This window comes from Hippopotamus amphibius, chromosome 3 (genome assembly GCF_030028045.1).
Source record: "Hippopotamus amphibius kiboko isolate mHipAmp2 chromosome 3, mHipAmp2.hap2, whole genome shotgun sequence".
Classification (NCBI taxonomy): domain Eukaryota; kingdom Metazoa; phylum Chordata; class Mammalia; order Artiodactyla; family Hippopotamidae; genus Hippopotamus; species Hippopotamus amphibius.
In genome coordinates, this window is record NC_080188.1 from 106,215,386 (window position 1) to 106,276,333 (window position 60,948).

General features: G+C 34.8%; 2 protein-coding genes and 3 pseudogenes across 2 annotated transcripts; all 5 read left to right on the forward strand.

Moving 5' to 3' along the window:
• Positions 1-2,006: 2,006 nt before the first annotated feature.
• Positions 2,007-2,939, forward strand: LOC130849879 (olfactory receptor 5W2-like). Its single transcript, XM_057729108.1, has one exon. It carries the CDS (start codon positions 2,007-2,009, stop codon positions 2,937-2,939), a length of 933 nt encoding a protein of 310 aa, XP_057585091.1.
• Positions 2,940-26,163: 23,224 nt separating this feature from the next.
• Positions 26,164-27,088, forward strand: LOC130849995 (olfactory receptor 5W2-like; annotated as a pseudogene).
• Positions 27,089-33,545: 6,457 nt separating this feature from the next.
• On the forward strand, positions 33,546-36,128 carry LOC130848537 (olfactory receptor 5W2-like; annotated as a pseudogene).
• A 6,453-nt stretch (positions 36,129-42,581) lies between these two features.
• Positions 42,582-43,518, forward strand: LOC130848539 (olfactory receptor-like protein OLF2; annotated as a pseudogene).
• A 15,413-nt stretch (positions 43,519-58,931) lies between these two features.
• On the forward strand, positions 58,932-59,885 carry LOC130848540 (olfactory receptor 8U9-like). Its single transcript, XM_057727003.1, has one exon. It carries the CDS (start codon positions 58,932-58,934, stop codon positions 59,883-59,885), a length of 954 nt encoding a protein of 317 aa, XP_057582986.1.
• The last annotated feature ends 1,063 nt before the right edge of the window (positions 59,886-60,948 follow it).

Here is a 60,948-nt window from a genome sequence, read left to right on the forward strand (position 1 = left end):
TTGCAGTTTCCTTCCTGCCATAGATCAATTTGGTGACAACAGTTAGGCATAAAAGCTCAGCCTTTGCTAAGTTGTTTCTGAATTCACAGGGGAAAATACAGAAACAGAAATATAATTAATGAAGTGTTTGCATAACACCAAAGCCTAAGGGCAGTAGCAGGGGAATTTAAGCCCCAATATACCTGGTAAAATAAAAGGCCATCCTCCTGTTGTTCAGCTACCCAAGACCTGCTCATCTCAGGTAGGTTTCAAGGGCCTGATTTAAAGAACATGAGACAAAAAACATGTCATTTGGGGAAAAAAAGAAGTTTGTAAATAAAACACTTTATTCCTGCTTACTCAGTTAAATAAACCCTGTAATTTAATGTCCAGAAATAATATTTTCTTCTCAGAACTGGCATAATCTGTCTGTACTTGTTAGTATCCATAATACAACTATTAAATTAATTTATGTGATGCTGGTTCACAGGAAAGACTTTCCTCCTTTTACCATGAGAGTAGTATACAGATGCATTTAAGTAGGTATATAGATGAATTTTTGTTTGTTTTGTTTTATTTAAAAAATAATGTAGGTGCCACCTTAACAATTAAAACATGCAAATTGATCTTCATTTGAACCACATGCCATATTTACTAAGATCTAAAGAAAAAGTTGTTCACCCACATTCTACTCTCACATATATCAGAGACATATAATACACATGCAAACACGTGACACACACACCACTCATGACAGAGAAACCTAGGTATCTCAGAAGCACATATTTTCCCTCATCCTGTTTCCATTTTTATGATATAAAAGTCCATTCAAAATCCAGAGATGCAAATGTATGTGTTAAATTCTGTTGTTGTCTCTTCCTTTTAGCTCTTTTCCTTGACTGTTCAAGAGGCTCCTCCTTTGGCACCAGGCACTCCACAAATAGGTAATGTGGAAAAGCAGTAATACATTTTTAGAAAAAGGGTGATGTTACTTATTTCATGTCTCACTAAATACTAAAAACCAGTATCAATAACATAATTATTTTCATTGCTGTTAGTGTATGATATGCAAATGGATTCTAAATCTAAACATGAATGTTTTAAATTACATTTTTGAGTAAAATAAAAATTGTAATCAGTTTCTGTATCCATGGAATTTTTTCAAGCATAGAAAATGCTCAGTCTTATATCTTACAGCCTATTGTTTCTAACATGGGTGTTTTTCCACACTGTTTTGAAGATATATAATGAGATAGCAATTCATCCCAATAGCCTTTGTGATGCAAGGAAGGATAGGCTCTGAGAAATTAAAGAGCTTATAGATGGTAACATGCCTCAGGAATGACATCTAGATTTAGAGCACAGTTTCTCAACAACCTATCAGATATTTTTATTATTATTATATAGATAGCAATGCTTTTTTTAAAATAATTTTATTTATTTATTTATTATTTTTTGGGGGTACACCAAGTTCAATCATCTGTTTTTATACACATATCCCCGTATTCCCTCCCTTCCTTGACTCCCTCCACCTCGAGTCCCCCCCACCCTCCCCGCCCCAGTCCTCTAAGGCATCTTCCATCCTCAAGTTGGACTCCCTTTGTTATACAACAACTTCTCACTGACTATTTTACAGTTGGTAGTATATATATGTCTGTGTTACTCTCTCACTTCCTCTCAGCTTCCCCTTCACCCAATGCCCCCTCCCAAACCTCGAGTTCTCCAGTCCATTCTCTGTATCTGCGTCCTTGTTCTTGTCACTGAGTTCATCAGTACCATTTTTAGATTCCGTATTATGTGAGTTAGCATACAATATTTGTCTTTCTCTTTCTGACTTACTGCAATGATTTTTTAAAAAATGACTACTGACCAATAATTTTCTGAGTGTAGAAGGAAAACTGCAGAAATGAATTGTGTTCTTCCTTACAGATATGCTGTGAATGTCCAGAAGTGCACACATACGTGTGTCATTTTCTTGATCATTTCCCCGATCATTTCCCCAAAAGTTCAGACAAGAACATAGAACAATGGAAAGAGGAAACTGCTCATCCTTAACTGAATTCACATTCTTGGGAATTACCAATAACCTTGGGATTAAAATGACCTTATTTATCACATTTTTTGTTGTTTATCTCAGTAACCTCCTGGCAAATCTGGGAATGATTATTTTAATTAGAATGGATTCCCAGCTGCACACACCCATGTACTTTTTCCTCAGCCACTTCTCCTTCTGTGATGTCTGCTATTCTACAGCAATAGGGCCCAAGATGTTGATAGACCTTGTAGCTAAAAACAAATCAACCCCCTTCTATGGCTGTGCTCTGCAATTGTTGGTCTTCTGCCTCTTTGCAGATTCTGAGTGTCTACTGCTGGCAGTGATGGCCTATGATCGGTACAAGGCCATCAGCAGCCCTTTGCTCTATTCAGTCAGCATGTCCAGCAGAGTGTGCTCCCTGCTCATGGCTGGGGTTTATCTGATGGGAATGACAGATGCTGTGATACACACAACATTAGCATTCCGCTTATGTTTCTGTGGGTCAAATGAGATTAACCATTTCTTCTGTGACTTACCTCCACTCTTTCTTCTTTCCTGTTCTGATACAAGGGTCAATGAGTTGGCATTATTCACTGTTTTTGGCTTTATTGAATTGACCTCCATTTCAGGAGTCCTTGTCTCCTATTGTTATATTATCCTTTCAGTCTTGAAGATCCACTCTGCTGAGGGAAAGTTCAAAGCTTTCTCCACCTGCACCTCCCACCTAACTGCTGTGGCCATTTTCCAGGGAACTATGTTCTTCATGTATTTCAGGCCGAGTTCATTCTACTCTCTAGATCAAGACAAAATGACCTCATTGTTTTATACCCTTGTGATTCCCATGTTAAATCCACTGATTTATAGCCTACGGAACAAGGATGTGAAAGAGGCTCTAGAAAAACTGAAAAATAAAAGATGGTTTTAAATATTTATTTTAGTCATATATACAAACACACATTGTATTTATTGTATTTATAAAATCATTTTGCATGATACAAGAGAAACAAAGACGTCTCAAATATTGTAATTGATAAAATGAGTATTCTAAAGCATAGTCTTTATAGATCTGTTGTTATTCTCCAAATACTTCATACTTTGTGTGTCTAGAATTTATAAATGATACCCACTCTATGCAAAAAACTTTTTTGACCTTTCTAATTTTGCCAAATTTTTTATTCATTCTTTCATTCAAACATAAATTCATTTTACTTAAATTTATTTTGTGTTTACTAAGTGAGCTTTGAGCATTTAAGTACTGTGTGTTCCATGGTACATTAAGTAGTTTCCGTAGTAATGAGTCTCATTATCCACTTGAAGTATATCAATTAACCAAGTACCAAATAATTCATACTTGTTTCGATATTATCATGAAGTAAAAACAATATCTGTTAAATCCAAAGAGAATTTCCAAATCTAGCATAAAAGAAAGCTTCATTGAATGGGGATTTTGGGTCTCAAATATAAAAAGATGCATGTTGTGGTAGGAAACGTTTGCCAGCAGAGGATCTAACAGTTAGAGAGGTCTTGAGGTGGACAAGCCTGTGGCTTTTTAGAAGTAAAGAAGTTTTGAGGAAGGAAAAAATTTAATTCTACCCTCCTAAGTTCTGTTGCCTGATGTAAGCATTAAATTGATAGGAGAGAGATTAACAAGAGGAGGAAAAAACAAATTTAATTATGTGCATAAGAAGAATGCACCTAACATGAGAGATTCCAAAGACAGTAAAATGAGGTATATGTTAGCTTTGACAAAGGAGAGAGGGGTAGATATCTGAAAATTAAAAAGGAAGGAAGGCCACTTACAGGAAGATGAAAAGAGCAAATGTTTGGTAAACAAATATTTCTTTGGCTGTACAGAAATAATGAAGCATAGAGAGAAATTTTAAGAGACCTTGCAAGGTTTCTCTCTGTCTACTATACCAAATCATATTATTCTGTAGTTACCAATGGTAATACCAATGGTAATTCCTTTCTCTGAATAGGTCATCTATCTAAATTGTTTTAGGCAGTTAAGGGGGAAATAAAAAAGAAAAATGTTCTGATTCATCTAGTTCTTAAAAATATATAGCCCAACATAATCAGCATACCAAAGAGACATATTTTGGGGAGGCAAAGTTTGCCCTTTACAAAATCATGGCTTAGAAAGCAGATAAAACTTGAGGGCATTATGCTAAGGAATAGGTCAGACAGAGAAAGACAAATACTGTATGTTGTACTTTACATGTGGAATGTAAAAAAGTTGAATGCAAAGAAACAGTAAAATGATCTTTACCAGGGGCTGGAGGAGTCAGGGGAAGGGAACAGTGATGTGGATCAAATGGTTCCAATTTTCTGTTATAACATGAATAGTTTCTGTGGATCTAAGGCACACTGTGGTAATTATAGTTGACAATGCTGTATTGTATACTTGAAATTTGCTAAGAAAGTATATCTTAAAAGTCCCCCACACAACAGAAAAATGGAAACTCCTTGCAGTAATACATCTGTTTATTAACCTTATAATGGTAATCCTTTCACAACTGATACATATACCAAAATATACATTGTACACCTTAAGGAAACTCAATGTTGTCAATTACCTCTCAGTCATGCTGGAAAAAAAAAAGAAGAAAAATAGTCCAGATGGTTAGGTTATAAAAACAATGGAAAATGCCTTGAAAAAATATATCATTCTATTTTAGTTATCAATAATCACCTCCTGTATCAACCCTCCAAAAAAATTTCCTTACCTTGTTGTCCATTATCAGTTCTAGTTAACTGTTCCTGTGTGTAATTCATAGTAAACCAGCTCCTTTAAGCATCATTCTAATATCACCCTGTTTATTAAATCACTGCCTCTAATATGAGACTGTGAGCATTCTTTGCACAAGGACTGAATATTCCATTCTTTTTGTCCAAAGCACTTCAGACAGTCTGACACAAAATTGGAAAACAAACAAATAAATAATTTATTATGAACATTTTTGAGTGTCTATTAGACATTAGTAACACAATTATATGGGTATAAGTTATGTGGCTTCAAAATATAGATTTTTATATACATTTCATATAATTTATATATTTTATAAAATGTGTACATATTTTATTTTTAAGAAAGTACATACAATGGTTCTGGATCCTAAGGTGACTAATCTTTAAAAACCTGCATATTGATTACCTTAGAAGTAAAGTGCATTCACCTGTGCATTTTCCTGATACCCGTTTTTTGTCTGTCTGCTCTAATTTCTGATGGTTAAAACACTGAATCAACTTGTTGAGATACATACATACGTCTATATATTTGAAGGATTGTATAAGACTCAGGGCATTTTTAATTATCCGTTACAATTGTGGACACTAAAAGCCACTGAATGTCTTAGCTTTTCTAGCTGCCATTTTAAAAGGCCTTTGTATGAAAACATTTTAGAAAGAAGTAAAGCCTAAGAAGCTCTTCTGCTTTTCAAGGGGGTGTTTGTGGGACACTGTAACCTATCACTAGGTATCATACTGGGAAAAAAAAAAAAAAAAACTGCTATTTATGAGCAGTGGCATGGAAGAAAACATTGTTTGGAATATATAAATCCAAGAAAAGGAGAGTATCAGTGCATTGCTGTTTAAAATTATAGGATGTTAATATGTAATCTGAGTAACCTATCTCCTGCCCTTTTTGACTGCTATATTTTATACCATCTAAGCAGTGATTTTGTCAGCATATTGTTTTATCAGATCCAGTGGGTGTGAACTACAGAATAGAAATTTTAAACCCTGTAAATGAACTTCCAAAAATAGAATTGACTTTTCAGTCAACTGTAGTCTTTCTCTCCCTTAATTTGAAGCCAAGAGGATAGCATGCATTTCAGAAGGCTAAATACTTAAAGTAGAACCCTTTTTTAGTGGCCTGTTATTAAATTCAGAATTTCATAGAAACTTTATTGAAGCAGATACCCAACTTTATTTCTGTTCAGAGAAGTGAATATCTAAATGTAGTATTAGGACTTAACTAAAATGAAATATCAAGTATGGTGAGGATGTGATACAGTCCTCTTAAACATTGAAAGTTAAAATGAGAATTGGCATTTTAGTTTGTAAACTCTATGCTTATGTCTGCTAACGCCAGGCATATAAATATCCTATGACCTAAAAATTGTACTCCTAGATTTTTAGTAAAGTAAAATAAGTATGTTCACCCAAAGACATGTGCAGAAATATTCACCATGGAATTATTTGCAGTAGTATGAAGCTGAAAACAGTGCAAATTTGATCAGCACAGTAGTACTGGAGTTGACAAACATCTTGTTAAAATGTTAAATATTGTGCATTTTAGGGTTTTTAGGCCATAAACTCATTATCACAACCACTTACAATTGCCTGTGTATTGCACTGGAGCATATATAATAGATAGCATGTCCCCAAACTTTATGCACCAGAGTTTCCTGACACCTGCCCTGGATTAGATAAATTACATCATGGTATATATGTACACTGGAAAACTACACAGCAATGGAGATGCATAAAGTACCTCCACACACAACAACAAGGAGAAATCTCACCAACATCATGTTGAGTAAAATAAGCAAGACAATAAAATTGAAAAACTGTATGATTTTACTCCTATATGCTTCAAAAGCTTGCAAACTAACCTATCACATTAGACATCAACTTGGGATGGGTTTATGAGATGATTTCTGAGATGCCAGTAATGTTCATTTTTTGGCCTGGTTCTACTTGAAGGGACTCCTTTCATTTCTGAAAACTTATTGGCAGTGTACTTTGTTAAATGAAAAATTCCTATATGTATATTTTACAAAAAACAGATTTTCCAAAACAGAGTATATTCCCCAACAGATTGTAAGCAACCACAAGATTTTCTTTTATTTCACTCTAGCAGTTCCCTATACACAATGTGTTCATAACGTATTTGGAAATTTTATGTAAAGCACATATCTCATAGAATATCTCAATACATTATATTCATGTTATTAAAAGCACTGGCTGCTTGTAGACCAACAATGTCTTGATCCACCCACGGACACTTCTAGTCTTTCCTCCAAGAGCAGGGAAATTCTATGTACTTTGGCAACAATACCATGAAATAAACTCTGTGTCATAATACTCAGTATTTCAAGGACAGAAAGCTATCCTGTGATGAATGTGATCTTTTGGGTTAACACTTAAGGTACTATTTTTTTTCGTGTCAGCAGGGTATCCAGAAGCCCCTAGATATACACGAATTCTTTTTGATTGCTTGAATTTGATGTATAAAATCTCTCCAAAAGACATTTTCTCTAATTATTAAAGAACACCATTATTTGAAATTAATTACTTAATCACTTTATTGATTTATTTATTGGCTGAGTTGGGCCTTTGTTGCTGCATGTGGGCTTTCTCTAGTTGTGGTGAGTGGGGGCTACTCTTCCTTGCAGGACATGGGCTCCTCATTGTGGTGACTTCTCTTGTTGCAGAGCACAGGCTCTAAGTGCACAGGTTTCAGTAGTTGTGGCACATGGGCTCAATAGTTGTGACTCACAGGCTCTAAAGTATTTGTAGCACATGGACTTAGTTGCTCTGTGGCATGTGGGATCTTCCAAGACCAGGGATTGAACCCATGTCCTCTGCATTGGCAGGTGGATTTTTAACCACTGGGCCACCAGGGAAGTCCCAAAGAACACCATTCTTAATGACAAGAGAAATCCATTGGGATATAAATTCAGTTATCTTTTTTGTAGTAATACTGTAGTTCCAGAAACACAGGTTTAAATCTGTGGGAGGGAGTAGATGGAAGGGAAGTTAGTTTACATGGTCTGGAGGAGCAGCCTCAGTTTAAGAAACTAAAGTTAGGTCTTGGCTGAACAAAAACCTGAGAGAATAGCTAATTTGAAAGGCATCAGAAGAAAGCAACAAGGAAAACTTCACATCCTCAGAATGTTTACCAAGGAACTAAACAGTGGTAGTAAATGACATGAGTGACACAGATGCATCAGTTTTTGGAATTTAATTGGTGGACAATTATCAGCAACTAATTATATGTTTTGAACTTTTCCTCAACAATATCCCCCACAAGAACACATATAATATCTTAATATTGGGATCAACACACAGATGAAAGACAAAATCCATCAAAATTTGTCACTAAGAATCACTTTTCCCAAATTAAAAATATACCAAGTTCACTGATGTTAGCCTGATGAGTGCTCTATATTTATAGAAAGCAAGGGAGGAAAACAGCAACAAAAGGACAAACAAAAGAAACGAAATGTAAAAACAAGCAGGCGGAAAGAAATCCAGTGTCCCTTCTAACTACCAGGTAAGATTTCTGAATAAACAGGAAAGTATCTGAAGTCCTCAAGAGCATAAATTAGTATAGTATATAGCCTAACACATCTTGTTGATGGTAATAAAAGAGATAATATAAAAACTCTTAGTATTTGCTAACAACTGCAAAATGGATTCTTGTTCCTCAAGTCCACCTCTAAGGATTTCATAAAGAAACACTGGATATGATGAAATATAAAAACATACAGTCTCTTATTTTAGAGTTGTACATGATATAAATGGTTGAATATGCTTATTTGTATATAAAATTTCCCTCTTTGCACTAAGCTAATGTTAAAAAAGCAAAAGGTAAGAATCACTGTATACAAACAAGAAGATGAATGAAATGAATTAATATACATCAATGGAAAGGAATACATTATCTCTGTTCAGAATATTTTATATGTAAACATATTTATTAAGATCTCATTTTGTTTAAAACTCTGATATTATATACAAGAAAACATGGTTTTCTCTAGGTAGTGTGATTTGAGTTGGATTTTCCTTGTTTTATATAGAATCTTTAATTGTTACAATAATTTTAATGGGTGTGTGCACACCCACGTGTTTGTGTTGTACATCTGTGTGATTGCATTGTCTACTAAGTAATTAAAACAATGTACCTTTATTGGGATTGGTGAAGCATAAAAAATAAGTGTTGGTTGAGTGAAATCTTAAACTACTTTTAGCCAGGTTTAAGGTTGGATATTGAAGAAAAGAACAAAAGAATACTGGGGGAAATTCTATATTTCTATCTCAATACCGAATTATATGAAATATCCAATGATAAGTCATATGATTATATTTGTCACTTATTTTTGAGATCCAAATATTTAGAAACACAGGGACCAGACACAGACATAGATTTATACTCTTAAGTGATTCCAGAGACAACACTGCGTGTGCGGGTAGATAGAGTCACAGACAAGAAAAACATCACATGTTCAGTCATAGGTACTAATATTTTGGGGTGTGGTTTTCTTATTTATATTTTATTGTTCCCTAGTTATTTTCTTCTTTTTACTAAAATAAAAGAATTTCACCTCTGGTCAACAAAGTTGCACCATGTATTGTGGAGAAAATTTTTATTACTTTTATATCTTTACCACATAGTGAATTAGGGTAGACTTCAGAGATATAAGTACTAAGTGCCACTAAACAAAAATAATATACCCTCTTCTTAGATTCAAAAGGAAACACACAGTATTGGTTGTTTTCTATTCAAGTAACCTTTTCTCCAGTTAAAAACAGATTCATATCTAAAGATTGTTAATGGAATCCAGATATTCCCACAAACCACACCTGTGTTCACTATTAATGCAATTTAAGAATTGATTTTGGACACTGATTTTTGAATCTTTTGGCCTTTCATGCATTGCTTTTGACATTCCGTCAGAGATTTGTAGTATTGAAAATATTCCTAAATGACATAGGGAAGGTAAATGTTCCAAAAAGGAAGAAACAAATAAAAGGAAGAAGACAGAAATTACTAAGTGGGGATCTTTTTGTATTTCATTGAATTTCTGCTTCGACTAGATATGGAGGGTGTAGATTCAGTATAACTGCAGCTTAAAATAAAAGTAATTTGTGATTTTCTTCCTGTCAGATCAATGTGTTGATAATAGTGAAGGAATCAAGCTCAGTGTTTGCTCAAGTTGTTGCTGTAGTCACAGGGGAAAATACAGAAGAGAAAATATAATTAATCAGATGTTAGCATACATTGAGGCAGACATGGAAGCTTCAGAGATTTAAGTCCCAAATGCTACCTGGTAAAATAAAATGCCATCTGTTTCATTTTTAGCCATCAGTGGCAAGTACAGAAAGACCTGCTTATTTCAGGTAGGTTCTCAAGTCTCCAGATTTAAGAGTATAAGAGAAAACTTTAACATTAAAAATATGAGAAATTTGTAAATGAATCATTTTTACCTGTCTAATCAGTATAATAAATTCATCAATTAAATGGTCAAAAATATTTTCTTCTCAGAACTGGAAGATGTCTCAACTTATTAGTATCTATAAAATAATTGTTTTAATTATGTTCTTTTACTTTAGGTTCACAGGAAAACCTTTACTCTTTTATCATTGGGGAACTGTATGCTTGAATTTAATTTTTTTTTAATTTTATTTCAAAAATAATATAGATGCAATGTTTAAATAGCAATATGTGCAAACTAAACTCTATATAAACTACATGCCATATACACTTAAAAAAAATCCATCACCAACATTCTTATTCTTATATCAATAGAGACATATGCATACACAAGCACGATACATGCAAATATATTCTTTAAGTCTTGAAGATCCATTCTGCTGAGGGGAGGTTCAAAGCTTTCTCCACCTGCACCTCCCACCTAACTGCAGTTGCAATTTTCCAAGGAACTCTGCTTTACACATATTTCAGGCCAAGTTCTTCCTATTCTCTAGATCAAGACAAAATGACCTCATTGTTTTACACCCTTGTGATTCCCATGTTAAACCCTCTCATTTATAGCCTAAGGAACAAGGATGTGAAAGAGGCCCTAGAAAAACTGAAAAATAAATGGTTTTAAATATTTATATTAGGCATATGTGGACGTATATACATTCAGACTTATAAAGTGATACATATTTTTAATTGCACTAGAGGTAAGAAGCTATAACTTCTTAATATTTGACTATTTCACCTGCCTTTGATCTGGTGTCCTAAAGGCTAAAGCACTGAATCAATTTGTTGAGAAAATGAAGATATGACCATATATCTGAATTACCATAAAGTACTGAAAGACATTTTTATTTATCCATTAAAATTGTAAAGTTATTAGCCTCTGATTGTCTCAAATTTTTTGGCCACCATTGTAAAATATCTTTATGTGAAAATACTTCACATAAGGAGTATGGAATGGAAAACAATGGATGGAATGGAAAAACATTGGAACGGAAAAACAAAGGCAAGCAACCTCCTCTGTCATTCATGATGATATTTGCAAAACACAGTGGCATGTAAGAAACGTTCTCACAGTGGAGAAACCTTAGAATAAATCTTGTATGATATAATATAAAAGGTTTAAACGTTTCTATTCCTGGCATATTTTATCAACTCACCCAGACTTCTTTTGAATTGTTACTATGAACAGCAGCACAGCAGAAAACATTGGGTGGGGTATATAAAAGTCAAGCAAAATTGGGTGTCAATGGATTGCCATTAAAAAACTGATAAACATGTTATCTAATTAATCCACCTTCATATTTATGTTAGATATTTATTTCAGCATCTAAAGGCTGATTTAATTCAGTATAAATATTGGCTGATTTTATTGGATCTATGCAGGATGGCATAAAAGAAGCAAATTTTAAGCCCATTAAATGGAATTCCAAAAACTGAGCTGACTTGATTTAATTAATTGTAGGCTTCTTCTCCTGGAATTGGAGGGATGAATGAGAAATTATGGAAATATTTTTAGGTAATTTATAACTCAGGAATTTGGGAAATTGTGTATAATCACTCTCTTTTCTTGATATTCTGCAGAAAAAGGGGACACTACGTCAAAAAACTTTCAGGTATTCTAGCCTATTTCAATATCCTTCTTTCTTTTCCCTTTTAGTCTCTGCACATCACATTTTCTCACACATCCAATATGTGATGGGAAATATCACTGTCCAAATACAATTTATCAATGATAGTGTGTGAGGTGTTAGTATTATAGACAAATTCTTATATCTTGACCTCTTCCTTCATTCTTGCCACTGAAATGATTAAGAATAAATATGGGAAAACAATGTTAAATTTGGGTAAATGTCTAAATAAATAAATAAATGATTTTTTTAAAAAAGTTAAAAGTTGTGTTATGACATCTGCAGAATGGCAAAATGCAAACAAGTGAAATATGTACTACTGTTGAGGAGATAAAACAACTGAGGCTTTTACACCTTGACAGTAGAATGAAAACTGGCACTGCACTTGGTAAAACTTCATGCCTGATATCACTATAGCTGGACACATAAATGTCCTAGGACTGAAAAATACCATTCCTAGAAAAATAAATGAATATGCCCATCAAAAGACACATACAAAATATTCACCATTGCATTATTTGAAATTATATAAAACAGAAAACAACTCAACATTTTTTTTTCAATTCATTATATCAGGATATGACAAACTTTTCTTTAAAGTATTTAATAGTGTATGTTTTTGTGTTTGTAGGCCATAAGCTCTTTGTCACAACTAAACAGTTTTGCCTTGTATCACAAAGGCAGCCCTACATAACAGATAAATAAGTGGTATGTCCAGCTCCAATAAAGCTTTATGGGTCAAGCTTCCTGACCCCTGTTCTACAGTAAATAAATTACTTTATGATGTTTGTATGTTGGACAATTACACAGCAATAAAGATCAATGAACTACCCACTCATACAAGAACATGGAGAAATTTCACAAGCATAATACTGAGTGAAAGAACAGACAAAGTTTAAAAGCTCTATGATTTCACTACTATATTTCTCAAAAATGTACAAACTAACCTGTCATATTGCACACCAATTTCTCATGGATGTGGGCACAATTTCCCAGATCCTAGAAATGTTCTTTTTTTTTTTTTTTCGTCTGGTTATAGGCTCAGGAATTGTTCCATTTTTGAAAGCTTTCTTGCAGTATACTTGTTAGATGAAAATTTTCTATATGTATATTATACTCTAAAAGAGACTTCCATAAATGAAGTACTTTTATTATGAGATTGTAGGAAACTGTTAGTTTTTATATTTAAATCTAAAAATTTCTTGTACAAGTATTCACTGTGTATTTATGAAATTGATGTAGTGCATAATTTCTAGAACATCTCAGTACATAACTAATCTTTGTTGCTAGAAGTGATGACCTGCTTGTAGATCAACACTTTCTTTATCCACCCACTGGTCCTTCTAGTCAAATTCCCAGCAGCAGGGAGCTATAATGTACTTCAGTAACATACTGTGCAATTAACCCTGTGTCATAATAGGTCTGAGGAACAGATGACTATATTTTGAAGAAGATCATCTTCTGGGTAGTATTTGCCTACATAGAATTGTTTTAGTGTCACCAAGGCACCAGAAAATCACTAAATATAGATTTTTCTTTCTCACTTGCTTATATATGCAGAATACATTTTCTCCTTAAGACATTTTTCAGTTATATAAGATCTCTACTTTTGATGAAACACAAATCCCATTGGGAGATATTTTAAGTTACTCAGCTTGTAATAATAATGCAGCTACACAAACTCAGGTTTAAATTGTTGGGAGTAGATTGAAAGGATGTGAGTCTATGTGGTCTTGAAGAGCAGCACTGTTAAAAAACTAAAGCTGGATTCTGGTTGAATAAAACATAACCAAAGGGACTTTTGAATCCCAGAAGACAGGAAAGTACCTGAGGGAAAAATTAACTTGGATAGGAAGAGAATTAGGTGACTGAGGACAATTCTAAATACACCACATGTATAATAGAAAAGCAAATAATGATAGTAAAATTCTTTCAAAACATAAGTACTTCTATTTCTTGATTTTAGTGGGAAATTACTAGCAATTAGTTTGTGGTTTGAGATTTGCCTCAATGATATCTCCACAGGAGTGCAGTTGGGATTTTAGTATTGTGATCCTCATAACCAAGGATGACAGTGACATTTAAAAAGACATCAAAACTTGTCATTAAGAATCACTTTTCCAAACTTACATATGTAGTAATTATATGGACTTTAGCATAATGAATTCCCCAGATTTATAGGAAAAAAAAGTAGAAAAATAAATGAAAAGAACAAACAGAGAAAAACACCCAAACTAATAAGAAAGCCCGTGTCCCCCTTTCGTCCCAAATGAGAATCAGGTGAAACAGGGAATTGATTACGGTCAGTATTTAATTTCAGTCCCTGTAACATTTATGTTATGTCATATTATTGTGGCCTTATAGTCATTGCCTTAATAACTAATGATTCTGAGAAAATTCTTATGCATTAACTTTTTAAATATAAATAAATAAAATTAATTAATTATTGATTTATTTTTTGGCTGCATTGGGTCATTGTTGCTGCATGCGGGCTTTCTCTAGTTGCTGCGTGTGAGGGCTAGTCTTCATTGTGGTGTGCAGGCTTCTCAGTGCAAGGGCTTCCTTTTTTGAGAAGCCCAGGCTCTAGGTGAACAGGCTTTAGTAGTTGTGGCACTTGGGCTCAATAGTTGTGGCTTGTGGGCTCTAGAGCACAGGTTGTAGTGCAAAGGCCTAGTTGCTCCATGGCATGTGGGATCTTCCTGGCCCAGGGATCGAACGCATGTCCCCTGTATTGGCAGGTGTATTCTTTTTTTTTTTTTAATGGTTTATTTTATTTCTTTTTTTGGGGGGTACACCAAGTTCAATCATCTGTTTTTATATACATATCCCCGTATTCCCTCCCTCCCTCGACTCCCCCCCACCCTCCCTGTCCCCGTCCTCTAAAGCATCTTCCATCCTCGAGTTGAAATCCCTTTGTTATACAACAACTTCCCACTGGCTATCTACTTTATACTTGGTAGTATATATATGTCTATGCTACTCTATCACTTTGTCTCAGCTTCCCTTTCATCCCCCCGCAAACCCAAACCTCGAGTTCTCCAGTCCATTCTCTGCATCTATGTCCTTGTTCTTGTCTTGTCACTGAGTTCATCAGTACCATTTTTAGATTCTGTATATATGAGTTAGCATATAATATTTGTCTTTCTCTTTCTGACTTACTTCACTCTGTATGACAGACTCTAGGTCTACCCACCTCATTATATATAGCTCCATCTCATTCCTTTTTATAGCTGAGTAATATTCCACTGTATATATATGCCACATCTTCTTTACCCATTCATTTGCTGATGGGCATTTAGGTTGCTTCCATGTCCTGGCTATTGTAAGTAGCATTGCAATAAATATTATGGTACATGTTTCTTTTGGGATTATGGTTTTCTTTGGGAATATGCCCAGGAGTGGGATTACTGGATCATATGGTAGTTCTATTTGTAGTTTTTTAAGGAACCTCCAAACTGTTTTCCATAGTGGCTGTACCAACTTACATTCCCACCAACATGCAAGAGAGTTCCCTTTTCTCCACACCCTCTCCAGCATTTGTTGTTTCCAGATTTTGTGATGATGGCCATTCTGATCAGTGTGAGGTGATACCTCATTGTGGCTTTGACTTGCATTTCTCTGATGATTAGTGATGTTGAGCATCTTTTCCTGTGTTTGTTGGCCATCTGTATGTCTTCTTTGGAGAAATGTCTATTTAGGTCTTCTGCCCATTTGTGGACTGGGTCATTTGCTTTTTTGGTATTAAGCTGCATGAGCTGCTTGTATATTTTGGAGGTTAATCCTTTGTCCATTGTTTCGTAAGCAACTATTTTTTTCCATTCTGAGGGGTGCCTTCTAGTCTTGTTTATGGTTTCTTTTACTGTAAAAAAGCTTTTAAGTTTCATGAGGTCCCATTTGTTTATTCTTGATTTATTTCCATGATTCTAGGAGGTGGGTCCAAAAAGGATCTTGCTTTAATGTGTGTCATACAGTATTCTGCCTATATTTTCCTCTAGGAGTTTTATAGAGTCTGGCCTTATATGTAGGTCTTTAATCCATTTTGAGTTTATTTTTGTGTATGGTGTTAGGAGGTATTCTCATTTCATTCTTTTACATGTTGCTGTCCAGTTTTCCCAGCACCACTTATTGAAGAGGCTGTCTTTTTTTCCATTGTATATTTGTGCCTCCTTTGTCAATGATAAGGTGCCCATATGTGTTTAGGTTTCCCTCTGGGTTCTCTATTCAGTTCCATTGATATTCCTTTCTATTTTTGTGCCAGTACCATACTGTCTTGATTACTATGGCCTTGTAGTATAGTCTGAAGTCAGGAAGCCTGATTCCACCAACTTCACTTTTCCTTCTCAAGATTGCTTTGGCTATGCGGGGTCTTTTGCGTTTCCATAAATTTCATAAGATTACTTGTTCTAGTTCTGTGAAAAATGCCATTGGTAATTTGATCAGGATTGCGTTAAATCTGTAAATTGCTTTGGATAGTACAGTCATTTTCAAGATGTTGATTCTTCCAATCCAGGAACATGGTATGTCCCTCCATCTGTTTGTGTCATCTTTGATTTCTTTCATCAGTGTCTTAAAGTTTTCTGCATACAGATCTTTTGCCTTCTAAGGCAGGTTTATTCCTAGGTATTTTATTCTTTTTGTTGCAATGGTGAAGGAGAGAGTTTCCTTAATTTCTCTTTCTGTTCTTCCATTGTTAGTTTATAGGAATGCAAGAGATTTCTGTGCATTAATTTTGTATCCTGCTACTTTTCTAAATTCATCGATTAGTGCTAGCAGTTTTCTGGTAGAGTCTTTAGGGTTTTCTATACATAATATCATGTCATCTGCAAAGAGTGACAATTTTATTTCTTCTTTTCCAGTTTGAATTCCTTTTATTTCATTTTCTTCTCTGATTGCTGTGGCTAAAACTTCCAAAACTATGTTGAATAATAATGGTCAGAGTGTACACTCTGTCTTATTCCTATTCTTAGAGGGAATTCTTTCAGTTTTTCCCCATTTAGAACGATGTTGGCTTTTAGTTTTTTATACATGGCTTTTATTATGTTGAGGTAATTTCCTTCTATGCCCATTTTCTGGAGAGCTTTTATCATAAATGGATGTTGAATTTTGTCAAAAGCTTTTTCTGCATCTATTGAGATGATCATATGGTTTTTATCTTTCAGTTTGTTGATATGATATATCACATTGATTGATTTGCATATATTGAAGAATCCTTGCATCCCAGGGAAAAACCCCACTTGATCATTATGTATGATTTTTTTAATGTGCTGTTGCAGTCTGTTAGCTAGTATTTTGTTGAGGATTTTTGCATCTATATTCGTCAGTGATATTGGTCTGTAATTTTCTTTTTTTGTGACATCTTTGCCTGGTTTTGGTATCAGGGTGATGGTGGCCTTGTAGAATGAGTTTGGGAGTGTTCCTCCTTCTGCGATATTTTGGAAGAGTTTGAGAAGGATAGGTGTTAGCTCTTCTCGAAATGTTTGATAGAATTCACCCGTGAATCCATCTGATCCTGAGCTTTTGTGTGCTGGGAGATTTTTAATCACTGTCTCAATTTCCATACTTGTGATTGGTCTGTTCATGGTTTCTATTTCTTCCTGGTTCAGTCTTGGAAGATTGTATTTTTCTAAGAATGTATCCATTTCTTCCAGGTTATCCAATTGATTGGCATAGAGTTGCTTGTAGTATTCGCTCATGATCTTTTGTATTTCTGAGGTGTCCGTTGTGACTTCTCCTTTTTCATTTCTAATTCTGTTGATTTGCATCTTCTCCCTTTTTTTCTTGATGAGTCTGGCTAATGGTTTATCCATTTTGTTAATCTTCTCAAAGAACCAGCTTTTAGTTTTATTAATTTTTGCTATTGCCTCCTTCCTTTCTTTTTCATTTATTTCTCCTCTCATCTTTATGATTTCTTTCCTTCTGCTGACTTTAGGCTTTCTTTGTTCTTCATTTTCTAATTGTTTTAGGTGTAAGGTTAGGTTGTTTATTCGATCATTTTCTTGTTTCTTAAGGTAGGACTGTATTGCTATAAACTTCCCTCTTAGAACTGCTTTTGCTGCATCCCATAGGTTTTGGGTTGTTATGTGTTCATTGTCATTTGTTTCTAGATATTTTTTTGATTTCTGCTGATTTCTTTAGTGACTCCTTGGTTGTTTAATAGTGAATTGTTTAGCCTCCATATGTTTGTATTTTTTGCAGTTTTTTTTTTTTCCTGTAATTGATATCTAGTCTCATGGCATTGTGGTCTGAGAAGATGCTTGATATGATTTCAATTTTCTTGAATTTGCTGAGGCTTGATTTGTGACCCAAGATGTGATCTATCCTGGAAAATGTTCTGTGTGCACTTGAGAAGAAAGTGTAGTCTGTCGTTTTTGGATGGAATGTCCTATAAATATCCATTAAGTTGAGATGGTCTAATGTGTCATTTAAAGCTTGTGAGTCTTTATTTATTTTCTGTTTGGATGATCTGTCCATTGATGTAAGTGGGGTGTTCAAGTCACCCACTATGATTGTGTTACTGTCAATGTCCCCTTTTATGGCTGTTAGCATTTGCCTTATGTATTGAGGTGCTCCTGTGTTGGAGGCATAGATATTTACCATTGTAATATGTTCTTCTTGAATGGATCCCTTGATCATTATGTAGTGTCCTTCCTTGTCTCTTGTAGTAGTCTTTACCTTAAAGTCGAATTTGTCTGATAGGAGTATTGCTACTCCAGCTTTCTTTTGATTTCTATTTGCATGGAACATTTTTTGAATCCCTTTCCTTTCAGTCTATATGTATCCCTTGGTCTGAAGTGTGTTTCTTGTAGGCAGCATATAGAAGGGTCTTGTTTTTGTATCCATTCAGCCAGTCTGTGTCTTTTGGTTGGAGCATTTAATCTATTTACATTTAAGGTGATTATTGACATGTGTGTTCCAATGACCATTTTCTTAATTGTTTTGGGTTTGTATTTGTAGGTGTTTTCCTTTTCTTGTGTGTCCTACTTAGAGAAGTTCCTTTAGCACTTGTTGTAAGGCTGGTTTGGTGGTGCTGAATTCTCTTCACTTTTGCTTGTCTGGAAAGCTTTTGATTTCTCCCTCAAATCTGAATGAGATTCTTGCTGGGTAAAGTATTCTTGGCTGTAGGTTTCTCTTTTTCAAGACTTTCAGTATATCCTGCCATTCCCTTCTGGCCTGCAGAGTTTCTGTAGAAAGGTCAGCTGTTATTCTTATGGTTTTTCCTTTATACGTTATTTGCTGCTTTTCTCTTGCTGTTCTTAATATTTTTTCTTTGTGTTTAATTGTTTTTAGTTTGATTACTATGTGCCTTGGTGTATTTCTCCTTGGGTTTATTCTGTATGGGACTCTCTGTGCTTCTTGGACTTGGTTAATTATTTCCTTTCCCATGTTGGGGAAGTTTTCCACTATAACCTCTTGAAATATTTTTTCAGACCCTTTCTTTTTTTCTTCTTCTTCTGCGATGCCCATAATGCGAATGTTGGTACACTTAATGTTATCACTGAGGTCTCTGAGACTGTCTTCTATTCTTTTTATTCTTTTTTTCTTTTTCCTGCTCTGTGGCAGTTATTTCCCCCATTCTAGCTTCCAACTCACTTATTCATTCTTCTGCCTCAGTCATTCTGCTGGTTATAGCATTTAGAGTATTTTTAATTTCAGTTATTTTGTTATCCATTGCTGTTTGTTTTTCTGAGTCCTTATGAAATGTTTCTTGTACTTTATTTTGTTATCGAGATTTTGTATCATTTTTACTATCATTACTCTGAATTCTTTTTCAGACATTTTTCTTATTTCCTCTTCATTTATTTGTTCTTCTGGGTGTTTTTTTTTCCTGCTCCTTTGCCTGCATGGTGTTTCTTTGTTTCCTCATGGTAGTCCAGACTTTTGGGGTTGCTTGTCCCGGTGATAGAGGTGTTTATAGAAGACAGTCCAAGCCTCACACTAATGTCTGAGTGTTGGCTGAAACAAATGCTAAGTCTAGGAAACACGTACATGTATAAGACACACAATTCCTGAATCCATTAGGACATAAGGCTCTGGAAAGACCTGACAGAAGAACCCCAGTATGCTATCAGATATTCAAAGAGACACCCAACAGAAATTGACAACCAAAACAGAACAAGTGCAAGAACAAGCAAACAAACAAATAACACCTTACACATATAAACACTAATCCAGGGAGATTTTGTAAGCTAGGATCAAACATAAAAAAGAGCCAGAGTACCACCAGACAGAATGGAGATTCTCAGAATGAAATTAGACAATTGTACTAAGAACTAAGATAAAGACAAAAGCCAAATATTAAATACCAAGGCAGTGCATCATCTGGAGAATAGAGCAAGGAGTCTGAGCAGATCGATAGTGTTACTCATAAGTATGTTAAGATAAAATAAACTTAAAATGGATGGAAGACAGGGGAACAGAAGAGCATAGTGTGATTGGAAATATGCAAATAAAAAGAAAGGAATAGAAATGTATAAAAGATAGGGATGAAAGGAAGGTATGAGAGATATATTGTCCATACTACCAAAAACTTAGCTAGAAATAGAAGTATATAAAAAGGCAAAAAAATAAAAATAGAATAAAAATAGAATTAAAAAATATGTTATAAAACTTGTAGATCCCTTAGGACTAAGATCATAATTAATAAAGGAAAAAAAAATCCAGAACTATCCAAGAATGGACCAGTTCAATAGAATTGATACTAATACTTCTGCTTCCTTAGAGTCTCAGCTGTAAGTGTCCTTCTACTCACCTTGGGTTTTTTGTATTATTCTGTGACCAGCAGAGCTTCCTTTATTGTTCGTCTGTAAGTGTTGGTGTGTGGGGAGGGAAAGGGTACAATAGTGGCTCCTTCCCTTGTGAATGAGTGAGCCGTGGCACACTGTTGTTCAAGTCGGGCTTGGAGGTGCCTGTTGCAGAAGGACGCGGGTGGCTCAGATGTAAACAGAAAGTCTCAGAGTTGGGCCTCTCTCAGGGTTTTTTTTTTTTTTTTTCTCTCAGCAGCCTCCCTGTTGCCGGCATTCCAAGGGGTTTTAATCTAGGCCAGCCTGAGGGTCTGAGGGTTCCTATTATCTCTGAGTGACTTAGGTGGCTCCACTGCCTGCTGCAGGGGCCAAAAGAGAGAGAGAGGCTATGCCCAAGCCCCCCCCCCCCCCACTGTGAGCCTGCAGCATCCAGCTGCCATCATGGCCGGCAGCTCTCAGGGGCAGGCACTCCTCACCGTGGACCTCTTCTCTCCTGTCCTCTCGGTCCGTCACCTTTCTGGCAACAATGTTTCTCACCCTGAACCAGCTCTCTGGTTCCCACGCTCCCGCTCCAGGACCCACTGTTCAGCTGTGAATCAACTTCTCAGTCCGGGAATGCTTAGCTGCGGTGCGGACCCTCTGTGTGTTTCCCACTCCCTCCTGTCTGCCACAGCTCTGCAGTTTCACCCTCTTTGAACTGTTGTAGATGCCTCCCTACCAGTTATGTTGGGATCCTTATGGTCCTTTCTGGTGTCCGAGGCCATCTGCTGGTGTTCAGTTGGTTCTCTGTGGGAATTATTGCATCTTTTGGTGCATTCTCAATGCATCTGTGGAGAGGGATGCATTCCACGTCCCTTTACTTCATTGCCATCTTTTTTGGCAGATGGATTCTTAACCGCTGTGCAATCAGGGAAGCCCTAGCTTATTGTTATTATTTCTTCTCTGTGAGAGTATCTGCTCTTTTTTTTTTTTTTTTATTCTCTGGGTCTTTTTTTTTTTTTTTTTTCTGTTGAAAGCTCTTCACATATTTTGAATGCAAGTTCTTTGTCATATATCTGGATATATGGTTTTCAAATATGTTCCTTATATTTTATGGAAATACTTCTCTCTGATTATAAATATTTACTCACACTGTTCCAATTATCTTTTGCTGAATACACTATTCCAAAATTATATGGCTTAAATAAATTTTGATTATTGATCCACTTTTGTTATTGTTGTTCTTCCTCGGTTGACTGAGGTCACAATGAAGTACTCAGTTGAAAGGTGGGTTAGACTGTATGGTCTCTCCTAACAGGCACCAAGGTGAGAAATGTTAGGAAGTTAATTCATTTGGTTCCCTCTCCCTATCTACGTGGCCTCAGAGCCTGTCACGTGATTTATCCAGAAGTTGAGTTGGACTTCCTACATGGCAGCTCATGGCTTTCAGAGACTATTCTTCTTAAAGAGTAGGCTCAGAAATGACACAGGATATTTCTTCAGATTTCTGCTGATCAAAGTAATTAAAGTACAATGAAAATTCAAAGGGAAGTTATATAGGCAGTGTGTTTCTAAGGAAAATGGATAGCCACCTTTAATCTGCCCAAACTATAATGAGTCCATTGTAGAACTCTGTCATTTTAAATTCCAGAATATTTTATAATAATTTTAATATTTTAATTAAATATATGAGTTGTGTAATAATCTATTTCTATTTTTGCTACATATGTACCTACCGAAGCAATCAAATGAAGCAGTACTTCAGCAGCACACATGTGGAAAGGAGAGCAACAGACATTTCAATCACTCAGGTGATTGTAAAAGTAGGATTTGTTCTGGGACCTTGGGAAATAGCCCAATCATATAGGATGCTAAGATGGGAGACCAAAGTTCAAGGAGTGTGGAAAATTGCATCGCTATCTGTAGAGAAGGATTTAGGAAGGCTATGAAAATGAACAGTGAAGCTCCTATGGAAAACAATATAAAAGCTCCACAAAAAATTAAAAAAGCAACTACCACCTGGTTCAAAAATTCCACTTCTAGGTATATATCTCAAGGAAACAAAAACACTAATTCCAAAAGATACATGCTCCACAATGCTCATAGTGGCATTATTTATAATAGCCAAGGTATGGAAGCAACCTACATGTCCATAACTAGTGAATGGACAAAGATGTGGTGTATGTATATATATATATATATATATATATATATATACACATTGGAATATTACTCAGCCCATTTTCAAAAAAAATGAAATTTTGCTATTTACAATAACATGTATTTCCCTGGAGGATATTACGCTTACTGAAATAATTTAGACTGAGACAAATACTCTTTGCTTTCACTTATATGTGGAATCTAGAAAATAGGATAAATAAATAAATAAATAGATAAATAAATACAAACATACTAACAGAGACAACAAATTAGTGGTAACCTGCGGGCAAGAGTGGTGGGAGAGATGCAAGATATGTGAAGTTGATTAAGAGGTACAAACTACTAGGTATGAAATAAGAAAGATACGAGATGTAATGTACAAACAAAAAGCCTATATTTTATATTAACCATATATGAAGAATAATCTATAAAAATATAGAATCACTAAGCTACATACCTGAAACTAATATAATACTGTAATTCAGGTACACAGTTCAATAAACAAAAAGAAATTTCTATCATTTCTCAATATGGAAAATCAGCCAAACTACAAAATTTTTAAATCAGCCTTCCTCTCAGGTATGAACAATAACAGTATGAAAATCCCCAAATCCAGAATTTTTCTATCCTTTGTACATTATTCTCCACTTTAACAGACAGAAATATTGACTTCCCTGGTGAAGAACCCATGCTCCCAATTCAGGGAGCCTGGGTTTGATCCCTGGAGAGGGAACTAGATCCTGCATGCATGCCTCAACTAAGAATTTGCATGGCACAACTAAGGATCTGGCAAGCTGCAGATAAGAAGCCCACCTGTGGCAACTAAAATCTGTCAAAACCAAATAAATAGAGAGATAAATAAATAAATAAATAAACTTAAAAAAAAACACAGACAGAAATACTTAACAATAAATGTCTAGAGAGCAATTACCTTTTCAAATCTTTGTACCAGCTATTTTAGGAAATACAAAGAATAAGCACAGAACTTTTCCCTAGAGACTTAAATGTAGTAGAGATGTTTTTATAGAAATAAAATTAATGTAATTCAAGAAGTAGTATACTATGTAGAGAATGTGAGAAAGTCACAAATTCAAAGACATGTCCTTGGATGATATGTGGTTGAAGGATGGGAATAAAACAATGTTTAGTGATAAAGCCTGCCTTGAAAAGTAGCATTGGCAAGCATGTTATAGCGTCATTATTCATTATAGCTAAAGAGTGGAAACAACCCAATGTTCATTCATCTGAGAAGTGAGCAATAAAACATGTTCTGTCTATAAAGTGAAACATCATTGTGCAATTTAATGAAACAGAATCTAACACAGGCAGCAGCATGCATGAGCCTTGAAGACAGTTAAGTGAAGAAAAGAAGCCTGACAAGAAAAAGTAAAACAACATGTACCGCATGACTGTTTATATGAGATGGCCAGAATACGCAATGGCAGAGAATCAGAAAGTATATTAGTGGTTGCCAGGTGTGGGGGAGACGGGGAGGGGGAATGACCCATGGTAGGTGTGGGTGTCTTATTGTAGTGATGAAATGTTCTGGAAGAAGATAGTGGTGGTGGATGAACAACCTTGAAAATATTTTAAAATCCAAGGAACTGTATACATTCAAAGAGTGAATTTTATGGCATATGTTTTACATTTTTTACAATAAAAAAGAAAATATGACCAAAGTGTAGTGATATTCCTACATGAGGTAGTGAAGGAGAATGTTTCAAAAACACAATGAACAATCGAAAGGAATTGGAAAAGGTAAAGGAGGGATTTGATTTTCTTTAGATTTCCTCTGACTAGAGAAGCAGGATATTGATTGAGGGTAACTGTGCAGCACACCATAAATGCAATTTGCAATTTTCTTCCTGCCATAGATTAATTTGGTGGCAATAATGAAGAATAAAACCTCAGGCTTTGCTAAGTTGCTTCTGAATTCACAGGGGAAAATACAGAAGCAGAAACATAACTAATGAACTGTTTGCATAACACCAAAGCCTAAGGGCAGTAGCACTGGGATTGAAGTCCCAGTGTACCTGGTAAAATAAAAGGCCATCTGCCTGTTGTTAAGCTACCCAAGACCTGCTCATCTCAGGTAGGTTCCAAGGGCCTGATTTAAAGAATATAACAGAAAAACTTACCAGTTTGGGAAAAAAAGAAACTTGTAAATAAAACATTTTATACCTGTTTGCTCAGTTAAATAATCTTTGTTTAATTTAATGTCCAGAAATCATATTTTTTCTCAAGACTGGCAGAATCCATCTGTATTTGTTATTGTCCATAATATAAGTATTAAATTAATTTATATGATGCTGGTTCACAGGAAAGACTTTACACCTTTTACCATCAGAGTGGTATACAAATGAATTTAAGGGGTTTTGTTTGTTTTATTTCATTTAAAAAATAATGTAGGTGCCACCTTAACAATTAAAATGTGCAAATTCTTCTTATTTGAACCACATGCCATATTTACTAAGGTCTAAAGAAAAACTTGTTCACCCACATTCTACTCTCACATACATCGGAGACATATAATACACATGCAAACACATGACAGTTACATAACACACACATGCGCACACACACACATACACACACAGAGGACAGAGAAACCTATGTATCTCAGAAGCATATATTTTCCCTCATCCTGTTTCCATTTTTATGATATGAAAGTCCATTCAAAATCCAGAGATGCAAACGCATGTGTTAAATTCTGTTGTTTTCTCTTCCTTTCAGCCCTTTTCTTTGACTGTTCAAGAGACTCCTCCTTTGGCACCAGACACTCCACAGATAGATTACGTGGCAAAGCAGTAATACATTTTTAGAGAAAGGGTATTACTTATTTCATGTTTCACTAAATATTAAAAACCAGGATTAATAACATAATTATTTTCATTGCAGTTAGTGTCTGATATACAAATTGATTCTAAATCTACACATAAATGTTTTAAATTACATTTTTGAGTGACAGAAAATTGTAATCATTTTTTGTATCCATGGAATTTTCTCAAGGATAGGAAATGCTCAGTCATATCTTACAGACTAGTGTCTCTAACATGGGTTTTTTTCCACACTGTTTTGAAGATATATAATGAGATAGCAATTCATCCCAATAGCCTTTGTGATGCAAGGAAGGATACACTCAGAGAAATTAAAGAACTTATAGATGGTAACATGCCTCGGGAATAACATCTAGATTTAGACCACAGTTTCTCAACTGCCTATCAGATATTTTTATTATTATCATATAGATAGCAATGCTTTTTAAAAAAATGACTACTGACCAATAATTTTCTGAGTGTAGAAGGAAAACTGCAGAAATGAATTGTGTTCTTCCTTACAGATATGCTGTGAATGTCCAGAAGTGCATACATGCGTGTGTCATTTTCTTGATCATTTCCCCAAAAGTTCAGACAAGAACATAGAACAATGGAAAGAGGAAACTGCTCATCCTTAACTGAATTTACATTCTTGGGAATTACCAATAACCCTGGGATTAAAATGACCTTATTTATCATATTTTTTGTTGTTTATCTCAGTAACCTCCTGGCAAATCTGGGAGTGATTATTTTAATTAGAATGGATTCCCAGCTGCACACACCCATGTACTTTTTCCTCAGCCACTTCTCCTTCTGTGAGGTCTGCTTTTCCACAGCAATAGGGCCCAAGATGTTGATAGACCTTGTAGCTAAAATCAAATCAATCCACTTCTGTGGCTGTGGTCTGCAATTGTTAGCCTTCTGCCTCTCTGCAGATACTGAGTGTCTACTGCTGGCAGTGATGGCCTATGATTGGTACAAGGCCATCAGCAGCCCTTTGCTCTATGCAGTCAGCATGTCCAGCAGAGTTTGCTCCCTGCTCATGGCTGGGGTTTATCTGATGGGAATGACAGATGCTGTGATACACACGACAGTAGCATTCCGCTTATGTTTCTGTGAGTCAAATGAGATTCTTCTGTGACTTACCTCCACTCTTCCTTCTTTCCTGTTCTGATACAAGGGTCAATGAGTTGGCATTATTCACTGTTTTTGGCTTTATTGAATTGACCTCCATTTCAGGCGTCCTTGTCTCCTATTGTTATATTATTCTATCAGTCTTGAAGATCCTCTCTGCTGATGGGAGGTTCAAAGCTTTCTCCACCTGCACCTCCCACCTAACTGCTGTAGCAATTTTCCAGAGAACTGCATTCTTCACATATTTCAGGTCCAGTTCATTCTACTCCATAGATCAAGACAAAATGACCTCATTGTTTTATACCCTTGTGATTCCCATGTTAAATCCATTGATTTATAGCCTATAGAACAAGGATGTGAAAGAGGCTCTAGAAAAACTGAAAAATAAAAGATGGTTTTAAATATTTATATTAGGTATATGTGAAAACACACATTGTATTTATGGTATTTATAAAATTATTTTGCATGGTACAAGAGAAATAAAGGTGTCTCAAATACTTGATTGTTAAAATGAGAATTCTAAAGCCCAGTCTTTAGAACTGTTGTAATTCTCCAAATATATCATACTTTATTGTGTGTCTAGAATTTATGATACCCCCTCTATGCAAAAAACTTTTTGACCCCTTTCTAATTTTGCCAAATTGTTTTATTCATTCTATCATTCAAACAAGTATTTACTATACTTAAATTTATTGCGTGTTTACTAAGAGAGCTTTGAGCATTTAACTGCTTTGTGTCCTATGGGACATTAAGTAGTTTGCATACTATGGATTCTCATTATCGCCTTGAAGTATATCAATTAAGCAAGTACCAATTAATTCATACTTGTTTCAATATTATCATGAAATTAAAAACAATAGCTATTAAATCCAAAGAAAATTTCAAAATCTAGTGTAAAAGAAGGGCTTCATTGAATGGGGATTTTTGAGTCTCAAATATAAATAGATGCATATTATGGTAGGAAAAGACCATGGGCACAATAGCTGACAGTTAGAGAGGTCTTGAGGTGGACAAGCTGGGCCTTTTTAGAAGTAAAGAAGTTTTGAGGAGGGAAAAAATTGAATTCTACCTTGCTAGATGCTGTCAGCTGATCTAAGAATTAAATTAATATGAGAGAGGGTAACAAGAGGGAAAATAACCAAATTTAATTATGTACATAAGAAGAATCCACCTAACTTGTGAGATTCCAAAGACAGTAAAATGATATATATGTGTTAACTTTGACAAAGGAGAGAGGGGTAGATGTCTGAAAATTAAAAGGAAAGGAAGGCCACTCACAGGAAGATGAAAATAACAAATATTTGGTGAGCATATATTTGTTAAACAAATATTTCTTTGGCTGTACAGAAACAATGAAGCATAGAGAGAAATTTTAACAAACTCTGTAATGTTTCTCTCTGTCTAAGACACCTAGTTCCTATTATTCTGTAGTTATCTATGGTCACAGTTCCCTTCTTGGAGCAGGTCCTTTATCAAAATTATTTTGGTCAGTTAAGGGGGAAATAAAAAAGAAAAATGTTCTGAGTCATCTGGTTCTTAAAAATATATAGCCCAACATAATCATCATACCAAAGAGACATATTTTGGGGAGGCAAAGTATGCTCCCCTGCAAAACCATGGCTTAGAAAGCAGATAAACCTTGAAGGCATTATGCTAAGAGAAATAGGTCAGACAGAGAAAGACAAATACTGTATGTTCTCCTTTACATGTGGAATCTAAAAAAGTTGAACGCAAAGAAACAGAGTAAAATGGTCGTTTCCAAGGGCTGGAGGAGTCGGGGGAAGGGAACAGTGATGTGGATCAAATGGTCATTTAACGCATATTATGGTGAGTATAGTTGACAATGCTGTATTGTATACTTGAAATTTGTTAAGAAAATATATCTTACAAGTTCCCCACACAACACAAAAATGGAAACTATGTGAAGCAATAAATCTTTTTATTAACATTACAGTGGTAATCCTTTCACAACTGATACATATACCAAAATATACATTGTACACCTTAAGGAAACTCAGTGTTATCAATTACATCTCAATAAAGCTGGAAAAAAAGAAGAAAAAAATCCAAATGTTTAGGTTATAAAAAGCAATGGAAAGTGCCTTGAAAAAATATATCATTGTGTTTTAATTATCAAAAATCACCTCCTCTATCAATCCTCTACAAAAATTTCCTTACCTTCTTGTCCATTAAAGGTTCTAGTTAACTGTTCCTGTGTGTAATTCATAGTAAACCAGCTCCTTTAAGCATTGTTCTAATATCACCTTGTTTGTTAAATCACTGCCTCTAATATGAGATTGTGAGCATTCTTTGCACAAGGACTGAATATTCCATTCTTTTTGTCCAAAGCACTGCAGACTGGCACAAAATTGAAAAATGAACAAAGAAATAATAAATTTATTATTTACTATAAACACTTTTAAGTATATATTAGACATTAGTAACACAATTATATGTGTATAAGTTATGTGGCTTACAAAATACAGATTTTATATAAATTTCATATATTTTATATATTTTATAAAATGTATACATAGTTTATATTTTTTAAGAAAGTTCATGAAATGGTTCTGGATATTAAGGTAACTGATCTTTAAAAACATACATATTAATTACTTTGGAAGTAAAATGCATTCATCTGTGTAGTTTCCTGATACCCAAGTTTCATCTCTCTCTGCTCTAATTTCTGATGGTTAAAACACTGAATCAACTTGGATACACCTATATATTTGAAAGATCATATAAGACTAGGACATTCTTAATTATCCATTACAATTGTGGACACTAAAAGCCACCAAATGTCAGATTTTCTAGCTGTCATTTTTTTAAGCTCTTTATTGGAATATAATTGCTTTACACTTTTGTACCAGTTTTTGAGGTACACCTAAGTGAATCAGCTGCATTTATATATATATATAGATCTCCATATTCCCTCCCTCCCGTGACTCCCTCCCAACCTCCGTGTTCTCGCCCTCTAAGGCATCACCCATCATCTAGTTGATCTCCCTTTGTTATACAGCAACTTCCCACTAGCTATCTGTTTTACAGTTGGTAGTGTATCTATGTCTATGCTACTCTCTCACTTCATCCCAGCTTCCCCTTGGCCCTTCCCCCCAGCCCCATGTCCTCCAGTCCATTCTCTGCATCTGCATCCTTATTCTTGTACTGTCACTGGGCTCATCAGTACCTTTTTCTTTTTTTTTTTTTTTTTTTTAGATTCTGTATATATGAGTTAGCATGCAGTATTTGTTTTCCTATTTCTGGCTTACTTCACTCTGTATGACAGACATACAAACACATGAAAAGATGCTCAACATCACTAATCACTAGAGAAATGCAAGTCAAAGTCACAATGAGGTAGCACCTCACACTGGTCAGAATAGCCATCATGAAAAAATCTAGAAACAATAAATGCTGGAGAGGGTGTGGAGAAAATGGAACTTTCCTGCACTGTTGGTGGGAACGTAAGTTGGTACAGCTACTATGGAAAACAGTTTGGAGGTTCCTTAAAAAACTAAAAACAGAACTACCATATGATCCAGTAATCCCACTACTGGGCATATACCCAGAGAAAACCATAAACCAAAAAGAAACATGTACCATAATGTCCATTGCAGCACTATTTACAATAGCCAGGACATGGAAGCAACCTAAATGCCCATCAACAGGTGAATGGATAAAGAAGGTGTGGCATATATAGAATGGAATATTACTCAGCCATAAAAAGGAATGAAATGGAGCTACATGTAATGAGGTAGATAGACCTAGTCTGTCATACAGAGTGAAGTAAGCCAGATAGCTGTAATTTTTAAAGGCTTTTGTGTGAAAGCATTTCAGAAAGGAAGTAAAGCCTGAGAAGGTCTTCTGCTTTTCAAGGGGACATTTCTGGGACACTGTAACTTATCACTAGGTATCATACTGGGAAAAAAAACAAACTGTGAACTATATATATATATATTTTTTATAAAAGGTTAAAGGGTTTCCCCTTGAACCATATTTCCTCAATTAACAAATACTCTTTTGAAACTGGTGGGTCTACGGGATGATTTCTGAGATGCCAGTAATGTTCATTTTTTGACCTGGTTCTACTTGAAGGTACTCCTTTCATTTCTGAAAACTTATTGGCAGTGTACTTTGTTAAATGAAAAATCTCTATATGTATATTATACTCTAAACAGATTTTTAAAACCCATATATATCCCCCATCATATTGTAAGCAACCACAAGATTTTCTTTTTTTCACTCTAGCAGTTCCTTATATACAATGTGTTCCTAATGTATTGTAAATTTTATGTAAAGCACATATTTCATAGAATATCTAAATAGATTATATTCATGTCATTAAAAGTGCTGGCTGCTTGTAGAATGACAATGTCTTGGTCCACCCACAGACCCTTCTAGTCTTTTCTCCAGAGCAAGGAAACTGGATGTACTTTGGGAATCTTACCATGAAATAAAATCTGTGTCATAATACTCAGTATTTCAGGGACAGAGACCTATCCTGTGAAGAATGTGATCTTTTGGGTTAACACTTAACTTATTCTTTTTTTAATCTCAGCAGGGTACCCTGAAGCTCCTAGATATACATGCATTCTTTTTGATTGCTTGAATTTGATGTATAAAATTTAGCCTAAAGACATTTTTTTTCTAATTATGAAAGAACACCATTCTATTTATTTATTTGTATATTGGCTGTGTTGGGTTTTAGTTGCTCCTGGGCACGTGAGATCTTCCCAGACCAGGGATCAAACCCATGTCCCCGGCATTGGCAGGTGGATTTTTAACCACTGCACCATATAGGGAAGTTCCAAAGAACACATTCTTAATGAGAACAGAAATCCATTGGGATTTAAACTCGGTTATCTTGATTGTAATAATAGTGTAGTCCAGAAACGCAGGTTTAACTCTGTGGAAGGGAGTAGATGGAAGGGAAATTAGTTTACATGGTCTGGAGGAGCACCCCAATTTAAGAAGATAAAGTTAAGTCTTGGCTGAACAAAATGTAACCCGAGCATTTTTGTTTCTATGAAGAGCCAGAAAAACCTGAGAGAATAGCTAATTTGAGAGGCATCAGAAGAAAGCAACAAGGAAAACTTCACATCCTCAAAATGTTTACCAAGGAACTAAACAGTGATAGTAAATGACATGAGTGACACAGATGCATCAGTTTTTGGAATTTAGTTGGTGGACAATTATCAGCAATTAATTATATGTTTTGAACTTTTCCTCAACAATAACCTCAACATGAACACATACTGTATCTTCATATTGGGATCAACACACAGATGAAAGACAAAATCCATCAAAATTTGTCACTAAGAATCACTTTTCCCAAATTAAAAATATACCAAGTTCACTGATGTTAGCCTGATGAGTGCTCTATATTTATAGAAAGCAAGGGAGGAAAACAGCAACAAAAGAATAAACAAAAGATACAAAAGTAAAAAGAAACAAGCAAAAGAAATCCACTGTCCTTTCTAACTACCAGGTGAGATTTCTGAATAAACAGGAAAGTACCTGAAATCCTCAGGAGCATAAATTAGTGTGTTGCTGGCATATCTTTATAACCATTTAGAATAAATTAGGTAGTATATTAAATATATGGTATTTTATAGTAACAAAATAGATAATATATGAAAACTCTTAGTATTTGCTAACAATTCCAAAATGATTTTTCCTTGTCCCTCAAGTCCACTTCTAAGGATTTCCATTGAGAAACACTGGAGATGATGAATTACAAACACATACAGTCTCTCATTTTAGAGTTGTACATGATATAAATGGTTGAATATGCATATTTGTATGTAAAATTTCCCTTTTCCCACTAAGGTAATGTTAAAAAAGCAAAAGGTAAGAATCATGGCATATAAACCAGAAGATGAATGAAATGAATTAATATACATCAATGGAAAGAAATACAATATCTCCGTTCAGAATATTTTATATGTAAATGTATTTATTAAGGTCTCATTTTGTTTAAAACTCTGAGAGTATATACAAAGAAAACATGGTGTTCTCTAGGCAGTGTGATTTGAGCTGGATTTTCCTTTCTTTATATAGACTCTTTAATTATTACAATAATTTTAATGAGTGTGTGTGTGTGTGTTGTACACCTGTGCATTTTCATTTGTCTATTAAGTAATTAAAACAATGTACCTTTACTGGGATTGGAGAAGCATAAATAATAAGTTTTAGTTGAGTGAAATCATAAACTACTTTTAGCCAGGTGTAAGGTTGGATTTTGAAGAAGATAAGAACAGAAGAATACTGGGGAAACCCAGGGACCAAACATAGACAAGAAATATACTCTTAAGTTATTTCAGAGGCAACACTGAGTGTGCAAGTAGATAGAGCCACATCTAAGAAAAACATCACACGTTCTGTCACAGGTACTAATAATTTTGGGTGTGTCTTTCTTATTTATATTTTATTGTTCCCTAGTTATCTTCTTCTTTTTACTAAAATAAGAAATTTCACCTCTGGGAAACAAAATTGTATCATGTATTGTGGAGAAAATTTTAATTACTTACATATATTTACCACATAAAATATTGAATTAGACTTCAGAAATGTAAATGCTAAATGCCACTGAACAAAAATGATATACCCTCTTCTTAGATTCAAAAGGAAACACACAGCATTGGTTTGTTTTCTATTCAAGTAACCTTTTTCCAGTTAAAAACAGATACGTATCTAAAGATTGTTAGTGGAATCCAGATATTCCCACAAACCACACCTGTGTTCACTATTAATGCAATTTAAGAATTGATTTTGGACACTGATTTTTGAATCTTTTGGCCTTTCATGCATTGCTTTTGACATTCCGTCAGAGATTTGTAGTATTGAAAATATTCCTAAATGATATGGGGAAGGTAAATGTTCCAAAAAGGAAGAAACAAATAAAAGGAAGAAGACAGAAATTACTAAGTGGGGATCTTTTTGTATTTCATTGAATTTCTGCTTCGACTAGATATGGAGAGTATAGATTCAGTGTAACTGAATAAAAGTAATTTGTGATTTTCTTCCTGTCAGATCAATGTGTTGATAATAGTGAAGGAATCAAGCTCAGTGTTTGCTCAAGTTGTTGCTGTAGTCACAGGGGAAAATACAGAAGAGAAAATATAATTAATCAGATGTTAGCATACATTGAGGCAGACATGGAAGCTTCAGAGATTTAAGTCCCAAATGCTACCTGGTAAAATAAAATGCCATCTGTTTCATTTTTAGCCATCAGTGGCAAGTACAGAAAGACCTGCTTATTTCAGGTGGATTCTCAAGATTTAAAAATATAGGAGAAAACTTTAACATTAAATATATGAGAGATTTGTAAATGAATCATTTTTGCCTGTCTATTCAGTATAATAAATTCATCAATTAAATGGTCAAAAATATTTTCTTCTGAGAACTGGAAAATGTCTCAGCTTATTGCATCTATAAAATGACATTTTAATTATTATTATTTTTTACTTTAGGCTCACAGGAAAGCTTTTACTCTTCTATCATTAGGAAAGTATATACAAGAATTTTATTTTTTAAAATTTCATTTCAACAATAATATAGATGCAATGTTTAAACAGCAATATGTGCAAACTTAACTGTATGTAAACTGCATACTATATACACTTTAAAAAAATCCATCACCAACCAAACACAATACAGGCAAATACAGACATGCAGAGAAGACTATGTATATCAGAGACATTTATTGTTCCACTTTTGCATTTTAATATAAAAGTCTATTATTTAAAATCAAAGAGATACAAATGTGTGTGTTAAATTCTGTTGTTTTTACTTCTTTGTATCACTTTTCTTTGAATTGCCAAGACATTCATCCTTCAGCACCAGACCACTCCACAGGTAGCAAATGAGTATTGTGGCAAAGCAAGAATACATTCCTAGAGTAAAGGTACAGAATACTTATTGAATGTGTCACTAAATACTGAAGATAACTGAGAACAGGACCAGGAACATAATAATCTTTATTACTGTTAGTTACTGATATTCTCTTGGTTTCTAGAGCTAACAGAAAATCATTATAAACCAATGTTTATTTGAGCTCTTTTTTGAGAAACAGAACAATGGCAATCCTTTCTTGGGTTCGTGGGAATATTTTCAAACACAGAAAAGCTCAGTCCTGTGTATTACAACCTGGTCTCTCTAGCATTGGTGTCGCTTCCATGGTATTTTGAACATAGAATGAGACATTAATGCATCCAATTATCCTTGCAGAGATAGGAAAGCTAAAACCCAGGAAAATGAAAACCTCATAGACAATTATATACATCATCATGGCATGCAGATTTTGATAAAAGGTTTTCAATGCTTATTACAGTTTTTTGTTTGTTTCTTTGTTTTTATTGTCAAGTAGATAATAATATTCCTCCAAAGAGTTGGTGCATGTCTGGGTGATTTTCTGAATATAAAAAGAAAGCTACAGAAGGAAACTGTGTTCTGCTTCACAGATATTTTGTAGATACCCAGACATTCACCTATCCTTTCCTTGATCATTTTGTCTAAAATTTAGACCAGAAAAGAAAAAAAAAAAAAGAACGGAAAAAGAAAATTGCTCTTCTGTGACTGAATTCATTTTCTTGGGAATTACCAGTAACATGGAAATAAAAGTGATGCTCTTTGCCATGTTTCTACTTGTTTATCTCATGAATCTTCTGGCAAATCTTGGAATGATTATTTTAATTACAATGGATCCCCAGCTGCACACACCCATGTACTTTTCCCTCAGCCACCTCTCCTTCTGTGACCTCTGCTATTCCACAGCAATTGGACCCAAGATGCTGGTGGACATTTTATCCAAGAACAAATCAATCCCCTTCTATGGCTGTGCTCTGCAATTCTTGGTTTCCTGTACCTTTGCTAATTCTGAGTGTCTGCTGCTGGCAGTGATGGCCTATGATCGGTACAAGGCCATCAGCAACCCCTTGCTCTATGCAGTCAGCATGTCCAGCAGAGTGTGCTTCTGGCTCGTGGTTGGGGTCTATCTGGTGGGAATGACAGAAACTTTGATACACACAACATTAGCATTCCACTTATGCTTCTGTGGGTCAAATGAGATTAACCATTTCTTCTGTGATATCCCTCCTCTCCTATTGCTATCTTGTTCAGATACACAGGTCAATGAATTAGCGATATTCACCATGTTTGGTTTCATCAAACTGAGCTCCATTTCAGGGGTCCTTGTCTCTTATTGTTATACTATCCTTTCAGTCTTGAAGATCCACTCTGCTGAGGGGAGGTTATCTTATCCCACTTATCTGTGGTTGCAATTTTCCAGGGAATTATGCTCTTTATGTATTTCAGGCCAAGTTCTTCCCATTCTCTAGATCAAACAAAATGACCTCATTCTTTTACTCCCTTGTGATTCCCATGTTAAATCCTCTGATTTATAGCCTATGAAACAAGGATGTGAAAAAAGCCCTAGAATAATTGGAAAATGAAAAATTAAAAATTGAAAGATGGTTTTAAATATATTATACATATGAACACACATATAGTAGTTATTGCTTTACAAAATTATATGGTATGATACATGTGAAATATAATTTTATCAAATTATTCAATAAATATCCATATTAAAGCCCAGCTTAGGAAAATTTTGCAGTTTCTCAAATGTGTCATGCTTCACTATCTGCCTTGACCTGATGCATGAAACTCCTTCTTTCTGCAAAACTTCCTGACTCTTCAAATTTTGTTATATTTTTATTTGTGTATTTGTTCATTCAAACATTATTATTTGAAGTATATTAAGATTTATTGGCTGTTCACTGTTTTTATTTTTATTTGTTTTCTTTAAAGTGCTTTGCATTTCATGAAGAATCCAGTAGTTTATATACTAATGGATCCTACAGTCTAGAGGAATAAACAAACATTAATTAACTAAGCATGCAAATAGTTCATAATAAGGTTCAAAACTTTCATTAAATAAAAAATATTTAGGGTTAAAAATCCAGGAACAAATGTAAAAATGTAGCGTGCAGAAGAGATGCTTTGTTGGAAGCAGATATTTACTCTCAGATCCAAAAAAAATTAAATTGGGGAAGCAAAGAATTCTAGGAAAATGGTCTTGAGGTGAACAGTTTTATTCCTGTTTAGAATTAAGGAATCCAACATGGACAGGTGACAAGGAGCAATGTAAAATGCCTGGTAAATTATAAATTACATCATTTGCTGTAATAATTATCAGTTCCTTCCCCTTCTCAGCTCTGATTAAATGTTTCATTTTATAGTTCACAGACAACCATCTTCTTTGATCATTCTACTTAATGTCAACCTGTTAATGAAATCATTACTTACAATAGAAGATTGTGAACAATCCTTGCTCAAGGATTCTGCATTCCATCCCTATTATCCAAAGCACTTACATAATGTCTGGGACACAGACTGGAGAGAGAGAGAGAGAGAGAGAGAGAAAGAGGAAGGAAAAAAAAAACAGTAGATAACATTTTGACTGTTTATTAGACATCTGTAATTAAAAAATCAAAATCAACTGAAAGTATGATGTGTGGCTTGAATATATATATGTATACACATATATTATAAATTTTAAGAAAGAACATAAAATGGTTGTGGATACTAGGGTATTGATCTATAAAGACATATATATCACACTGGAAGAAAAGAGCATTCCATCTGTATACATTCTTAATATTTATCTATTTTATGGGTCTCTGCTCTAGATTCTGTTGTTAAAGCACTGAATCAGCATGTTTCGACAATACAGATATGGCCATATATTTGAAGGACCATGTAAAATTCATGTAATTATCCATTACAATTGTAGAAATTAAAAACCACTAAGTGTCTTAGATTTTCTAGCTGTCACTGTAAAACATCTCTGTGCAAAAACCTTTCAGAATGAAATTAAAGCCAAAGAAGGTTTTCTGGTTTTCAAAGGGGCATTAGTGGGACACTCTGACCTCTTACACAGAATCATGCTGGAAAAAACTCCTATGAATAATTTTTTTTAACAAAAGATTTCCAGGATTTTCACCCTTACCATGTTTTCTCAATTTACCCACAATAGTTTGGAACTGTTACTTATGAGCAGAAACATGGTAGAAAACATTTTTTGAAATATGTTGTCCAAGAAAAATGGGGTGTCAGTGGATTGTTGCTAATTTAAATGATATAAATGTGTAATCTGGTTAGCTAATGTCTTTCCATTTTGTCTGCTATATATTATAGCATCTGAAGACTGATTTGATCTACATATTAGCTGCTTTATGAATCTAGTAGATGTGAACTAAAGGTGAGGACATTTTAATTCCAAATGGAATGGAATTCCAAAATTAGAATTGACTTAATTATTTGTGGGTTTCCCACCCCAATTCACCAGTATTTCCCTGGAAGGAGCTTGTACACAGAGATGTATCCCAGCTTTTGTGGCTGCCCTGAGGGATGTCATGTCTCCAGATCATCTGACTCTGATAGCCAATAGGACCTCCATTCAGGAATGTCACAGAAGATTGAAATCATGTCAAAATCTTTTCCAACCACAGCAGTGTAAAACTAGAAATCAATTATAAAAATAAAATAAAAAATTCACAAATATGTAGAGGTTAAACATGCTCCTGAACAACCAATATCTCAGAGAACAAATCAAAAGAGAATTCAAAAAAATCAAGACAAATAAAAATAGAAAGATGTCATAGCAAAAGTTAGAGGACAACAACAAACTGCAACAAAAAGAAGTTTTAAGGGTAAAGTTTGTAATGAGAAATGCTTACATTAAGAAACTAAAAAAAAAAAAAAAGAAAGGGAGATACATTTATACCTCAAGGAACTAGAAAAAGAGGACCATGCTAAGTCAAAAGTTATTACAAAGAAGGAAATAACAAAGGCCAGAGTTAAAACAAATGAAATAGAAAAGGTCAATCATAATAAAAGCTTTTTTTTTGAAAAGGTAAAAAAAATGTACAAAAATATTTAGCTAAACTTTCCAAGAAAAAAGGAAAAGTCTCAAATAAATAATATTATAAATGGAAGAAGAGATATTACCCTTGATACTATGCAAAAACAAAGGATCATAAGAAACTACTATGAACAATTTACGCCAAAAAAAGTCAAACTTAGAAGACATTGATAATTCATAGCACATAACAATCTACAATGACTGAGTTATGAAAAAATAGAAAATCTGAGTAGACCAATTACTAGTAAGGAGAGTGAATCAGCTGTCTAAAGCTCCTCAAAAAGAGAAGCTGAGGACCATATGGCTTCATTGGTGAATTCTATTTAGCATTTAAAGAATTAATATTCTTCTCAAACTCTTCCAAAAAATAGAAGTGTAGGCAATACTTCCAAACTCATTTTATGAGGCCAGCATTATGTTGCTCCCAGCACCAGACAAAACACAACATGGAATGAAAATTAAGGGTCATTATTACTGATGAACATAGATGCAAAAACCCTAACAAAATATCAACAAACCAAATTCAATAGTGCATTAAAAGGATTGCACACTATGATGAAGTGTTATTTCTCCCAGGCATGCAAGTATGGCTCAACAATTGCAATTACTGTGATACACCACATTAGCAAAATGAAGGAAAAAATCATATAACCATCTCAATAGATGCAGAATAACAGCTAACAAAATTCAAAATCTTTTCATGATAAAACCCTCAGCAGGGACTTCCTAGGTGGTGCAGTGGTTAAGAATCTGCCTGCCAATGCAGGGGACATGGGTTCAAGCCCTGCCCTAGGAAGATACCACATGCTGTGGAGCAACTAAGTCCCTGCGCCACAACTATCAAGCCTGAGCTCTAGAGTCCATGAGCCACAACTATTGAGCACATGTGCTGCAACTACTGAAGCCCATGCACCTAGAGCTCATGCTCTGCAACAAGAAAAGCCACCACAATAAGGAGCCCGTGCACCACAATGAATAGTAGCCCCCAGTTGCCACTACTAAAGAAAGCCCATGCACAGCAATGAAGACCCAACACAGCCAATAAAAAATAAATTCAATAAATGAATAAATTAATTAATTTAAAAAACTCTCAGCAAACTAGGTAGAGAGGGAACCTATCTCAACATAAATAAAAGACATATGACACACTCACAGCTTATATCACATTAAACAGTGGAAAGATAAAATCTTTCCCTCAAAGATGAGGAACAAGACAAGAATGCCAAAACTTGCCAATTTTATTTAACATTTTGTTGAAAGTCCTAGCCAGAACAATTAGGAAATAAAATAAATAAAAAGTATCCAAGTCAGAAAATAAGCAAAGTAGTCTTTTTGCAGATAACATCATATTTCAAATAGGAAACACTAAAAATTCCACCAAAAACAACACCAATAGATAAATTCAGTAAATTTCTAGATATAAAATAAATACACAAAAATTAGTTTCATTTCTATACACTAACAATGATTTATCAAAAAGATAAATTAAGGAAAAAATCTCATCAAAAATAATAAAATAATTAGAAATAAATTTAACCAAGGAGGTGAATGAACTATACACTGAAATTTTACTGATGAAATACAATATATTGTATTGATGAAAGAAATTGAAGAAGACACAAGTAAATGGAAATATATTCCATGCTCACACATCAGATTAATTAACATTGTTAAAATATCTGTATTAATCAAAGCAATCTACTTATTCAATACAATCCCTATCAATATTTCAATGGCATTTTTCACAGAAATAGGAAAAAAAACCTAAATACATAGAACTAATCAAGATGCCTAATAGCCAAAGCAATCTTGAGAAAGCAGAGCAAACCTGAAGGCATCACACTTCCTGATTTCAAACCATATTACAAAGCTACAGTAATCAAAATAGTATGTTATCAGCAAAAAAACAGATGCATAGATCAATGGAACAAAATAGAAAATCAAGAAATAAACCACCTCATACACGATCAATAAATTTACAACCATGGATCCAAGAACATACAACGGGGAAGATAGTCTCTTTAGTAAATTGTCCTGGGACAACTAGATAGCTACAGGCAAAATAGTGAAGCTGGACTCCTGTCTTACACCATATACAAAAATCAACTCAAAATGAATTGAAGTCTTGAGCATAAGAGCAGAAACCATAAAGCTCCTGGACAAAATAAAACTGCTATCAATTTTCTTGACATCAGTCTTGGAAATTATTTTCTGGATGTGACACCAAAACAAATACCTGAAAGAAAAAGTAATCAAGAAAAAACAATAATAAATAAAATAATAATTTTATTTAATGTATTAATTTAAGAATTTAACAGGATAAGTAATAACGGATAAAATAATTATAGAGAGTCTACGTCAGTATCATTAGATATCTGATTTGCATGGAAGAAGAGGGTATAGACTCAGGGTAACAATAAATCATATTTTAAAAATCATTTTACCTTCCTTATATTTATCAATTTGATGTCAGTAAAAGAAATAAAGTTTGGCCATTGCTGAAGCAGTTGCAACAATCATGGGGAAAAATACAGAACTATAAATCTAACTAATCACATTTTACATAATACAAAAGTGTGAGGGTAAAGATTCTAGAGACTTAACTCTGACATATCACTACAAAAAAATAAAATCTGATTTGTGTATATTGTTCAGATACCAGAAGCAAGCACCAAGAGCTGCTGATCACAGGTAGGTTTCTAAGCTGCCAGATTTAAAGAATGAAGAATAAAATACCTTACATTTGGAAAAATAAAAAATCAAATATTTGGAAAATTGTGAATAAACATTGTATTTATTTCCTCTGGTTATAGTCTGCAATGTATTGGCAAAAAAAAAAAAAAAAGGATTTCTTATTAAAGAAGGGAAATTAGGATTCATTTAGATTAGCAAATAAAAAGTTATATTTATTTATATCTTAATCAAAATGAAGAAAATCTTTGAATACTTTAATCACTGTGAAATGGTATATGTAAATGTATTTTTTTTTTCATTTTTTAGCAGTCAACATTGAGATTCCACAAAACAAATACTAACTTGTGTAAATTCAAACCAGTATGAACCACATGCCATATTTACTGAAGTCTAAAACAAAATCAAACTTTCATATTCAAATTTTCATATATTAACAGAGAAACAAAAATGCATGCACAGACACACACACACAAATAGAAGTCTTTATATCAAAATATATGCTTATTACTCCTTTTCCCACCTCTATTTTTAATGAACAAGTCAGGTTAAAACCTAAAAGGCTGGAAATATTAAATTCTGTTGATCCCAATTGTTGGTAACATTTCTTCTTGGCCGGTCAAGAGACATGAGCTTTGCCACCAGACCCCTCTTGCATGTAAGTAATAATAATGTGGAAGGCAGTAATCTATTTCTAGATAAAAATTTATTGAAATATATGTAATGTCTCAAAAAATACTAAAAATAATATAGACCAAGAATAGTAGCATCATATTGTCCATCATTCTGAAATCAGAGATATGTTCATTGTGTCTGAGTTTAATACACAATCTTAAATCATGATTCTTAAATAACTCAACAAGCATAATCACTTTTATGCTCAATTGGATATTTATTCTACAAATATAAGGCGGTATATTCCAGGTTTTTCTTTCATTTAGGTGTTGCTTTCATATCATAGTGACCTGTAATGATCTCTAAGCTCATGAGTGACTGCTGAGATAAAATGGTGAAGGTTCACACAATCCACATACCTCATAGAAGACCTCTAAATTGAGAATCAAACTTTGTCAAAATCCTATCCTAGACAGTTTAACTTTTGTCAACAGCATAGCAATAAAACTTCTCTGAGCTATTTTCTTAGAAGAAAGAATATAAAGTATATAATATAAGATAATAAATCCTTTCTGATTTACCAATTATATTTTTCCTGAGTGTCGAGTTAAAACTTTGATTTCACATTTTTTTTTATCATTTCTGGGGCATTTTAGAAGAAGAAAATGGATGGAGAAAATTGTCCTTCCCTGAATGAATTCCTTCTCTTGGTAATTAGTAGCAACACTGTAATCAAAGTGACTCTATGTTCCATGTTTCTAGTTGTTTATCTCATTATTCTTATTGCAAATCTTGGGATGATCACTTTAATAAGAATAGATTCCCAGCTTCACATGCCAGTGTATTTTTATCTCAGCCACATCTTCTTCAGTGACGTCTGCTATTCTACGTCAATTGGACCTAAAATGTTGGTAGATTTCATTGCCAAGGACAAGTCATCCTCTTCTTTGCCTCTGCTCTGCAGTTGTTGATCTTCTGTACATTTGTAGATTCTGAGTGTCTACTGCTGGCAGTGATGGCCTATGATCAGTGCAAGGCCATCAGCAACCCCTTGCTCCATGCAGTCAGCATGTCCAGCAGAGTGTGCTCCCTGCTCATGGCCAGGGTTTACATAATGGGAATAATGGATGCTTTAATTAATACAATATTAATACTCTGCTTGTGTTACTGTGCGTCTAATGAGATTAACCATTTCTTTTGTGATGGCCCAACTCACCTCTTGCTATCTTGCTCAGACACACAGGTCGATGAGTTAGTGATATTTACAATTTTTGGCTTCATGGAACTGATTACCCTTTCAGGTCTTTTTATGTCTTATTGTTACATCATTCTAGCAGAGATGAATATCCACTCTGCTGATGGGAGGTTCAAAGCTTTCTCCACCTGCACCTCCCACCTAACTGTGGTTGCAATTTTCCAGGGAACTCTACTCTTCATGTATTTCCTTCCTACTCTCTAGATCAAGACAAAATGAACTTATTGTTTTATACCCTTGTGATTCTCATGTTAAATCATCTGATTTATAGCCTACAAAACAAGGATGTGAAAGAGGCTCTGGAGAAACTTAAAAGTAAAAAGTGTTCCATTGAAAAGTTGTAGGTACATATTTTTCTCCCACTCTTACATTATGATTCAACTCAAAATTGTTTTGACTAATGTGGTGTGATCGATAAGTATTTTTATTATGTTCAAGCCGTTCCAAAATGTTATATCCTATTTACTCCATGCTTCATTTTATGTCTTGAACTTATATTGTATACTCCCTATTTTTGGAAAAGTTCTGGACCCTTAAATTGCCAAGTTTTTGTTTCTTCAATATTTCATTTGTGTATTAATATAATTTTGTAACAGTTATTAAGTGTTTTCTAAGTACCTGTTGCATTTCTCTGTACTCTGAATTTCAAGGTGAATCCAGTAGTTTTTATACTAATTAATCTTATCTTCTAATGGAAGTGAGAGATATTAATCAGATAATTATATAAATTACAATGAACTATAATTATGCCATAATGTAAAAAGACTGAATACCATAAACCCAAAGTGCATTGTTCAAATATAGTGAAGGAAGTTAAAAATTGCTTCCTGAGAATGAACACAGCTATTTTGGTGTCTAAAAGATAAGTAGGAATTAACTGAGAGATGCAAGTCGGCAGAGAAAGCATTCCGTGCAGATGGATGAACAATTAGAGAGTCACTGAAGTGGACAAGATCCTGTTAGAGTGCTGCCATCCACAACCCAGTCACTTCTTCCAGGGGGCTTTCCTTCCCTCCAGCAAGCTCTAAGATTGTTTCACTAACTGCCCTGTGCCTCACATCATTGCTGCCTCTGTTACTCTGTTTTCTAAATTATTACCTTCAATGTGGGTTTAATGAACACCCTGGTTTTAAGGACTGTGCATTCTATCTCTTTATCCAAGCATCAGCATAACATGTAGGCAGACTAAAAGAGATAAAGAGAGATAAACCAAAAAAGGTTAATTTTTATTGAAAGTTTATTCATATGAAGCAAAAGACAAAATTACTGAGGTTCTTGTATGTGCCTTAAACAGATATTTTGTGTCTTATATCCAAGTACAGAAATTGGTTGTGATGCTAAAAGTAACGGGAAGTTAAGACATACACATAATTTTTTTTGAAAAATAATTAAACCAAAGATCTCTTTTCTGAATATTTAGAAGATATGTAAAAGCTCTGCATAGCTCTGCTCTAGTGTGCTGGTGATTAAATCACTGGAAGTGGGCATGCATTTGAAGGACCATGCAAGAATCAAGGGCACTCTTGAGCATTTGCTACAATAAAACAAGCAAAAAGTCATTCAGTACCTAAGGCTATCTAGATGCCATTGTAAAATGCCTTTGAGTGAAAACATTGTAGATTGCCAGGAAAGCCCAAGTGGGACAATGAGACTCCAGGGTAATAGTCTTTCTGGGATTCTAAGACCTGGTAGGGGGATGTATAGAGGTAGAAAAGAAATAGGGGATGCTTCTTTTAGTTACAATATTTCCTGAACCCATTTGAAATTTATTCTCTTTTGAAATTTTATCTACTTTCTAGTTACTACATTGAACAGTAGCATGGTAGGAATGAAATTGATTCAGACTAAAGCCTCACACAGAGATGGGTGTCAATCTCTGAAAAAATAACTGTAACATGTCTAAAATCAGGTTTCATCTGCATTTACCTCCTATAAGCAAATTTAAGTCTAATGAGTGAACTAAAGAAAAGGAAATGTTGCATATTAAATGAGGAATTTTAAGCTCAATAAAAGGGCATCTTAACTTAATTGATTCATAAAATGTATACGATCCCTGTGCTTAAATGTAGAATGTTTAGGATAAATAAGCATTTAATGGAAACACTGGAGATTTTGTGATTCAATTAGGGACTTGAGATAATGACCTGTAAGAGATTTCTGGCTTGATTTTCCATATTGTTGATTCTGAAAATTTTTACTTCTTGGTCTGTGTCCTAACTACAGGGGTGCTTTTAAAAAAAAAGTTTATCTGTATAGTTATTATTAAAGTATTCTCTATATGTATGTTACACAGCAAAAACATTTTCTAAAACCAAAGTCTGTTTACCATTAGGTTATATGAAACTTCAGAATTTTCTCATTATAAATTTGTATTCCTAGACATTCTTTATAAAAAAAGTCCAGTACATTTTTATAAAATAAATAGTTCAACTTTCATAGATCACAAGTGAATACTTATCTCTTGCTATTAAAAATGCAAACATGTCTTATTTAACCCATGAGCACTCCTAATATATTTTTTACCAACAGTGAGGCTTAAGGAACCTTGGCTTTCCTTGGTACCATTATCATCCACTGAATTTAAACACATTGACCCATGACTTAGGGCCATAGAACTATTTTCTAAAGACGGGTGTTTATAAGTAAACAGTTGCTTACAAAGTATTACTGAAGTGGAAAATTTGAAACTTGCACTCAGCTAAAAAATAACTCCATGCTTGTTTTGCTTTTGTAAAATATGATTGTTGTGCCAAAAAGGAAAAACAAAAACAAGATGACCTAGCAATCAAGTGTAACCATAGGATGTTTTGCTAAATATGGAATGTTCTGCACCTGCTCTTATAAGTTTCTGTTTGGAAACTTCCATGCTCTGTAAACTAAGTAACCAATCTACCAATGCTAACTGTAAACATGTGCACAGACCCCTATAAAAGTAAAGCTCACCCTGAGCTGGGGGCCCAGAACTTTGGAGTGTTAGCTCTTCTGGGGCCGCTAGATTAATAAACCTGAGTTCTCCAACCCTCGGAGTGTGGTACTTGTTTTCTTGCTGGACGGATTTCTGCAACATTACAAATAGAGGCACAGTGGCACAGGGGAAGTCATGTAGACAGAGTTTTTTCTCACTTGCTTGTCTCCCATGTATTAAATTCCAGTACGTAACTTTCTTCCATGTTGTAAGAAAGTTAACTTCAATTTAATCTAAATACCATTAAGGAAGCTAATTACCCAAAGTTTTTAATAATGTAGTCACTACAGCTCTTTTGCTCATAATGGAGGGAAATTATACTAAATGGTCTGCAGGGGCAGTTAGGTTTAGGAAGCTAAATTTAGGTCCTATCTCAACAGAGTGAAACCCTAAAAGATTTGTCATTCCTGGAGACAGAGAAGCCCCTGATGGAAAAAGTGATTTTGGAAAGGAGTCATAATAAAGTAAGCAAGGACAAACTCCATCCTTCCAATATGTAACCAGAGAAGTAGATAATGGTAGTAAAGCTCTTGGGTGACACAAATGCATTAGCACCTTCAGTTAAACATGTGGTAAATTATTATAATTATTTACTTTGAGCTTGGCCTCAACAATACCTCCTATAACAGCAAATTAAGTATATTTGTATAGATATCATCATTCAAATAATTGCAATAAAGCAACAATAAATGTATCACTAAGACACCCTTTACCATACAGCGACTGTTTTATTTTAATGATTTTAGCCTACAGTGTGTTCTAGCTTTATGAGACCCTGAAAAATAGCTAAGTCTTTGTCTACTTCTCAGTGAGATTTCAAAAGAAATAAATCCCCTGGAGTATTTGTAAACATACACTGGTTTATATTGATCACTTCATAAATTACTTTGCTTACATGCGGGGGCCAGCCAGCAAAGTCAATGAGGTCCGGCGATGAGCTTGACGCGGCTAAGAAAATTAAAGAGACAGACACAGAATGGGGTCGAGAGGATCAGAAGCTCACAGGCAACTGATACTGAACTTTATTTAGTACAAGCTTATATATGATTTTTGTCAAGGAGGAGAAAGAACAAAAGGATTCTTGCAAGACATATGTCTGTTACTCTTTAAGATAAAGCTCAACTCAACAATCTAAAACATCCTGTTATCTTGTGTTTGCTTTGGGACAATCGTAAATCTTTATGATTGCATGCATCGCTAACTATGTGCTTAAACAGTACATTCCTAAGGAACAAACGTCAAGGAGACTGTGTACACAGCACGTTTCACAGAAGCAGATGCGTTCTTTAAGGCACGTAGCCAGGAGGTCAGGGGTGGCGGGACAGAGCGCTGTGCTTGCCCAGGCAAGCCTAGGCAAGCCCTTAAAGTAAGGCAGCTCCCAGGGCTGTGTCTTGGAAACCAAGGCCCCTTGTTAGGGCAACTATGGAAACCAAGACCCCTGTTCAGGGCAGCTCCCCGCACTTACACACAAATTTACATTTACCTGTTACGTGGTAAAGAAATAAATGAATTGCAACAAGACAGAACACAGAATAGGAAAGTATTATTGTATGTTACATTCAGCAGTAGAATTTAATGAATACATAGGAATTTGTGCTTGTCAACATTCTGAAATGATTCATATTATCACTCAGAACATGGCCGATAGAGTATCCCCTAAGACTGCCATGTTGCACAACTTCAGGGGGGACATTTTACTTATTTTCTTGCGCTCTCTGGAATTATGCATTTGATACATTTATTCATTGGAATACGATTACCACCATATCTTTAGCTAACAGCGGCATCAGTCACATAATCATTGTTTATTTTTTGTGGCAAGAGCATTTAAGATCCAGTCTGTTAGCAACTTTCAAGGATGTAGTATGGCATTGTAACACATAGCAGTATGGCATAATCACAATGCTCTGCTTTAGATCTCCAGAACTAGTTCATCTTATAACTGCAAGTTTACACACTTTAACCAACATCTCCTCAATTCTCCCACTCCTGGCTCCTGGTACCCACCATTCTCTACTCTGTTTCTACGATTTTGGCACACAATAGATATTTTGGAAACAAATGGACCTTGGCTTATTTTTATTTTTTTTTAAGGCATTATCCCAACACACTTTTTTTTTTGATAGATCATCCTTGTTCACATGAACTATATTAGTGAAAAGAGCCTTCATAGGCTGTTTATTTCTAACTTTCATTGAACATCTACCAGCCTTATAGCAGCAGAGATAGACAACATCTGCCAGCATAAAAACAGGAAAATATTTAATAACAAACATTTTCTGAGTCCTTGTTCATGGAAATCTTACACTAAGAATTGTAGGAATATACAAAGACACATATAGGAATACCTCAGAGATATTGTGATTTCTGTTCCAGAGCACCACGATGAAGTGAATATCACAATAAAGCAAGTCACAGGAAATTTCTGGTTTCCTAGTATCTGTGAAAGTTACATTTACACTATACTGTAGTCTATTAATTGTGCAATAGCACTGTGTCTAAAAGAGGAAAACAATGTACATACCTTAGTTAAAATGTACTTTATTGCTAAAAAATGCTAATCATCACCTGAGTCTTCAGCAAGTTGTAGTAGTAACATCAAGAATCACTGATCACAGATTGCACATCAAATAATATACTATGATGAGACAGTCTGAAAATCGTGGGAATTATCAAAATGTGATACAGAGACATGAAGTGAGCAAATGCTGTTAGATAAACAACACTGATAGATTCTCTTGATGCAGGGTTGCCACAAACCTTCAATTTGTAAAAAACACAATAATCTGCGAAACACAATAAAGTGAAACACAATAAAATGAGGTCTGCCTGTATATAGGTAAGTTTCATAAATCTGTAAGAGTATAAAACGTGTGATAGATGTTATACACATGAAGGAGAGCAGACTACGCCACCCCCAAATGCACCTCTTTGGCATGTTAATTATTTTGAAATAGCAGTGGAAAAAGGACACTCTGATCCTCCTTTAAATGTCTGAAAGCAGTAAATAAATCTCCCATGTGAAAGTTCCCCTCTCTGTACTAGAGGGTTGAAGACATTCATGTCCCCAGAAACAAGGAAATTAGAGCCAAGAAGTCTGTATAACAAAACATTTTTACTTATTTACTAATTACTACCCTAATCCTAAACCCTTTGTCTTATCAATTCTCCACAAATTTATTCTCTCCTTGTTTAAAAGGAATAAAAGCTGATTGCTGTGGTCACTTTGAATCTCATCCGTTTTATGGGAGCTTCATATGTAGAAGTTAAATTTATTTTTCTCCTGTTACTCTGTCTTATGTCAATTTAATAATTAGGCTAGTCATAAAACTTAGAAAGAAAGAAGGAAAAAGTTTTCTGTAGCGACATAATAAAAAATCATTGAAATATGGGTGATTAACAGGTACTTGGGGGAAAGGATTCAGCCAATGACTAACGAAAAAACCAATATGTAAGATTATCATATCTCTAAATGAGAAGTGAAGGAGATCTTTAAAAACGGAAGAGACTGGATTGACAATGAAAAGGAGATGAAAGTCATTCATACAGGACCTAGTTTAACTTCATTAGACATCTGGTTTCACTGGAGAAGACAGTAGATTTGTTGCAGGAAAGAGAGTGGGGTGAGAGAAGATGCTCACATCTCAGGTCACATCCAAGTCCCTGGGACAGCCGCCAAGCATGGGTTCTTGGCCTAATGCAGGAAAGAGTTCAAGAGTGAGCCACAGGAAAGAGAAAGAAGGTTTATTCAGGGAGAAACACACTCCATAGACAGAGTGTGAACCATCTCAGAAGGTGAGAGTGGCACCAGGTACGGGGTTGTCAGTTTTAATAGGGGTAGGTAATTGTATAGGCTAATGAATGGGAGTGGTATTCCAGATATTTTGGGGCAGGGGTGGGGATTTCCAGGAATTGGGTCACTGCCCACTTTGTGACCTTTATGGTCAGTCGTGGCACCTGTAGGTGTATCATTTAGCATGCTGCTGTGTTACAAAGAGCATAGAGGCCCAAGGTCTGGTGTAAGTCAACTCTGCCCACCATCTTGGACCTATTTGGTTCTAATTAGTTTATGTCCTGTCCTCGAGCTATATGATTCTTTTAAAGATTGTGTCCAGCTCCCTTCCTGTCTCAGATTTACAGTAGCCATAAAGCATAGCATTAAAATAAATTCTGGTAAATTTCTGACATTGATCAATTTGGTGAAAAGAGTGAAGAACTAAAAGTTCAGCCCTTGCTAAAATTGTTGTGCATTCACAGGGGAAAATATAGAACTAGGAATCTAATTAATCATGTTCTCATAACATAAAAATGCTAAGGCTGAGGCTTTAGAGATTTAACACCCAACAGTCACTAGATAGAAATAAAATGCACTCTACCTATTGTATATGTACCAGTAAGAAAGAACAGAAAAACTTGCTCATTTCAGGTAGGTTTCCAAATGGCTAAATTTAAAGATTATGTGAGGGAGGTGGGGAGGAATCTTACTTTTGTGGAAAAGTGAGAAATCAAGTACTGAGAATTTGTAAATGAATCATTTTAAACCTTCTTACTCAGTTAAATAAACACTGTAATCTAGTAATCAATGATATTTCCTTGTTAGACCTGTGTGAATTTCACAAACCTCATTTGTAATTTGTAGAGGGATATTAAAGATTGTATTTATGTATACTTTAATCAAGGTTGATAAGCAAACCCTTACTTTTTTATCCCTATGCAAGTGATATCATTGTACATGTAAATTTGCTCTTGTCTTTTCCAAATAGTAGTAGAGATAACACATTACTAATACCAATATATGTAAATCCAAGTCCATACCATATTTATGGTATCCAAATACCATAATATTTAAGTATAGAAAAAATAAAAATCACACCACCATCCACATTTCAGTTTTTATATATCAACACACACACACATATGTAATGTGTATACATAAATGTAAGAAACAAAAGTCTATATTTCTCAGAAACAATGATTGTTCATTTTCCCATTGTCATTTAAATGGAAAAGTCAAAATCCAAAGGTATGCTTATTTACCTATTTTAGTATGTTCCATTTCTTTTTAGCACTTCTCTTTGATTTTCAAGAAATTAATCTTGGTCAAAGGTCAGTTATCCAATTGACTATGCATCCTGTAGCAAATGAGTGATTAAAAGTGATAGACTAGTTCTATAAAACTTGTTTCATATATCTGTAGACACTAAAGATGTCATACATCAAGAATAGTGCCATAATAATTTTTATTTATTAACTTACATGTAATATGATTGTCAGTGATAGGTCAATTATTTTTCTCTTAATAAAACAATCTCCATCTTAGTGTGCCAATTTTTTCATATTTTGCTATTTATTTTATGCATTAATTGAAGTATTCTGACTTATTAGTGTTTAGAATGCACTTTTGTACTTCTAGGAGAATTGCATTTAATGCTGAATGCAGTTGTTTTGTTAATCATGAATTGTATAATGTAGTGGAAATGAGAAACATTAATAAACTAATCTTACAAATAATAAATTATATGTCATCTTGAAGAAAAATACAAGATACCCCAATTTCAAGCAAAACATCTTAATCTAGAAGGCAGGGAAGGAATGATTATTTTCAAATCTAAACGATGAGTAGAGAAGAAAAGGATGATGGGGAGAAGAAAGATTCTAGACTGAGGTGCTGGGAATTAGAGATGCTTAGGTCAACAGTGTAATGCCTTCTTAGAGAATGTGAAGTCCAACAGGGGACAAATAAAAGAGCATGGTGGAGGGTTCTGACAAAGTGCACCATTTTGCTGAAATTTCCAACTCAGTCACTTTCACTCAGCTTTTCTTCCCATTTTCCCTCTTCATAGTCCTGGTTAAAACTCCTTTATGCATTATAAATAATACTCTTCTCAAGGCATCACTTTATTTTTCTCTATGTGATTAAGCTATTGCCTCCAATATGAGACTGTGAACATTTGCTTAAAGACATTCATTCCTACCCTCCCAATAACTGCACCATGACTGAGACACAAAATGGGACAACACATAAATAATAAAAAAACAGCATTCCTAGTAATATTTTGAGTTTTTATTAGGTACTAAGCAAAACAAACTAAATGAGGTTATGATACGTGCCTTGTATATACACATTGCATAGCTTTTGAGAAATTACATAAAATGGCATGGGTACAAAGAAAATGAATCTATAAAGACTTTCATATTAATTACATAGGAAGTAAGAAGTATGATCCTGTGTACTTTCTTTTTTGTGTGTGTCTGTCTTTATTTATTTATTTATTTATTTATTTATTTATTTATTTAATTGGCTGTGTTGGGTCTCCTTGTTGCCATGTGTTCTCTTGTTGTGGAGCCCGGGCTCTAGATGCATGGGCTTCCATAGTTGCAGCACATGGGCTCAATTGTTGTGGCACACAGGCTTTGTTGCTCTGCGGCATGTGGGATCTTCCTGGAACAGGGCTCAGACCCGTATCCCCTGCATTGGCAGGCAGTTTCTTAACCATTGTGCCACCTAGGAAACCCAATCCTGTGTACTTTCTTGATGTACCTTGTATCATCTTGTTCTGCTCAAGTTTTCTGTCAAATTCTAGAAGCAGCTTGTTGAGAATACATGGAAATGGCTGGACATTTGAAAGATCCAATGGCATCCTTAATTATCCTTTAGAATTGTAATTGCAAATGTCCTTATGTGAAAGAATTTCAGAAGGGAAGTAAAGCCCAAGAGGCTCACTGCTAGTGAAGGTGGCATTTGTGGGAAACAGTGACAGATTAGGGGTAAATATGGTGGTGGAAAGAGCCATTGGTTAATGTTATTTTAAAGAAAAAATTGTTTTAAAGATTTCTACCTGTATCACATTTTCTCAATTTACCCACATTCTTTTGTTAATCCTTCTTAATAGAAAAAAATATAGCAGAAAACATTGTTTGAAATATATTAAAGCCCCCAAAATGGGAAGGTCAGTGGATTGCTGCTATTCAGAAGTTATAGACATACCATCTTCCTTCCATTTTACATAGGACAGTGATATGTAAAGATTGATTTGATCTGTTTATCGGCCTCTTTAATCACATTCAGTGAGTGGAAACTAACAAGAATAAAATTTTAATACAATAAATAAGGTATCTGAAGTTCAGTGACTGAATGTCTAAAAATGGAAGAAATCAATTTGATTAATTAGAGGCTTCATCTCCCTGATTTATGCAATTAGAGGATAAAAAGTCACTTACTAGAACTGCTGCATAGGAGAATCATGACTTAAATAGAAATTTGGGGTTGATGGCCTGACCTAAACCATCCTTATTGGGATTCTACAGAAACTGGGAAAACATAGTATCAAAAGCTATGATCTATCCTAGCTTACCTACTTCAATCCTCACCATTCCCTTCCACTCTGTGTCTCTACATCACACTGTTCTTACACATCCATCTGGGACTGATGGAAAATATTGTTGTCCAAGCATAAGATTCCCAATGACTGTGTGACATGATTAACTTATTAGGAATGCTTCTATAACAAGATCTCTTTCCTTTACTCTTGGCACTGAAAATTATAAAGGTAATAATGACATAGTGATGGCATATTTGGGCATAAGTATAACATAGTGAACAGACAGATACATACTGGTAGTAGGTTACAGGATTACCTTTGTTAGAATACAGCATGTGTAAAGCTCAATAACTCCAGTGTATGGGACACCCTGTGCTAAAGTTAGAAGCAGCAACTTTTAACTTCTCAGAAATTCCTCTCCAGAAATTTGCTATGAACCAGGTACCCACTGCAACTCTAAATCACTTGTGTTGTTTACCAACTCACTCTTCCTTACTAGCCCTCAGTCTTTTCTCTGTAAAAGAGAGCCTCACACTCTATTATCTCCAAGGTCCCTTCCTGTTACCACAACCTGCTTCTATACATCTATGATCCACTACTGTGTAAATCTATCCCCACTACTGGACATATTAAATTAAAAGCAAAAAACAAAAACAAAAACAAAACAAAACAAAACAGAGCACCTTCATCATCATACAAAAGAACTATGTTGCATCTATCGGTGAGGAATTGAGCTGTAGACCAAATACTTTTAAACACAACACCCTTAACCGGCCTCCAATTTGGCACTCAGGCTTTAATAGAAAAGGTTATACAACTTTATTAGCATTCTTAGATATTCTTGTAAATTAATAAAACATACAACTTTCATAGATGATTTTATTAAATTATTACATTTTATGTTCCTAAAAAGTACTACCTTGCTTATAGAACAGAGAGGTTTTAACAACCCAAGACACTGCTTTGCTTGTTTCAGACAACAGAGAGATCCAGTAAACCTAGTTTTCTTTGGTTCCATGGTCATGCATTGGATTTATGCAATGATGATTCATGCCTCAGGTGCAGACAACCATTTTCTGAAAGGAGAGTGAAAGTAAACAGTTGCCTGCATAGTATTATGTTTATGGGCACCAGTGATGACAGAAAAGCCACATAGATGTTTTTCCTCACTTTTGTCTCTAATGTCCTAAATTCAACCTTACATCTTCCCCTCAACTATTCTCTATCAACACACAAACCTTTGGGAAGTAATGTATCACCCAACTTTCAGTGATGCATGACTGCCCATACTTTGAATTTTAATGGGGGTGGGAGTTAGACTACAAGGTCTGGAGGGGCAGCCATGTACATGAAATTAGCTTGCATCCTGCCTAACAAGTGTAGCTTGAAGGAATTGGCATCCTTGGAGACAGGGAAGCCCCTGAAGGAAAACCAAGTATGGAAAGGCATCAGAAGAGGGTGGTCAAGGATGTTTCTCTCCCTCGAATACGTCTCAAAGAAGAAGAGAATGGTAGCAAAGTCTTAGGTACCACAAATGTACCATTGTTGCTATGGTTTCCTGGTGGAAAATGACTAGTAATTAATTAGGCAGTTTGTGATTGGCCTCAATAATATCCCCCACAGGAGTACATTTGGTATTTTATTATCAGACCATCACCCAAAGGAGAGTAGTACATTAGAAAAATACATTAACACTGTCACAAAAAGCACTTTTCCAAAAATCAAAAATAGGCTAATTTCATTGAATTTTGCCTGAAGAGTTTTCTAGCTCTATAAAGCAAGGAGAAATCCCATAAAAACAAACAATGCAAACAAAAAACCCTGCAGGTTAATTTTACAGTCTATTCAAGTTAATTTTAGAAAAAAATATGAAACTATCTGAAATATTAGAATGCATAAACTGATGTATCCTTTCACATCTTTTTTGTTTTAAACACAAATTTTGCATTTACAGGTCTGTGGCAATTAAATCAACTGCAACAAGACTAGAGATATGCGGCTAAGGTGCATGATTACCATACATCTGGGGGACGTTTATCAGTGGTGTTCATGTAAAGAGCACATAGCAACCTCTGCTTATAAGTGTATGCCAGTGATTCACACACAGGACAAAATATTGCTCAATAAATGGACAAAACAGAGACTGTCCCTCTAAGCTGGCAGGTTGCAAGACATCAAGAGATGCCAAGTTCTTTATTTTCTATTTGCTTCCTGAAACTCTCCAATGAAGCCACCCTCCACAACACTTTTCACATCAACTTAATAATGTTTGAGTGTCCAAGTGACATAATTAAAAGAGATCAGCTCCCAGTGTGACACCCCTTCCTAGTTGCTCCCCTCTGCTGTCACTCACTTTTGGATCCCACTTTGCTTTAGAAGTGGGGTTTGAATGGTCTTTCAGTTCCCTCAGAAATCTAGGAGTCTCTGGGTCATTATTGTGTGAATTTTTGAAATGTCACTTTAACATAAACACACCCCAACATTCTACAAGAATATTTAAGGAAGTTACCTTTTAAAACAAATTTGTCTCAATGCACTGTATTCAGGAATCTATGGTGAGCGTTTTCTATGAAGTCAAAGGAACTTAACATCTACAGGCTGTAGAACTTTACATATCACCTCTGTATTTTAATTTCTGTATCTTATAATAAGGTTGTCAGATACAACTCCAACATATGTGGTAATACAAAATATATGATTAATGTGGTAATTAAATAATATAAAACCTCTGAGCTGGTAAAAAGGCCAAAATTGCCTTTATTGAAAGTCAAATCTCTTTGTTTTTAAAAGCCACTTCTTAGAATTATTTTAAAGAACTGATAAATTATGTATGTATAATTTTACTCGTATCAGAGTTTTTATGATATGAAAACTATATATAAACCAGGTGGCCATTAGTAGAGAATAGAATGAATAGATTAATGTATATCAATAGAAAGGAATGATTTGACTATGTTCATAATATTTATATGTATAAGGTGTTTTTATTCTGATCTCATTTTTGTTTAAAAGTTTAAAATCTCATAACACAGAAAACAAAAATAGTTATTCCTAGGTGGTATTATTATGGTTAATTTTCTGGCTATATTTACAAAAATTTTTAATTTGTAAATGTATTTAATGGTACAGAGTTTGTGTATGTATGTCTGTGTAAGTGTGAGCATGAATGAGTATATTTTTTTTCTAAATTATGAAATTAAAACAAAATCCGTGAATAGAGATTTTTCGAGGTGAAAATAAGGGATGCTCATTGACTGGACTCATTTTACTATTGTTAAATATGTATAATTGGGCAAGAAGATATAGAGGGATGAAAGTAACATTTTTTAATTTTTTAATTAATTTATTTATTTTTTATTATTTGGCTGCATTGGGTTTTTGTTGCTGTACATGGGCTTTCTCTAGTTTTGGTGAGTGGGGGCTACTCTTCCTCGTGGTACATGGGCTTCTCAGTGAGGTGGCTTCTCCTGTGTTGCAGAGCACGGGCTCTGGGTACTGCAGGCTGCAGTAGTTGCATCATGTGGGCTCAGTAATAGTTGCATGTGGGTTCTACGGTGCACATGCTTCAGTAGTTGTGTCTCATGGGCTTAGTTGCTCCATGGCATGTGGGATTCTTCCTGGACCAGTGCTCAAACCTGTGTCCTCTGCCTTGGCAGGCAGATTCTCAACCACTGCACCACCAGGGAATTTGCATTACATTTTTTAAAAAGTTCTTCTTTTTAAAAAGTTTTTCTTTCTCAATCACCTAGCTTGCAGGAAATAACAGAAACCACATTATTATATTGTCACTTATTTCACAGGGACCACATGCAGAGATGGTTATATAATCCCGATCTGTCAAGTGACAATGCTTAAGCCTCCTGGGGACAGAACTGCATGCAACAAACAATCAGTAGCTCTGATTCAGGTACTAATAATTTTGTTTGTTTCTCAGATTTATATTTTAGATTCCTTTATTTAGTTTATCCTTTTCAACTGAAAGCATGTAATAAAACCACAGAAGGGTTTGAAATAGTATACAAACTTTTTAAAATTACATTTTCAATAAAACTAAAATATATCAATACATAAAGGAGGGAATACAAAAAAGAGTAAGGATGTAGTGGCTAGACATTTTACATTGTTTTAAATTTCTTACCTGTACTTTTATATATTTTTTATGGTTTTCATTATTTTTTTTTAAATAATATGTCTACATGGACAGATAATTAAATTAATTTAAACCAAGATCTTGGAGACCAGCACATTGATCACTAGATCATTAACCAGATACTCTTGCGGTTCTTCATCTGCCCTCAACTCCATTTGATGAATATTCTCAAAGAACAGAGGAGGGCATGTGTGACATTATACATAACATAATTGGTTGGGTAGAATGTAAGAGTGGGGCAGAGAATTCAAGAAACACAAACTCATTTAACCAGAGGGAGGCAGATTTCAGAAATATTCAGGAGAAACAGAGATCAAAGAAAACAATAAAACAGTATCACAGTTTCTGAGGAATTGGGATGGGAAGACAGTTCATATGTGAATCTCTCTGGATATGTGGGACTGTGAACATATGAGTACTCTTATCAAGCATCCCACATATCTGATCTGTTAGAGCATGTGGACTCTAGTTGAATAGAGCTGAGGGACTCACACAGTAAACCACACTGCATTTCTTGTGCCACCTGTCACCTGTGTGACAAGGTCCCTATGATAAGTCCCAAATGTTCTTCATAATGTCCCTTGAGCAACAGCAAATGTCAGAGGAGCACAGTCAGCCCTGGTATATTCCTACCTGTGCTCTCCAGCATATAGTTCACGGAGATACTTCCAACCTCTTCTTTAGTTCACTGTCTGTTCCAGTTAATTGATAGCTGTTAATGGATACTGGATAGGGCCTGAAGTATTTATGAGGATGTGAGAACATGTTACATGCAAGAATCTGGCATAGCTCTGCCTGCTCCATAATTGTGGATGATGAGGAAATAACAAAGGAATACATCCATTATTTGTGCATCTCACTAACCATGATTCTCTGCTACCGAATAAAACAATATTTCTGCAGTACCGAAAAGACCAACAGCAATCTTGTTGGAAGATATGGGTTACCTGGACCAATTAATTTAAGAATTACTGCCTCAAATCTGAGGACATCCATTCCTTAATACGAGTAGAAGTAGCAAATATTATCACAAATACTACTAAGGTTGGTATGGAAATAACATGGTTTAATTTAGATGAAAAAGTACCACAAACGGTACAGTGCTATATGAATGTGATATTATTATTACCATTTATTGATTTATATTAAATTGGATATATTTTCAGGGAGTCAGTTTACCTCACACACTCCTAGCATTATCTCTTTTCTTAATTACTGAAATACAGAAAGGACCAGCAACTTAAATGTTAGAATAGTGAGATGATGTTACTCTTCACTTCCATTTCCTCTTTCATAACCAGAGATTTCCAGATCTGAGTGATGACTGCAGAGAACTGCACTGTGTTTACTGAGTTCATATTGTTAGGACTTTCTGACAGACAAGATGTGCAGCAGGGGCTCTTTGGGCTCTTCCTGCTGGTTTACAGCATAACTGTGATTGCCACTCTAGGGATGGTCCTGCTGATCAAGATGGACCCCAGACTCCACACACCCATGTACTATTTCCTGAGCAATCTGTCCTTCTGTGATGTGTGCCAGTCCTCCACTGTGTCTCCCAAGATGCTGACTAATTTCTTATCTGAGCAAAAGAAGATTCCATTGAACTTGTGTGCCATTCAGATGTATTGTTTTGGGACCCTGGCAGATGTGGAGTGCCTCATGTTGACTGTCATGGCTTATGACCGCTATGTAGCCATTTGTAACCCACTTCTTTATACAGTTGTCATGTCCAAGAGATTCTGTACCCAGCTTGTGGCTTTTGTGTACATAGAAGCTTTGATCTATCCAGCAATTTTCACCTATTGCACAATTCAGTTGTCATTCTGCAATTCCAATATCGTCAATCACTTTTTCTGTGACTTCCCACCCTTATTAGCCCTCTCCTCCTCAGATACAAGCATCAACGAGATAGTGATGTTCACTTATAGCGGCTGTGTTCTGGGTTGCAGCATCATCATTGTCTTCCTCTCCTACAGCTACATCATAACAACCATCCTTAGAATGAACTTAGCTGAAAGGAGATGCAAAGCCTTCTCTACGTGTGTCTCGCACTTAACCGCTGTGTGTATATTTTACGGCACACTTCTGTTTATGTATTTCAGACCTAGCTCAAGTTACTCTATGGACACGGACAAAACGGCCTCTGTCTTCTACACAGTTGTCATCCCCATGTTAAACCCCCTTATCTACAGTTTAAGGAATAAGGATGTGAAAGGTGCAATGAAAAGGGTAATTGGCACTAAATTATGTTTTCAGCCAAAAGTGTTTGTTTAAAGATTCTGAGAGCTAAAGTTCAGGTACTTTGACCTAGAGTCGTATAGTCTCACCAATACAACTAGATATTTTGCATTTCTTATCTTAATGCCTAAACTGAGTGTAAGGGTCAGTCATTATTAATCTTAATTATCTGCCCAAACTAAGGAAGAATATTAATAGGTTCACTTTGCTATTTTGAAGACATCTTTTTATACCTTTCTTCCCTGTTCATGTATATGCTCCAGGGAGCTATCATGGGCAGAGAAATCCTTCCCCCTTTGTCAATTCAGCTTATGGTCCAAATATTCCAATATTTTCTTAAACAATGGGCTTAATGAACTTTCTCCACCAGAAGTGAGTGTTGGTGGGTGGGTTAAAAGGTATGTTTTAGTCTTTGCTATGTACTAGCATCACTCTGTACATGTTCCATAATAACACTTAGAAGTATATGAGTAACAAATAAATAAAAATAAATTAAAAGAAAAACCTCCTCCCTTAACTCAAAGTTCCACAAGTGCAAGGCCCTTGCCTGTCCTGTTCTCAAAGTTTCTACTTTGCTATTTAAAACGCTTGGCTTCATAATGCCATTCAGAAATACTTAGTGAATAAATAAATGCGCATTCCCTGTGAAAATGATGCGAGAAGGAGCTTTGTGAATTTTTGAAGTTAAAAAATACTCCCTTTATTTTAGTTTATTCTAGAATATCCATTTTAGATGAAATGCAAGTGTGTTTCTGTCTTTTGATAAGTATGAAAGACAGGGATGATGGGATGTAGAGGACATCTCAGGTCCTCTATTCCTCATCATTCTGCCCCAATTACCTCAGCAGGAGCAACTCTACAGACACTATATGGATGGGAGTTGGGAGTAATGTGCCTAGACCTTCTCCAAAAGCCACTAGAAAAGAGGACTCCATCTCCTTTGATGTGTTCATATCATTACACTTCTTAAAATTAAAAGAAAACAAACAAAAAACAATGGAAATGACCAATTGATACTGTTTCTGTTGTAAAGAATAGTTATTAAAAATATGTGTTCAATGGGAAAAAAGAAAGAAGTAGTATTTGAATTAGTAGTCCA

Coding starts and splice junctions, on each gene's coding strand:
- LOC130849879 (XM_057729108.1), top strand. CDS start 2,007: ATGGAAAGAGGAAACTGCTCATCCTTAACTGAATTCACATTCTTGGGA.
- LOC130848540 (XM_057727003.1), top strand. CDS start 58,932: ATGACTGCAGAGAACTGCACTGTGTTTACTGAGTTCATATTGTTAGGA.